Source organism: Mustela erminea, chromosome 1 (assembly GCF_009829155.1).
Source record: "Mustela erminea isolate mMusErm1 chromosome 1, mMusErm1.Pri, whole genome shotgun sequence".
Lineage (NCBI taxonomy): Eukaryota > Metazoa > Chordata > Mammalia > Carnivora > Mustelidae > Mustela > Mustela erminea.
The window spans coordinates 157,069,282-157,141,370 of NC_045614.1; positions in this window are offsets into that span (position 1 = coordinate 157,069,282).

Below are 72,089 nucleotides of genomic sequence, written 5' to 3' on the forward strand. Positions count from 1 at the left end.
TCAGCCTGTACCCTGCAATATAGAAATATTCATTCAGGAAGGATCATAGACCTAAGTGTAAAAGCCAAAATCATAAAGCTTCTCAGAAGAAAACACAGGAGAATATAGTCAGATCTGGGGGTATGCAAATATTTCTTACTTGGGACAGAAAAAGCACGAACCATAAAGAAAATTAATATTTGGGTTTCATCACAATTTAAAACTTTTCTCATCAAATGGCATCATTAAGAAAATGAATAGACAAGTCACAGACTGAGGGGAAAAATGTATGCATATAAAATATAAAAATATATAAAATAAAAATATGATCCATATTATAGCATATTATGTATATAGTATACTACACACACACACACACACACACACACACACACACACACACACAGGGCTAGTATCCAGAATATTTAAAGAACTCCAGCAATTAAATTCTATAGACATAAATAACCAAACAAAACTAATGAGTGAAAGTCTTGAACAGCACTTCACAAAGAAAGGTATGGATATAATATGTTCAAAGAAAGCAGTTGCCATCAGTCATCAGGAAAATTTAAACTAAGTTCATGAGATACCATTTCCCACCTAATAGAATGGGGAAAAACAAAACCATTAAAGATGAAAAATGTGGAGCAACTAGAATCCCACTGTTGCTGGTGGGAGTCTGTAAAATGGCATTAGCATTTAAGAACACATTTTGGGGGGCGCCTGGGTGGCTCAGTGGGTTAAAGCCTCTGTCTTCAGCTCAGGTCATGATCCCAGGATCTTGGGATCGAGCCCCACATTGTCTCTCTGCTTGGCAGGGAGCCTGCTTCCCCGTCTCTCTCTGCCTGCCTCTCTGCCTACTTGTAATCTCTCTCTCTCTGTGTCAAATAAATAAATAAAATCTCTAAAAAAAAAAAAAAAAAAGAACACCTTTTGGCAGTCCCTTATAAGATTAAACATTTACATACATACTCAATGAACCCTTTCTAAAGAAATGAAAATACATCAAAATATGTTAATTGTAATAACATATTAACTCTGATCATGAATGTTCACAGCATCTTTAATCATAATTGCCCCAAACTGGAAAAGGCCAAAGGTCCATCAAGAAGAGGAGTAAATAAATTCCGATATATTCCTCCAGTGGAAAACTATTCAGCATAAGAAAGAACAAAGTACAACAGTACAGGAAAATTCAGAAACATTTAAACAGAAGAAGCCAGACACCAAAGGGTATGTACTATTGGAGTCTGTATATATGAGGTCTTGAAATAAGGAAACCACCCATCAGTGATAGAAAAACAGAGCAATGGTTATCTCTAGTTTGAAGAGAGATTGGCAGGGAATAAGCACAAGGAAACATTTTCGGTAATAGAAACGTTCTACATCACAACAAAGGTGGTTTAAACAAGTGTCTGCCTGTATATCACTCATCAAATGTCCATTTAAATCTATATACTGTATATAAGACAACACCCCCAGTGAAAAAATAATAAACGCAAATAAGTATAGCAAATGCATCTTTACTCAAAATGACTTGAAGGTCATTTTCTCTCCTGACAGGGTTCTGATCTTTATCTCTAGATGCTCACCTTAAGTTCCATTAGACCAGTTGACTAATAAAGTTTTCTCACCTTCCATCATATTGGCAAACTATCTGAAAGATCTAGCTTTGAGCCCTAAACAAATTCCAACCCCAAGAACTTCTGGCAGACTGTGATTTTTGCTTTGGGAAACTTTTTCTTTTATATCCTAAGAACTCCCAACACAAAATCACTTTGGCCACAATCAACCTGGAGAGCCAAGTGGATGCTGCAGTTCTAGCCCAGAAACGTCAAAATGTTCACATGTAAGTAACAGGCAGATTTTTGAAAGTTCAAGACTAACGTGGTTCTGTGTGGCCCTTAGTTCTGAGTTTCTAGTTTATTTCTGCTTACCAGGTGCAGAATTCCTTCTAGGCTAATCTTTAGGCCAGGCTTGATCCTGCCTTGAATTCAGAGGTCCCTCCTTGATGGCTCAGAAGAAAACTTAAAATAAATCTTCATAAATAAATTCATTATTATTCAATAAGTATTTGACTTTCAGGCCTATAAAAGAGACTGTACTAAGCCCTATAAAGATGCTCCGTCTTCTCCTACCATGGTATTTTCTATCCACCTTGACCTTTTGTATAAGTACCAAGGCTGTGACATAGAAGTCTTAGGAAGAGATAAAGGAATCCTTTGACTATTTGAGGTATTTTAATTGCTATTGAAAATATAACTCAGCACTCTTTTCTGTGTGAATCCAGGTTTTATTAAACTGACTTAATCAATAGTATTCTATGTTCAGAGGGGCTCTAATATGGTCCTGGGGGAGGGGAACAATAAGTTCCACTGTATCCTTCACAGTGATTTCTGAGGACTGAGTGATCAGAGCTCTCTAGCTGTGGTCATCATAACAAATTTACCAAGAGATCTTGCAGCATTGGTTATGAATGCACAGAGCGACTTACTCATTAGGGTCAGGGAAACCCTAAATGACTTGGCTTCTTCTCACAGAATTTGACATTTACTTCCTACTATGAATCCTGAAAAACAGAAATAATTCTTACGACCTTACTCCCGTAATGTGGGTTCATTTTATTTTGTTATTTTTTTATATTTTAAAGATTTTATTTATTTATTTGAGAGATAGACAGTGAGAGAGAGCACGAGAGAGGAGATCAGAGGGAGAAGCAGACTCCCCGTGGAGATGGGAGCCCAATGCGGGCCTTGATCCCAGACTCTGGGATCATGACCTGAGCCAAAGGCAGTTGCTTAACCAACTGAGCCACCCAGGCACCCGTGGGTTCATTTTAAAAGGTGGTGATGTCACAGTTTAGTTATCTTTCACTAACCAAATCTATGTAGTTCTTCACTATGAATAACAAGAATTTCAATAGCATATTCACGTAGCAAGGGATTCAATTGCATCTGCATCTATTGAGTTTGTTTTTGTGTGTTATGTAGGAAGCTCAGAGAGCAAGGGATATTTTATAAATATATCAAACTCTTCTCTATCCTGATTTTGGATAGCAAGAGTTTGGATAAGTAGTGGGGAAAGGGTTTGTGGCTTTATGCTATACCTTCAGTTTTACTTTAAGGCATTTCAGAATACAAACCAGCCCCAATTTCTCACCAGGTGTATAGCTATAAGGGCCTGAGTATTTATGATAGAGTCTAAAATTGCAATCATCTCTTTAGCTCATAGTTTAATTGCACTGGAAAATTCACTGCCTTAATAGAGTTATAAGCAGTGCACATGGATTATGAATTTATGTATATGGATTATGGTTTTATGCATTTGAGGAAGAAAAAAGCACAGATGGTTGGGCTCCATAAAATACTTCATTGGTGAATCAAATAAGCACAGGTACAATTCAGGCAGGTGGGAGTGAAAGAAAAGAAAGGGAGAAGAAAAAATGTGCAGATAAATTCATTGGATCCTGACATTGCAGTAGGAAATTAGTTTTTGAACGTTTTTTCCCCCTTGTTATGCTGTAGGAATAAAAGCGTATCTTTCCTTGTTCCAGTTCTTTCCCAGATGATATACAGTCAAGCCAGGGTCAGTCCCCAGTGAAAGTATTTGTAAGCACACATTGAGAACACAGATCTTCTTGAAGTTCACTGCAAATGTGTACTATTTCAAGTGCATGAGGCACTCGTATTGTACTAAAAATTTTCTCTTGGCTTAAATGTGAATGATATTGACCTTGTGAACTAGGGTAAAAGCCACCTATTAGGAAGAGAGAAAGAAATTTCTACTTTCATAGCCAGGAAGATTGGGGCAAAAGAAGCCCAGAATGGGGTAAAGGACAAACTCACAAATGGTAGAGTCGAACTGTGAATGAAATTTAACGTACTCTTGGCTGAGGAGAACTCTAAGGACTGAGTTAATCCAGTTTCTGCAAGTTGCCTGGGGTTACTCTTCAGTTATAGGAAGAGCCTGGTCAGAGAAGTAGAGATTCCTACTCTTAAAATATCACTCAAAATAAAACGTTCATTAATACTGAATTACTAAGAAAGGTAGTCTCTTTGTTGCTTGGTTTCCCCTGTGGCAATCTGCATGTTTTGTAATTTGGGAATTAAAAGATTGTGTGGTTTTAGGTACAGGGAACTATCAGAGAAACAGCAGCAGAGTGTTAAGCCTAGGCTGACTTCCAAAACTCACAGGTCAAACTGAAGCCAAAAATCTCACCCGGGTGCTGGGCTGCTGTAATGGGGGTATTAGTATCTCTTGAATTGAAGTCTTTCTTTTTTTTTTTTTTTTTTAAGATTTTATTTATTTATTTGACAGACAGAGATCACAAGTAGGCAGAGAGGCAGGCAGAGAGATAGAGGAGAAAACAGGCTCCCTGCTGAGCAGAGAGCCTGATGTGAGGCTTGATCCCAGGACCCTGGGATCATGACCTGAGCCGAAGGCAGAGGCTTTAACCCACTGAGCTACCCAGGCACCCCTTGAATTGAAGTCTTAAAACTAGATCAGAGAAGGTTCACAGAGAAAGCCCATTTTCAAAGCACCTGGTTCCTACCTTCACAAGCACATACATGTCAGTTTTATGTGAAAATATATAGCAGAGTCTGGCATTCATTAATGTCATCTACACATGTGCTAGGACCTATAGGTTGTGCTATAGGTCCCAGAGATATAACAGCAAAAGATGGCCCTTGGGGAACTTACATCATAGCTGGGGAAACAGAAAATTAATAAGCAAAATGATATAGGAATAAAATTTTAAGTAGTAATGAGTGCTAGAAACAAAAATGAATCAGGCAAAAGTCTTGTCAGGGAAGGTCTTTTAATGCGTTGACACAGGCGGAGGCAAGTAAGGGAATGGACCATCTAAAAGTCTGGGAGAAGAACATTCTAGCAACATGTGCAAGCACCTTAAGATGGCAATAAGCCTGGCATATCTGAGGACAGTAGCAGGCCATTTTTGTAGATATAGATGAGTGAGAGGTACATTTGCAGCAAATTTGTTTGGAGAAGTAAGTAGAAGATAGACCACAAGGGTCTTGCTCATGGTATAGATTCCAATTATTTTTTTGAATGGGAAAGAATACCATTAATTGGATGACCAAGAGAGTAACAACAAGTGACTTCTGAGATCCCTTGAGTATGGTCTTTGTGTGGGCAAAAACAGAAAAAAACAAGATGAGTTAGTGGGTTCCTAAGTAGTTTGAGTAAAAGGCTACCTAGCTGCTTTGATAAGAGCAAGAGCTGTGAAGATGGTGAGATATAATAAAAATACCATGTCGTTTGAAAGGTAAACCAACAATGCTTATTGCCAGATAGGCTGTAGCTTGTGAGAGAATAAAGACGAATCTGTAATGGTTTGTAAATTTGGTACCTGTGTTAATGCAGTATAGTCATGCCATTGTTAAGATTGAGGACTCAAGGGAGGAATATGTTTAACAGCAAGGGATATCAAGGGTTCTCTTTTGGACATGTTAATTGTTATGATTCTTGGAAGTCTAAGTGGAAATATTGAATAACAAATTGATTATATGTATCTATAACTTGAAAGTATTGAAACTAGAGGAGGAAATTCAAGATGATTTAAAAATATTTTTTTATGGAAAATCCAAAAATATGTGATACAGAAGAGTATAATGAATCCAGATTTCCCATTACTTAGCTTTAGTAATTCTCAACTCATGGCCAATATTGTTTTATCCATACCCCACCACTTTTGTCTCTTTTAAATTATTTTTGAGTGAACTACAGAGAGTGTATAATTTTTTTTAAAGATTTTTATTTATTTGACACAAAGAGAGATTACTAGTAAGCAGAGAGGCAGGCAGAGAGAGAGGGGAAAGCAGGCTCCCCTCTGAGCAGAGAGCCCAATGTGGGGCTCGATCCCAGGACCATGAGATCATGACCTGAGCCGAAGGCAGAGGCTTTAACCCACTTAGCCACCCAGGTCCCCCCATAGAGTGTATAATTTTATCAGTAAATACATACGTATTTCTGTATGTATACAATTGGTATTTAAAACCATGAGTCTGGACAAGATTATCTCAGGGGAGTAAAGAGAAATGAGAAGAATCATTAAGTTCTGGTCTCTCAGTGAGTTTGATGATTATAATACTTCTAATTTGATGATGATATAATATTATGTTGCCTATATTCACTGTACTATGCACCATTCACTGCTACTCATTGCAGGTTTCTCCCTTATTAAAACATCTGTTCTATTCCCCAACCCCATTTCCTGGTGACCATTTTACTTTCCATTTTTACAAGTTTGTATTTTTTAGATTCCACATATAAGTGATATCATACCGTATTTGTCTTTCACTATCTGACTTATCTTGTTTAACATAATATGCTAAAAAATTTAATGACAGCAACACTAAAAATATCATTATGTAATATGATATAGGTGCTAATCTTCTCTACAGTGACAGTCATATACTATACAAGCATATCAAATTAATATATTGTACACATTAAATTTGCAAAATACTGTATGTCAAATATATTTTAATCAATCAATTAATACTAGAGGAAAAACAGAAATGAGAAGGTGGATGAGGTTTGAGTCTTACAATACTCTAAACCTTAGAGGTCAGGGAAAGAATCCAACAAAGAAGACCAAGAAGGAGATGCCAATGAATTAGGAAGGAAACTTGGAAACACGAGAGCCAAGTAAAAATTGTATTTTAGCTGTATCAAATGCTGCCAAATGGTAGAATAAGATAGGCACAAATAATTGACTATTGGATTTAGCAAAGTGGAAATCATTGTTAATTTGAGAAAACTGGTTTCTCTGAAATGTTCAGGACCAAGTCTTGATTGGAATAGGTTGAGGAGAGAATGGAAGAGGAAGTTTAGACAGCAAATAATACATAACTCTTTTAAGGTGATTTGTTGAGAGGAGGAACAGAGAAAAGGGGCAGAAGCCAGAAGGGATAGGTCAAAGGGGTATTTTATTTTTATATCATGGAAGATATTACTACATGTTAATATGCTGATAGAAATGATCTTCTATGGAGGAGAAAGTTGATGATGTAGGAGAGAGCGAGGACAAGTGCAAAGTAAAATCCATTAGTAGGTGAAAGGAAACGGCCTCCAGAGCACAAGTGCAGGGGTTGGCCTCAGATAGAGTGGCGACAGTTCATCAATTTTAACAGGAGGAAAGGCAGAGTATATTGATCCAAATGCAAGCAGGTTGGTAGATTTGATGGAAGACAAGTAAGGATTATTTTATTCAGAATGCTTCTATTTTCTCAAATAAATACTGAGATCATTGGTTGATAATGAAGTAGGGTTAGGCCTTACTAGATATTTCAGGAGAGAGGAAAAGGTGTGAAATATTCCTCCTAAAAAATGAAATTGTAAACTGACGTTAGAGAAAGTGTAGACTTGGCAGTGCTGAAGTCCCATTTTAAATATATGGTCAAAAGTTAGGGGAGGTCTGGCCATCAGAACTTGGTTTTCTTCTTACCTGTTTACACTGTTCATGTACAGTAATGGAAGAAGACAAAACACAGATTTTACCAACTAGGGTTTTGATGGGAAGGAAAATCAGGTTTGAGTTGATGGTGTTTTCAAGGGATTATTATAGTGATGAATCATTCCATGTAAGCTTCCTAGAAAAGTAAATAAAAACAGAATGAAGAGGTAGAGAAAAACTGAAGACATGGTGATTAATGAATCAGCAATTTCACTAGAGCCAAAGAATTAGAGCACCTGGGTGTCTAGAAGAGTGGCTTTCAAGAAAAGAAAGTGGGGACAGAGTCCAGGTGGTTTAAAAAGAAGATTTTAGAGTTAGTGATAACAATTTTTTAGTGAACCCGCACCAGAGTGTTTAGTTGAGTTTGGGAAAAATATCACTGGAAGTGAAAAAAAGAAATGGATAGCTGAAGCTATTGGATTATCTACCTAATTGGTAAACAAAGCAATAATTCAAGTCTATTCAAAGGCAGTAAGCAGGCTCTAAATATTTTTAATGGAAGAAGGGAGAGCCAGTGGGTCAGTAGATGATTCAAATGAGAAACAATAGTGGATGTTGTGCAATGGCTTCAACGTTGTTTGAGTTGTTGAGAGAGGAAGAAGGAAAAATGGTCTGGTGTGGCAAAGAAGATCATGAGGGAAGCTGACCCCACCTCCAGGACATGTTTTCAGGATTTAGGGAGGGCCCTCCACTGAGAGAACTGTAAGAGCATCTGTAATCTCCAGGAATATTGATATTATAGTCAAGACAAGTACAAGAAGAACATGTTGAGGGCAAAGGAGATTTTGCTGATGAGAGACTGACTACTTTAGAAGGCAATTGAAAGGTTTGGGGAGAGAGCTAAAAGGAGCAGAAGCTTGGGTCAGATTGTGGGTAGCACAGAGCTCCATGAGACCGAGTCCATGCCTGGTAGAAGACTGGGAGGCTTATACTGCCAGTGGTGACTACTGCAAGCAGGGATGAGGGCATGATGGGTTCATTCCTACTGAATGTCTAGTTTTGACTTACTTTTATGGGTCATTAGCTGATCACTGCCTCTTTTCTTCCCAGGATCAGACTCTTAAGGAGTTTGTAGGGGTAAAATATTGGTTGGTAGAATAGCTAGGGCAGTGTGGCTTTACCATAATCACAAAGGGTTCACTCAATTTCAAGAGCAGACAAAGACCTATAGAACTATTTTATAGACTACACAAGACACTGTCCTGTCAGGGAGAGAGAAAACTTTAGCATAAGTAGGTGGTCAATATGGGCACCTGGGTGGCTCAGTGGGTTAAGCCGCTGCCTTTGGCTCAGGTCATGGTCTCAGGGTCCTGGGATCGAGTCCCACATCGGGCTCTCTGCTCAGTAGGGAGTCTGCTTCCTCTATCTCTCTCTTTCTCTCTGCCTGCCTCTCCGTCTAGTTGTGATCTCTCTCTGTCAAATAAATAAATAAAATCTTTAAATAAATAAATAAATGGTCCTTCCTTCCCCTTCCCTTTTTCTTTCTTTCTTTTCTTCTCAAAATATCACTCAAAACAAAAGGTTCATTAATACTGAATTACTAAGAGAATCACAAACAGAAGCGATTCCCCATCACAAATAGAAGTCAAAGTAGGATATAAAACTGAGGAAATGGAAATATGGTATATAGTTCACAGAGTCCAGGAATTAACTAAATTTTGTTAAAGCAGCACAATTTAAGGCAGCTTTTCTCAAATTTAGCACTGCAAAAGAATCATCTTGGGAAATGTACAGAAATGCAAATTTCTGAGACTCAATCCCCCAAATGCTGCAGATCTGGGATGTGTAAGGGCACCCTGTGTTCTGTGTTGCCCAGGGCAGTACAGTTTATGCTTGTTAGCCTGGTATGATTATTTATAGTCATCCCTTTCCAGGGATTACTCTCAAAAATGTCCAGGTTTGAACAATAAAGTCCAAGTTTGAACAATCAAGTTATAGTCGCCTTAGGAATAGGCTCTTGGAATCTTCATTTTAAACACATATTTCAGGTCATTCTGATGCAAATGGCCTAAATTCCATGCTCTGAGAAACACCACTTTAAGGAACGGTACTATCTATTTTGTCAGTTCTGGGCATCATATCTTTTCTGAATTAGGTATGATTGCCCCTGCCCCAGCCTTGGCCCCCATTTAGAGTTATCCATAAGAGCCATGGACTTTATGAGAAAGGCAAACTATTTATTCAGAAGTGGCTGGTCCCTACTGTGAAGTGGCAGCTCTCAGTATGCATTATATCATTTGAGCAAGCACACAGACAGGCTGACACTGTCCAGTTGGTGTTTGCCATGTCTCAAGCACTCATCGGAGCATTTTGCATATATTAATGCAGGTGACCTGAAAAACCATACCTTGAATTTCCATTTCTATTATTTCCGTTTTGAAGTAAAACAAATTATTTGCGATAACACAGATGATAAGTGGTACCAACTTGTACTCAAAAGCAGGCCTTCAGGCTCCCTAATCTATGCTCCTAACTGTTATACACTATTGTCTCACAAACTCCTGAGAAACACCAATCTCTGTTTCCTCCTGCCAAAGATCCTGGTAATCTTCTTTAACAGATTACCCACTTGTCATCACTTTGTACTGTCTTACTTCTACCCTTCTTTCTATGTGTCCCATTGAGTTCTAACTCATGTTTTATTATGAGTGACATTCAGGATCTTTATTATTTGTGGATGGCCCTTGTCTTTTCATTCATCAAAATCTACCAAAAATATAGGTTTTTGTCACTCCCAAATGTGACCAGAGCAGGGGAAAGGGATTTCATATACACTGAGCATTTACTCTCAGCTACCTTGATGTGTTTTACATAATTTTCTTATTCCATCTTCATAATTCTGAGAATTTTTTTGAAATAAAGGAAAAAGGAGTTTAAAGGAATAAGTAGGGAAATAGTAAAACGAAGATTTGAACTCTGGGCTGTACCCTGCAGAGTGAGACTGTACACTGTGCTTTATGTTAACACCAGGAACAAGTTTGTTTTTCTGTTTGGTCCTGCTGCTCCTTCCAAAAGCAAAAGGAACGATCTTATTCTAATCTCTTTGGTGAAGAGAGCTACTGTTTGATGGCATCTAAGATGAAAGTAACAACATTTAAGATACCATTTTCAGCAGTCTGGGTGGTGTTGCTATTTAACCGTTTCAAAGAAAATGTTGTAATAAATTGTGGGTCCGCCTCTTCAATCAAAAAATTACCTCTTTTCTGACATCTACCCATCTATATATGGGTCTAGCCACTAGAAAAGGGAAATTATGACAATAGCCAGATGGCTGAGAATTAAATGAAAAAAAAAAAAAAAGAAAGAAAAAGAAAAAAAAAAGGAAACCTCCTCCACTCCTTGGCGGGTATGTGTTCGGTGGGGGAATGACCATACTAAAAGCCATTCTCTGCATAGAATTCTTGCTTATCTACCTGGTCATAAAATAATTAGTCAAGTGAGGATACGTTAACTAGCATATTCAAAAAACCTTCAATACTGAGTTATAATAAGAAATATTGTCACAATCAAGACATATACTGTACTAAGAAAAAAAAAAGATGAAAGAAAAAAGCTGAACCAAAATGATTATAGCAGCCAAGGACACAATACAAGTCCCCTGACAGTGATTGACCCTGACACAGCCTGAGTCTCTATAAGATTTTTAGGAAGGCTGAGTAACTGGGTATAACTCCTCAAAGCAATGTGACAACCTATACCACTTGTGTCTATAAAATACCTATCTTTTCATTCCCTACCTCCATGTAGAGCCATATTTTCCTCATTGGGGAAGCCCGGCTTCAAGACAGCAGTGGTTTTTATTCTCAAAAGGAACAGAAAGATTGAGTAGACAGAATATTCTTGTTGTTTGCCAAAAAATGGGACAGTCATTGAGTTTTACTGTTGGGCAAGACCCCAAAGTCCCTATAGATAGTGAGCAGTTTGTCAGCATTTCCTCAGACATCTCGCCTAACAGAGCCGATGCTGCCCTAGTCTGAGGTGAAGGCCTCACAATGCAGCGTAGCCATGTCTGTTTCCTGGGAGTACCCATCACAGCCCTGGGCACACAGAACATACTCATTCATGGTTTTGATTAATTCTGGTCTGACAGATATGTGACTCACATGTTGGAAGTCCAAAGTCTAAATGATGTTTCCATAATTATAAAACATGAAGGACTTGTGTCAGTCTCTTTAGTTTATAGTGCCCATTTACAGTGGGAAATCCACTTGTAGAGGGATGGAGAGAGAGACAGACATACCTAAGTGTGTATGTGTGTATGCTTTAAAGTATACAATTACAAAAACTTTAGTACGTAGCGAATTGAGGAAGGCCCTAATAAATAACATTTGTTTAAAATTGGAACTCTGTGTGTGTGTAATAACTAGAGCTTATATGACCCAATGCAGAAATTCCAACTTTTTGGAAAACCTGGGATTAATTTCCTCAGGTTTAACCATGAAAAAAAAAATCTGTTTGCTGATCCTGAATAATTTTCTTATCCAACATCCAGTCATTTTTTGGATCTTAAAAATAGATGGATGTGGATATATATGAATTCTAAAATATATGTACACACATATAAATTCTGACACATGTGCCTATATTTAAATTCTGATACATATATGTGGGTATGCATGTTTATAACTCTCAGTTTTAGTTTAGGCAAATTAAAATCCTTTCCTCCCTATTTTTATTTCATGAACCCAAACTACATGCATTGTTCCCTCTACATGCTACCAGGATTTTAAGATAAGCTGACTAGAGTTCTCCATTCAGCATTCAGTCCACACTTGATGTCTCAGTAAAGTTTTGTTGATTGAAGCAAGAGCAGGGGTTAATGGAGTTTTAGTACCATTATATTATATATCCAATGATGATTTCAAAACCCTACAGAGATTTTTCTCAGGTTTCAATGGCAGTTCCCACTTATTTATATTTGGCACAAGGGAGAAAATAATCATTTCATGACAATTCATGTCACAGTTCTATTTTAAGCACCAGGATGCAATCTAAAGTGATCGTCCTTTTATTGTTGTTTTCAGAATGAGACCGAGGCTGCTTCCTGTTAATCTGTCTATAAAATTTGCAACGATAAGTATGCTCTGAGTTAGATTCCCAGCTTTGCCATTTACTGGTGGCGTGACCTTGGACATGTTCTGTAACCGTTATACACCTCAGATTTCCTATGTAAAAGAGGTCAGGGCAGGGGGGATAATACACAATTTGTAGGGACGATACAGAGATTAAGAGACATGAAGCCTGTGAAATACTTTCATGCAATCTGTGTCCCCCCCCATGCCACTGTTTCACACACTTCCCACGGCAGATGGACAAGAGGATTTTTAAGGCTTAGAAGTCTCGGGAATCCATTTAGCCCACTCACTCAGCTCACAGACAAGAAGTGAAGGCCCTGGGGGCTGGAGTGGCTCACCCAGCTGGCCAGTATGGGGCCATGACAGATAGGCTGCATGGGGGCTCCCAATTCCCTAATCCCAGAGATTCCCAAGCACCACTTTATCCACAAGATCAAAGGGGTAACCTCAAATTTATTGTTGTTCTTTCTGAACTCCTGAGTTTCTGAAAGTGGTGAACCAGGTGTGCCTTGGCAGCAATGTTGTTTAAGGGAACAAAAATGGGTTCTGAGCTTGTTCCTCGGTAGTTCTGCAACTGTCATTTTGCATGGGCACAACAGCTGGTTCCATTCTTAGCCTGTGGCATAGATCCCTGCCCATTACTGCTTCCCTCCTTTCAGACCTCCAGGTAGCCTCAAACAGGTTTTGAACACCTTCCATATGCCAGATACAAGACCAGGTTGAGCCTGCCATGGGTCTCTGAAAAAAACAGTTTGTTGTTTTTTTTTTTAACCCACCTCTTGGTTTCCAGATGCATCTTCTTAGCCCCACAGGTCTCAGCAAACCAACATACTGTTCTCTCAGACTCTTGCAAGATAAAGTATTTAAAACCTTTCTTCACTGGTCTTGGAAACAGAGCATCCTTCTTGAAACTGTGAGTGGTAACATATCTTGGAGAAAAACTAGTTTTCAATGATCTTATCCTATAAAAAGTCTAAACAGGCTCTTGGCAGGTGGAGAGATAGGATAAAATGGGATAAAGAGAAAAATACTACTAAATAATAATTCCGTACTTCGCTCCAGTTTGCATAAGAGCCTGCCTGTTTTCTCTCCTTCTTCCCAGAAATCACTGAAGTAGAGCATCTAGGGATTGTACTGCTGACTACTTGGAATAAGGCTGACCCAGGGACCTAGTTGATGTCACTTTTAGTCAGAGGACAGGAAAAATACATCCCAGAGACATGCTGTTATGTGCTGCTGAGATGAAGGAAAACTCAGATTCTAAAATTTCGGGATGAAAGATTATATTTAATGAGGGTTTTTTTGTTTATTTTCATTAGTGATTGCTTAGTGACCCAGTTAATGAGAAGCTGGAACTTCAGTTGCCCAGGAAAATGTAAAAGTAAAGCATAACATTATAGAATGTTATCTAAAATCACCTGAGGGGAAAATATTTCTTAATCATGCAATCAAAATTGTATTTATTATGTCTATTTTTATTTTTTTTAAGATTTTATTTATTTATTTGACAGACAGAGATCACAAGTAGGCAGAGAGGTGTGGCTGGGGGGGTGGGAAGCAGGCTCCCTGCTGAGCAGAGAGCCTGACATGGGGCTTGATCCTAGGACCCTGAGATCATGACCTGAGCCAAAGGCAGAGGTTTTAACCCACTGAGCCACCCAGGCACCCCTATAGTGTCTATTTTTTAGTTAAAATCAAACATTTGATCATGTCTTATAACTTGTGCCCATATGGCTACCTGTATACTCGTGCCTGTTTTAGTCAGTTTCTTATTATTGGCACACAGAGGAAGAAAGAATGGTGTGGGAAGCAGGAATCATGGTACCACTGTCTCTGCTCTTCCACTGTCCACCTCTGGGAACCTCCACAGCACCTTACTCGTACTCCACATCTCTCAATTAAACTCATCGTCCTGGAAACCCACTGGTGTTCAACTCCACATGAGTATCAATGTGCTTCTATTTCAACAGATGCCTTTTTTCTTTGGTCAGACTTCTGCTTGCCCAAGTGTAGCTGGAAATTGAAGGATATAAATGTATTTTGTTGGGTTCCCAATGTTGGGTCCCCCAATAATGGGTCCACGATTAAAGGAGCGAGACTGATACAAAGCAAAGGTCAGGCAAAGCTTTATCTCGCGCCAAGCAACAAGAATCAAACCAAAGGTTGGGGCCGCGCCTCTTACAGAGACCCCTCCCTACCTCACAGACTAACTTTTATAGAGCAAAGGCTATGTGGTTGAGCCTGGCCACACACCACAGGTGGCCCATGAGATTGCAATACACAGAGAAAGCTGCACAGTCATGCTAGGTCCCACACAGGTGGCCAATTGTACTACAATTCACCCCTATAGTAGTATTTGAATTAGCCTATCACCTTAGTCAGAATGGGTGCCCAAAAGGCACCCCAAAGGCGGGGCCCATAATCCTTGGTAACTAGGGAGACAGTATGCATGCTCTACTGATTGGATGTCTCCACCTGACCAGACTCATCCCTGCATTCGGGCTGTTATCTCCACCTGACCTGACCCACCCTTGTATTTGGGCTTTGTTACCTGGGACTGGTTTCCCCAACTTGCTTATAAGTAAGTTCCTCTGGAGGGACAGGGTCAGTTTAAGTTTAACTGCATAAACAACAAAATGGCTGTTCAGCCGAGGTGGGGCCGCGCTGGCTACATAGGCCCTTACAATTTAGAGTCTCTTCTCTTCTCCCCTCCAGACTACTTTCTAAAACAGAAAGAAAGAAACTTTTTTTTTTTTTTTACAAGATTTTGTGTATTTATTTGACAGAGTGAGAGAGAGAGAGCACAAGCAAGGGGAGCAGCAGCGAGAGGGAGAAGCAGACTCCCTGCTGAGCAGGGAGCCTGACAGAGGGCTGGATCCCAGGACCCCGGGATCATGACCTGAGCTGAAGGCAGATGCTTAACTGACTCAGCCATCCAGGTACCCCAGAAAGAAACTTTGTTGCTGGGGAAACAACCTACAAGTGTCAGAAGTTTGTGGTGCTGTGCTTTTCTTTTCTTTTCTTTTTTCTTTTTGATGATGTCTGGGGAATGGGTTTAGCATCAGCATTAAAAAAGAGCTAGAAAAGGATAGATGGGTATGCAAGTGAGAGCTTGTAGAGCTCTGGAAGAGGAACTAGAGCATTAGGATGAGCAGGGATAGAGCAGTAAAACTGATCAGCAAGAACTGGAGGTTGGGGTGTGGAGGAAGAGACCAGGGCATGTCTGCTAGTGGATTATTTTGAGAGACTTCTTGGGAGACTTTGGGAAATTAGATGGGACTTCTTACCTGGGGAAGGATTTTGTGGCGATCTTTTGGATTTTCGCTTGTTAACACTTGAAATATTTTAATGATAACTGAAATGCCTTTTTAATATTTCTTAGATACTATTTGACTCTAGCTTCCTGTTGAAAGGGACATGAGGCAGCACAGGTTATTAGGGTGTGTAAAGATACGATGCGTAATGATTAAGTTCTTATTCCCATATAAATCCTATTTAGTTCCCTAATGGCCGGCCACCCTGGCACCAGAAAACGTGTAACAGGACTTCATCCTCCCTTTAATGGCATCACACCACACTCCCAGGAACAAATCTGCCCGTTAGGCTGTCCTACTTCTCATGTCGGTTTCTTCCATGTCTTTACTGTGGGGGACACTGTGTGGATCTCAGCCGTGCACTGAAGCTGGAAGACAGCTCCGGGATGGAGAATACCACAAGTTGAATGCATTTTGCTTCACAACAGAGTCTACTAATTCTGCTGAGGAAGCTATGCAGGTATCTTGCAGCAGTAGCTGCAATCATCTTTTGCAGGCATTCCTGTGTTCCTGGTGTAGGTTTTGTTCTATTCAGCCTTTCTTTAAATAAAAGAATCTCACATGTCACCATGGAGAAGGTGACTTGTACAGAGATAGAATGGGGTCAGCTATCCGATAGACTAGGTGCTCTATGCGTCTGTTTCTATAGCATTTTACACTTTCCAATACTCTCATATATTGTTGTATTTGATCCTCTTTGCAACCCTGTGAAGCAGACAAGGCCAGAGTGATGGCCCCAGATGAAGAGTCAGCTTAGGAAGGTTAAGTTAGTTGTGAAAGCCAAATAACCTCTGTGAAAGAGTCCATCGTAGGACTCTGGACTTTGGATTTGAGTCCATTTCTCTATCAACTGCAAGAGGTTCTCTCTGGGTAAGCCCGGCAGAGGTCAGAACCACCACTTTGTGTTTTACGGGGCTTTGTAGTCAATGGTCACATAGGGTCATCTGATCTCTTTGCGGGGTTTGGTTGTTTTCAAGTTCATAGCCCTTTTATCAAGAGCCGATTCTAGAAAACTCAGAGAAAAGGAAAAGCCAAAAGCTTCTTTAAGGATTTCCTTACCTGAGAGTGCCTGGGTGGCTCAGTGGGTTAAGCCTCTGCCTTCAGCTGGGGTCATGATCTCAGAGTCCTGGGGTCAAGCCCCGCATCCATTTTCTGCTCAGCAGGGAGCCCGCTTTCCCTCCCCCTCTGCCAGCCTCTCTGCCTACTTGTGGTCTCCCTCACTTTGTCAAATAAATAAATAAAATCTTTAAAAAAAAAATAATAATTTCCTTACCTGAAATAGATACCACTTAATTGCAACATATTAGAGGATTTTGTTTCTATGGGTTGTTACTCATTAATGAATAAGAATAATGAGGCCTAGATTGCCCTTGGTTGCAAAGGGGAAAGCAAGGCATAGAATATTGCCTGATCTTCCACTAGGCATTTCTTCCTTTCCTATTCTGATCACCTCCATCACATTCTTGTTATGTGACTTTTTTGGGAGACAGAATGCATTGATTCAATGGAAAATACAGTGCAGCCATTTAAGGCTGTGACGATTAATTGTCAAAATGTAGGTCTTGGACCTAAGGTTTGGTTATAAAATTTGAACATGTATTAATTTCTTATTTTGAAAAGGCACTAAATAAGCTGTTACTTCAGTGCCTTCTTAAAAATCATTTATTTGGGAGTAAAACCTCAGTTTGGGAAAACTCTGTTTTCAAATTTTCTTGTGTCTTGATTGAACTTTTTAAAAACTATGAAGTAGAAAATTCAATATATGTTTTGTTGAGGGTAATTCTTCTGTAAGTTTGTTAAAATGTTCCTTACCCAGCTATGGCTGATTATGTATACTTTTTCCGGACTCTTTATCTCTACTTATTTTTGATCCGTTAGAAAATCTATGCTTGCTGAGGTCCATGTTACTCTCCACCCAGAACCTGGGGAGATAGAACACTCAGGGTGTAGAATAGCGTGCCATAGGTTAAGAAACAAGAGAACTGACGTGTCTGTCTTTGAATCCTGGGCAACCACTAGGTTGTTAAGGGTTCTCTAGGCACTAATTTGACAATACCTCATTTTCCTCTTCATGAAATAAGAAGAGATTCTTCTTGAAGAGGAGTCATAAAGATAAACAGTTCATCCCACTTTAGGACTGTAAGTTCATGGCAAGGAAGTGATTGAAAAAGACATCAGTTTCACAAATTTTACACAGATAAATACTATAAAAATTCCTGTTTAAAGAATAAACTTCTCAAGACGGAATAGATGTTCTTTATTTTTTTTTTCCTCCTTTCTTAGAATATGATGTGCATGATCTCACTGGGAGTAATTCCAGGAAAACTTTTCCCCAAGCATCCCTCTTGAGTGTTTGAATCGTTAAATATTACAGGGATGTTCCGTCTCTCCCACCATATTATTCACGAATGGTAGTTCTTGTTCTCTTCTGAGAGGCCCAGGAACATTGTCCCCTATGAAATGCTGCTGCATCCAGAGAAAACCACCTCATGGTAAATGTGTGACTTTGGTGGTAGTAAACAGCTGGGAGGCAAAGTAGACAGCAGTGTAGAATCAGAATACTAATTTAAAATTTTAGCTTTATTCCTTAATTTTGTCACTTTGGTCAAATCGTGTAACCCTCTGAACTCAATTCCTTCACCTGTAATATGAGATAATGAGGTCTATCTCCTTATTCTGTTGTGACAGTTGAGCAAGGTTATGTTTGAAAGAAATTTTCACATGGGAGGTACTTAGTAAGGATGTATGGAATTCACTGAAATAGTAGTTGCTGTGACAAGTTCTGTCTAAAGGCTATCAGGGAATTTTCAAAATCATAAAGGTGAATTTGCCAAACTCTATCATGTGGAATGTGACTATGCCTTTAGTTGTTAATAGGCTTTACATAAAAATAAAGAGTTTCATAGTCAAACAAGCTTGATGGGATCCTATGGTAGAGTCACAAAAAGCATGCTCACTCATTAAAAGTCCTATGGTTTTTTAAAAAATAAAATCCTTCTTTATCCCAGTTTTTAACAAATTTCTTTTTTGATAAACATGTTCTCACAGAACAGTTACTTCCAGAACATATTTTGGATGATGTTATCATAGTCTTAGAACTTTAAGAGGTGATAGAAATTACCTAGTTGAAACACGGCTCCATTTTCTTTTATGGATGAGGATGTTGGACTTCCAACATCCAAGGTTGGTTCATCCAAGTTTCCAACATCCAACATTCCAAGGTTGAGGAAGTTATCTAAGATCTTACCACTAATTAATGGCAAGCTCAAGATCATAATAGATCAATGCTTTTGTCACTACACTACCTGCTGTGGATCTAGATTATCTTTCCCTTGGCTTACCATAAACCACTCATCAGGGGTCTTTGGAACAAGGATCTATATCCTTCCCCCTACACATAAATCATCTACCCTTCCTTAATGAGATCCTCAACATTTGAGCCCAATGACCCCCCCCACCTTTTTCATTTGCATATGTAGAGTCAATGGCTTGCCTATGCTGAGTGGGGAATTGGCTAATTTAAACACCAGTTCATTCAACTAGATTCATTTTATCTCAACTCCTCTGGGTAAATGTTTATCGAGTCCCTATTAATATAATAGTGCTACAAGAGATCCAAAACTGGAAAAGATCTAGTCCTCAAGAGATCCTAGCCAAAAAACAGTGTTCAAAGGCTTGAGGCAGTTTTAAGGGCTCCTTAGTGATCTGTAGTGAAACTGTTAGGCTTAGAAATGAGTATTTCTTGTATATATGCAGATGGAGATTGATATCTATAAGTAATGCAAGAAAATATGCTCTGTAGCAAAATACAAAAAACAACAATTTTTAGACTAAATATCTCTGCTTACAGTAATTATCACATTCTGCTTCCTTGCTTTGATTTTTTGTGCTTTATCTTCTCAAATAGAATTTAGAAACTTCTTGAGATTAAGGGCTTTGTCTAAAAACACCTTCACATAAAGAGGCTTAAGATATATTTGCCTTTTATATTATATAGAGTCCAAGTGCATTGGGTAGAAGAGAAAGGGAAGGCTTCAAGCTGAAAACTGGTGCCATTCATGAGAAAAATGGATTAATTAAACCCAGTCTAGGTGTCTCCTCTTGAAAACACACTTCATGATCTGAGCACATTCGTCATTTGGGTTAACTATATAAACCTTAAATCTGCATAAAACCTTGCTGTTATCCAAATGACTTTTTTTTTTACTATTTTATTCTATTTTTATACAAAAATAATTTCTGAAGTAGCATGCTTTTCTGAAACAGAAGTGAAAGCTGCTGTATTGCATATGACAAATGCATTTACCTTTGCTAAGAAGTTGAGTTCCCTCACTTATGAGCACAGATAACTGTCTTAAAGTTACTTTTCAACTCCAAATAGCCGCATGCTGGAACAATGATTTGTTATTTACTGAAAGGGAGTTTTCTAGCACTGAGGTCAAGAAACAAGCATGGAAAAATATATCTAGAGCAGGGTATGCAATCAACCATTCTGCTAAACATATAAGCAAACAATTTCATGGGTCATAATCTCATCATTGCCTATTGCAGAAGACTATAATGACTCTCAGTACTCATCCATCCAATCCTTAAGTCCAATCTCCTTAGCGTGTCCATTGATGCCCCCAAAAAACATGTATTTAAAAATAGTCTTTGGGAAGTACTTTGAAAAAAATATATATGTATTATTTTTAACTTAAAACTGATGTGATACACACCAAAGGTTAGATATATATTTTGTATTTCACTAATTATCGGGACCATCAAAAATGTCTGGTTAATGGGTCATACTGAGGTAATCACCCAGATAAGAAGTAGGGAAGGTAATTAAAAACAGTGGAAGAAGTCAATTTACAAAAGGAAGGGAACAAAGAGACATCTGCTCCAGAAAACATTAGAATTAAGAAAAGGTTGCTCTGAAAGATAGGAAAGAATCCTACCAGTGAATATGAAAAAGGTTGGTAAGACATTATGCCTCTTAGGAGCTAGAGCTTTTGTAAGTATTCAAACTCTCTGTCTGTCGGTGCCTCTTCTATGTCTTGAATTTTTGCTCTAAACTCATCTTTTCTGACTTCAAAGATCATAGCTAAGTTAGTTGACGTAAGTATGTGTTTCTTTTTTTTTTTTTTTTTTTTTTTTTAAAGATTTTATTTATTTATTTGTCAGAGAGAGAGCGAGCGAGAGCGAGCACAGGCAGACAGAGTGGCAGGCAGAGTCAGAGGGAGAAGCGGGCTCCCTGCCGAGCAAGGAGCCCGATGTGGGACTCGATCCCAGGACGCTGGGATCATGACCTGAGCCGAAGGCAGCTGCTTAACCAACTGAGCCACCCAGGCGTCCCAAGTATGTGTTTCTTAAAAACATTTTTCTCATTCTACGATACACCCTTTAAAATCAAACAGAAGCTTCATTCTCTTTTGTAGTTAAGGCAATATTCAGTCTATTACCAGTATCCAGCAGATCCTTAACAAGTTTTTGTCTTATTCTTCATCTCCACTATTGAAATAAAACTAAATAAACATTTGACTTAATTTTCTATGGAGTGAATCATTATATACCCCCTACCCCACATTCATGTCTCAAAGTCCTAATCCCCAGAGTGGTATTTGGAGGTGAGACCTATGGGAGGTAATGGGTTTAGGTGAGGTCATGAGACTGGAGTCCCATTTAGGGGATTGATGCGCTTATAGAAAGAGGAAGTGATGCTAGATTTCCTCCTCTCTGTCATGTAAGGATACACCTAGAAGGAAGCCATGTACAAATCGGGAAGCATTTCTCACCATACTGAATCTGCCAGCACCTCAATCTTATCCATAGCCTTTATATTGGAGGAGAAGTATGCATTTATTGTATAATCTAACCAGTCTATGGTATTGTAACCAGAACTAACTGATGCAGTAATATCGTTCTTAAGTCTTGGATTTCCTATATTAAAGAGCTAAACATTCTAGCAGCTGGGCTCACTGAAACAGCCTTCATTCCTTTCTTAGTTACACTGTTCCTAAAAATCATCATTTTGTGTTTTCCACTCTGTTCTATAGAATTCTGGAATTCCTTAGATAGTGTGGCTTGTGCCATTAAGTCATATCTATGTAAAATAGTAAAAAAAAAAAACCTTCATTACAGCCTCAAAATATTATACCCAACATACCGAGGGTGATTATGAATTGCCAAGCTTATGAGTTTTCAAGAGGTGCCCTTATGAGATAAGTTTAATTAAGCAAGGCATTCTATTAATCATTTCTAATTACTCATGCAAATCACAGATGCTGTGGCCCGTGGTTTAATAGCCTGATTTGATCCTGAACACAACCGATGTCTGTGGCCCAATGGGTATTTCAATGAACGTGTCTTCACTGATCTTGTTACTCTATCTAGATATGATAATTGTCAGAAAACTACAACTTGATTTGTTAGGTATTGCAAGTGTTTTAATTGGTGAATTAAAGCGACAAAGGTAAAAGAAAGGAAGAAAAAGTTGTCTTGTTCCCTGCAGCAGTAGAGTTCAACAAAACACACTCCTGTCCATCTAGTGTGCGTATGCACTGCCCAGGGTACTGATCCAGAGACCCGATGTAATCTCTTATCTGTTCACTCCAAATATGATACTGATGAAAAGATGTTATCCTGAGTTAAGTATCATCATTTACTAAAAGAGTAAGTAAGACACGTGGAAGAATACCAAGCTTGTTTAATATGATTCCAGATTTCTTCTTTATACCAGTGGTTCATAATTCAAACATGATGTTAAAAGATGCAGCCTCTTCACCCATCCCCACTCCAGATTGCTGGAGAAAATCCATAATGGCAAAAATAAACAAACAAACGAACAAACAAAAAACTGTGAATTTATTTCCAAATAAATTTATAATTTATAATCTATACATTTTGAGAACTAGGGAGAGGGACTTATTATTCTCTCACTTTAAAGATGATGCTTGGGGTGTGCCTGGGTGGCTCAGTTGTTTGAATGTCTGGGTCTTGGTTTGGGGTCAGGTCATGATCCTGTGGTCTGGAGATCAAGCCCTGCTTGGCAGGAAGTCTGCTTCTCCCTCAGTGCAAATATCCACTTCCCCAACCCCATCCCAATCTCTTTCTCAAATGCGTGTGTGTGTGTGTGTGTGTGTGTGTGTGTGTATTTTAAGGTGATACTTGGTGAATATATAGATTCAAGGTTTGCTTTGTAATGACTCCACAACCTCCTAGAGTGTTTATCTTGTAGGTTGAAATCTTTGTACCTTCTCTGATCTACGGTGAATTTAAGTCCTTTTTTTTTTTTTTTAACATTCTTACTCATGTAGAAATACTGAAACCTACAGTACACCAAAGAAAAATGAAGTGTCTCCATCCCTCCTCCTCCCACACAACATGAAACTTCCCCCAAGTATATGTAGCCAGTCCAGACAAGTCTGAGATGCCAGGCACAGCCTCAATCTCCCTTCCCCTCCCTTCTCTCTTCTGAATGCTTCTACTTTATAATCTCCATCTCTGGCTCCCTGTCTCCTCTGGACACCCTCACCATCAAAATCTGCTGTCACAAAGAGTCTTGCTAAATCAATTTGTACTAAAGTATAAAGGACAGAGAAGGTTATATTTGCATTTGAATAGAGATCATTGTGTTTCACTAAAGGGATTAAGCTCTGACCTGAAATTTTAGGCATCAGCAAATATATGGTAAGAGTGCCCATTCAAGGAAATTGAGCCTTCCTAGTCCCCATGAAATCACACTAACCATGCAATCACTTACCCATCAGAGAACAGTGTGACCTAATGGTTAAGGGCCTAGGTTCTACGGCCAGACAGCTTGAGTTTAAATTAGGTCTCAGGCACATTCTTCCGTGTGTGACTTTTAGCATATTACTCCATCTGTGAAAAGGGGATGGAGATAATAGAATCTACTTTGTACAGTTGTAGGTTGTAAAAATCCATTTGCATGGGGAGTGCTTAGAAAATGCCGCATATGTTGTTAGTGCTTTGTATGTATTTGACTAAAAAAAAAAATTGGTAGTTAGGTTGGCCTTGAATATTTGTGGTGTTCCTATCAGCAGCAAAGTGTAACTCCCTGAGGATGTATTAGTTATTGCTGGGGACAAGGTTTTGCAGTAGTATAAGTGATTAGGGTAGATTAGGCAAACAAATTAGAATGATATTCTTTAAAGTATGCCCCAGTTGGAAGGTCATCCAAAAAGGAAGGGCAAATGTCAATGTAAGGGGATGGAGTTTTCCTGAAACATGACTTAAAACATTATCTTAAACCATAGTTCTTTCTGATTGTGAATAAATACTGCAGAACAGTTCAATGGACTATTAATATTAATATTATATTAATATTAATTAAAATTGTGCTCCCTAAACTCACTGTTTCTGCCTTCTTGTCTTTTTCTTTTCCCATTCCCCTCTTTTATTTCCCTCTTACACTTATTCCGCAAATATTATTTGGACAAGAGTAGGAACGAGTTGGATGGGGATGGCTGGTGGATAAAGAGCTCTGTTTTACACACTTGGGTTTGAGCAGCCAGTTGAACAGCAACTTGAGTATGTCCAGCCAGGGAGGAATTCAGGGATCTAAACCCAAGAGCAGATATACGCTCAAGACAGAAAAAATATTCATCAATGTGTAAATGGGAATTAGAAATAGGGTAATGTTTACAACATTAGTAAACATATAGATTAAAGGAAAGATCAAGGAACAATCATAGAAAAATGCTAGGGAAGGTAGTGGAGGAAACAATGAAGAAAAGTAGATAAGATTCTTTCTTTCTTTCTTTTTTTTTTTTTTTAAATTAGGCTAGGACAGGGACCCAACATGTCTTTTTCATGGAAAGAAAAGAACTATATTTCTGAAGGAAATTTAAAGGTTGAAGCTTTTTCTGGTAAGACAAGGATTAAACTGTCCGTGGGATTGTCAATTGAGTTGTCTTGACTTTTGCCAAAATGGTTCCAAGAGGTGGTGGAAATGAAAGCCAGTTTTTAGTGAGCTAAGGAATGGATCACAGGTTAGGAAGTAGAGGGGGCTGGCTGTACTGAGAAAGACAGAGAAAGGCAGCTAGTTTGAAAGCCTTAATAATGTTGGTGACTATGGCATTTGATATGGCATTATTGTCTCAAAGGTCTGCTTCTTCTTTTTTTTTTTTTTTTTTTTTAAGATTTTATTTATTTATTTGAAAGAGAGAGAATGAGCAAAGAGAGCAGTGGAGGGAGAGGGAGAAGCAGGCTGTACCCTGAGCAGGGAACCCTACGCAGGGCTTGATCCCAGAGCCCAGGGATCATGACCTGAGCCTGAGGCAGAAGCTTAACCAACTGAGCTACCCAAGGGCCCCTGCTTTTTCTCTTTTCTAAGGCTAAAATTTCAGCAGTCTGACTCCACCCTCCCAAATCCTAGTTCCACAAATGTCTTCCCCCAGGAGAGACTTAAAGAGAGATAAGTAGTAGTAAACAATTGCCTGCGATGTAGAGGCCAAATTTACCTGTGAATAAGGTCATCCAGACAAAGACAGCCAGCAAGGTCAAGTCTCAGGCTTAGGAGCAGGATCATGAAAAGACATAAGTAGATAGAGTCATCAAAAGAGAATAAATAATTGAAGTGGAAAGAGGAAACAGATAGCTTAGAGAGAACACAGAAGAGGAAACACATACAGACCTTGGTAGAAGGCTTCACATTTGGTGGAGATTAAGAGGAGAGAGCCAGCCAGGTACTGAGACATGGTGGGAACAATCTGAGAGACAGGAGGACTAGAATAAGAGCACAGGAGAAGCCTGCAGAGGAGGGGGACTCAAACACACAAAGGATGAGGAACTCACAGAATACAGCAGCCAGCTCGAGGACAGATGCATGAGAAAATCCATTTGTTTTCATGTTTTGTTTTGTTTTTAATCTCTTTCATCTCCACTTTATGTGTGTGTGTGTGTGTGTGTATGTGTGTATTTATATATGTAGGTATATATGTGTATGTATGTATGCTTATATTTATTAATATATGTGTTTGTGTATATATATGTGTATATATATATATATATATATATATATGTATCAGCTTTGTTGAGATATAAATCAATAGCATAGATCATAAAATTTACCCATTAACCACCATGATTCAGTGGCTTTTGAGTATATTCAGAGTGTTGTGCAACCACCACCAGTCTGTATGTGAGATAGTTGCTCCTGACCTTGGGGAGAGCGGTTTTAGGCGACTAAATAGGGGTGATGCAGTTATCAAAGAATGAGCAAATAAAAAAAAAAATCCGCAAAAGACATATTTAATTAAGGGCTGTCATCCAAAGTAAGCAGAGAACTCTTAGAACTCAACAATGAGAAAACAAACAACCTAAGTAAAAAAAACAAAAGGGCAAAATATCTGAACAGATGAACAGACACTTCACAAAAGAAGATATACAGATGACAAACAGCAAAATGATTTGAAAAGATGCTCAGTATGATATGTCATTAGGGAATTGAAGATTAAAGCAACTATGAGATAACACTACATACCTCTCAGAATGGCACAAATCTAAAACACTGACAACACAAAATACTGGTGAGATTGTAGAGCGACAGGAGCTCTGAGTCATTGCTGGTGGGAATACAAAATGGTAGCCACTTTGGAAGACTGGTAATTTTTTATAAAACTCTTATGGTAAACATACTCTTACCATACAACCCAACAACTATGTCTCTTGGTATTTATTCAGTTGAGTTGAACACTTCTTTCCACACAAAGACCTGCACATGGATGTTTATAGCAGCTTTATTCATAGTTGCCAAAACTTTGGAAGCAATCAAGATGCCCTTCAGTGTGTGATGGATAAATAAACTTGCTACATCCAGATGATGGGATATTATTTAACGTTAAAAAGAAATGAGCTGTCAAGCCATAGAAAGACATGCAGATGCCTATGAATAAGTAAAAGAAGCTACTCTGAAAAAGGCTACATCCTGCGTTTCCAGTTATATCACATTCTAGAAAAGGAAAAGTTATGGGGACATTAAAGAGATTCAGTGGTTTCCAGGGGCTACAAGAGGTGAGAGGGATGAATAGGTAGATCCTGGAGGGTTTTAAGGGCAGTGGAACTATGCTGTGTCGTTCTATCATGGTGGTTACATGTCATTATACATTGGCCAAACTCAGTGTGACACATCAGGAGGGTTCCCTGATTTAAACTGTAGACTTTATGTCATAATGACATGTCATTGAAGGTTCATCAGTTGTAACAAATGTACCACTTTGGTGTGACATGTTGACGGTAGCTGTGCATTTGAGAGGCAGGGAGTTTACAGGAAATCTCTGTACATACGTTCTTCCATTTAATTCTTCTGTGAATCTAAAACAGCTTTGGGATTGTCTGAGCTCCTGCTTGTTTAAAAAAGGGAGACCAAAGAAGTCAGGTGTACTTCACATTGTAGAAGGTGAATCTGAAGTTGTACAAGACAGTGTTTTATGGAATGAGGCAAGGAGAAAAGCAGGCAGAAGGGGAGTGAAGGAAAACACTTTTCTTCAAGACAGAAGTGAGGAAGGAGAATTGGTAAAAACAACAAACAAACAAACAAAACCCAAACACTTGGTGACTGAGAAGTTATGAGGAAGATATGGCCGTGGAGACATTTGAGGAAAAGAGAAAGAAAGTAAGAAAGTTCATACTTTGTGACTGATTTCTCAGTAACACCAAGCCACAAAATGCCCCAGGCTAGAGTAAATATTTGATGAAGGAGAGGTTTTTTAAAGTTCAGAGAGTTTGCTCCTCTGGTTAGCTTACTTGGGGGAAAAATAAGTGTAGTGTCCGTAGTGGTTTCTTTTATTATTGCTCTCCTTAAATTCTACATTTCCACTGACACACGTGGCTACAGAACTCTTGAAATGGGGCTAGTCCCAACTAAGATGTTCTGTAAATGCTTGGAAATCTAGTATGGGCTATTGATGGGCCACCTTGGTATTTGCAAACTAAATTCTTTATGTTCTAACCAAGAAAAGGTATTCATAGCAGCGCTTTCATAGTTCTCGTGGGACATTGTCAAGGTGACTTCTGAGTGGTGAGAAGAGACAGTCAAGCCTGGAGCAAAGTGTGTGATAAAGGTGACAGCAACTCTTCAGTGAGAACCTACACTAGGCTAGGATTATGCTGTTCTACACACATTTAAAAATATACACCATGAGTGATTTTCTAAGATGGAGCCCTTAAACATCTCTGAAAGCCAGTGTTTAATCTGTAAGGTGAAGCCTGAATTATCACTAACCAAATATCTATTAATCTAAAAGACATAATCCAAAAGACATAAATCCTATTAGATATTGCTACCTATGCTAGCTCATGTAGCTTAAGGCTCAAAACTTCCTAGTTTACCTTTGAAGTGACTTGTCTGAGATTAATTGCCGAAGTCATATAATTTAAAAGTCCTCAGTGTGACTCAGTGTCCATCTTCTTTCCACAAGGTCACCCCGTGAAGGTCAATGATCCCTCTTCTACATCATTGTCTTGAGGACTAAATGAGCTTCAGGGATATAGCATCTAGAATTGTACCTTATTTTCTCCTTGCTCATTTCCCATCTTTGGAGCATGAACAGGCCTCTTCTGTTCTCTCTTCCTCTCTTTGTGTTTTTTTTTAATGTATGGTCTTCCTTTTCTCCCTCAACTCCCTGGCTGTTCACTTTCCCTCTCATTCAAGTTCCTCTTTTATGCCTCTCTGCTTTTGCTCTCTCCCCTGTGTACTTCCAATCTGCTCTAATATGACCTTGTGTCCTGGCCCAGTTCTTTCCAGCTGTCCTTAAATTTTACTTAGTAGTAGGTCTGAGAGGGGCCTACAGTATTTCTTATAAACATTTTTGAGCAAAACCAAATGCCAGTTGGAAACAGGAGGGAAACTAGAATTAAACAAAAGATTTGGCAAACATTTTTTTCAGAGTTAATTTAAATTATTTAGAATGTCTTCCAGGGAAAGTGGCATTTTGTCAACATGTTTAAAAATACATATTCGAGGATGTTCTTGTGTATTGGGACTAATATATTCTCTGTATCATGCATTTTTATAGCATTTATTTGAACTTTTCCATAAATAATGTTTCTATCTCTTCTCTCTTTCACTTAAAAAATTGGGAAAATATTATTTTAGAAATAGTCACTGTTAGATTTAATCATACTCCAGATACATCTTGGTGTGTTGATGGGATTGTGACATTGTATATCACAAAACCAATCACTTTGTAAATTATCTTCTTTTATATTTTATAGTTCTATGAACTAGATTATTAGTGTAAAGAGTTTATTACTTTAAAAGCAAAAGTTTTCTGGGTTTACAGTCAAACAAAGAAGTGAGATTTTTGCAAATACCTTTTTTTAAAGAAAAGTATTTTACAGTTTCTGAGCTGTGAAATATGGGGCTCTCATTAGCTGCACAGAGAGTGCCTTGTTACCACTCCAGCTGTTGACTATTTACTACGGAAGCTGCTGCTGGTGGTAGGCAGAGAAAAATGCTCATTTAGTTGGAGCTTTCCAGGTGAAGATTTCTTTGAGGTTGATTTGAACATTTGCCTATTATGAGAAAAAGCTATGCATTATTCAGATCATAAAAAAAAAAAAAACCTACAAGAATTCCCCCAAATTGTTCACTGTTTTCTCAAATAAATTGAGTGCTAGTATTTAGAGGAAAATTTCATTACACTAATTAACTTTTAAACATTCATTAGCTAACACATTTTTTCCCTTTAAATGATAGATGCTAGGAAATCCCAAACCTAATAGTTTACAGATACATTTTAGTCTATTAATTTGTGAATATTTCACTTATGACCAAAGGAAGTTGCTGCTTCCAGTTGTAGTTGTTACATAATCTAATTTTTTAAATCTCCAGATCTCAAATTACCATAAAAACAGTTGTCTGTATTCCAGTGCCCTCTGGGGGCATATTTTTTTTGAATGATAATATTTTCATAATGAGAGGTAGTATGCTGGCCTGGTGAAAGCCCCAGCTGTCAGCTTTAAATAAAACAAACCTAGATTCAAATCCTCACTTGAGCACTTAAGAGCTAAGCAACCTTAGCAAGTGGTCCAGTCTTTTTTTTTTTTCTTCTTCTTCTTTTTTTTTTAATATTTTATTTATTTTACAAGTAGGCAGAGAGGCAGGCAGAGAGAGGAGGAAGCAGGCTCCCTGCTGAGCAGAGAGCCCGATGCGGGGCTCGATCCCAGGACCCTGAGATCATGACCTAAGCCGAAGGCAGAAGCTTGAACCCACTGAGCCATCCAGGAGCCCCTGGTCCAGTCTTTCTTAGTCTGATTTTTTTCTCCTGTTAGCCAAGTACAAAGATCCCAGTAGATGGGTTGATTGAGTACTGCTAAGCACCTGGGTCATTAAATAATAACTTTATTCAGAAGTGGCACAACCAAGTAAACTATGTGGGTTTTTTTTTCTTTTTATTTGCATTTGTTATTATTATTGTTGTTTTTACTTTGGGGATGATATTGCTTCCTTAATCAATAGAAATAAAGATTATGCAATACACTGACAAAGAGGCAACAGACACTAAGGGATTCTTTCCACGAGATAAAAGAGCTAAAGGGTATCAAGGGAAAGAATTATCTAGTCTGTGCCTGTTCACCGCCATCCTCGCCTTCCAGACTGAAGCCTCTGGAAACAAATTCTGCTCTCCTCTGGCAAACTCCTGGGTTTTCCACTTGCATAGCCAAGAAGTGCAAGAGCCATGTTGTGAGATTTTCAATTTGATCGTCTCACACGAGGGTACCAGTGTTTTCAGACTGGAAACAGCATGTTACTACACTTTGGCAATAATGCATTAAATACAGATGGGTTTGTTTTTAGCCAAATATGTATCATACAGCCAACAGCTGTTTAGCTATTGCCAACGGTCTGTTTAGTACACAGAGAATCTGCGAGTTTCTTTTATGCTTAAGAAAGTCTGGTAGATCGATGCAAAAGCCCCACAAAGGTGTCCAGCCTGCCACAAAACAAGAGACAGAAATTGCCAGTACACTGACAAAGGCCTGAAGTATTTTTTTTCTCCCAAATTATAATACCTAATTTATTATAATGAGTAAGATTAGCATGATTTTTAATATATACATGTTTTAATATAATTCTAGATCTTTCAATGGATGAGGAATATATTATAATCTCAGCAATAATGGAATCAATAAGTATATGGTATTTTATGGGATGCCTGGGTGGCATAATCAGTTGAGCATCGGACTCTTAGTTTTGGCTCAGGTCATGACCTCGTTGTTGTAAGATCAAGCCCCACAGCAGGTTTCATGCTCAGCATGGAGTCTGCTGGAGATTCTCTTTCCCTTTGCCCTACTCCCCACCCCACTTGTGTTCTCTCTCTCTCTCTCAAATTAAGAGAAAAAAAAAAGTGGTATTTTTCACATTTTTTTAAAAAGATTTTATTTATTTGACACAGAGAGAGAGAGAGAGATCACAAGTAGGCAGAGAAGCAGGCAGGGAGAGGGGGAAGCAGGCACCCTGCTGAGCAGAGAGCCCGATGCGGGGCTCGATCCCAGGACCCTGAGATCATGACCTGGATAGAAGGCAGAGACTCAACCCAATGAGTCACCCAGGTACCCCTCACATTTTCTTTAAAAGCAATGAAGTCCTGGAGCACCTGGGTCATGATCTCAGAGTCATGAGATGGAACCCCACAACAGGAGAGGAGGTCTATGCTCAGTAGGGAGTCTGTTTGAGTCTCTCTCTCTGCCCCTCCCCTCCCAGGCATGTGAACATGCTCTCTCTCTCTCTCCCAAATACATAAATAAATCTTTAAAAAAATAAAAATAAAAGCATGAAGCACTGAAGAGTGTGCACAGCCTAAGGAACAGATTTTCCCTGCCCCCTCCCTTAGGTTATAGAGAATTCATGCGCATCAACTATACTATTTCTTACTACCTAGAACTTATCTTAATCTCTGTTAAAGACATCCAGATAAATGCCTTTAATAAAAAGGCTAGATCTATTACCTGAAGAACAATACTAAACAATAGGATTGGGACGCCTGGGTGGCTCAGTGAGTTAAAGCCTCTGCTTTCGGCTCAGGTCATGATCCCAGGGTCCTGGGATCGGGTCCCGCATCGGGCTCTCTGCTTCGGCGGGAAGCCTGCTTCCTCCTCTCTCTCTATGCCTGCATCTCTCTTACTTGTGATCTCTGTCTGTCAAATAAATAAATTAATTTAAAAAAATACTTTAAACAATAGGATTCTAATCTATCAAATTCATGATTGTTATAGTAGAGGACGGTCACAATATAATCAAGTAAAACATGCTTTATTGTTAATTATACATATAATCTATGTATGTGTACATGTATATGTATATGTGTGTGTATATATGTATGTATGTATGCATGCATATGTGTGTGTGTATATATATATGTATGTATTTTATTAAATATCCCTCCCATTTGTAAGCATTGCTTTGACAACCAAAGCAAATAAAACTATTTACATTTTATATTTTAGGGATACTGCCACCAGGTGGTCGTAAGGAAAGATCACATTCTAAGCTTGAACCTTTTTTTAAACTCATGTTACCATGTATTTCTACACCTTCACACATACAGTTCTTTTACATAAAGGGATAAACCTATAATATTTTAAGCAATCGTCAAAAGTGAATCGTCTTAGATGAGTTTAAACTCATAAGGGAGAATTAACTTTTATAATACATGAAGGAGTGATCCAGATTCTGTGGGTCCTGTACTTTATAACTGGGAGAAGTTCTTAAGAATACAATATTTCACATATAAATTATTTATGAAATGGAATATTTATCTAAAATTAGAAATCAAATAACCATAGTTTGCTTAAGGCTTACAGATCCAGGGGCGCCTGGGTGGCTCTGTGAGTTAAGCCTCTGCCTTTGGCTTAGGTCATGATCTCAGGGTCCTGGGATCAAGCCCCACATCAGGCTCTCTGCTCAGCAGGGAGCCTGCTTCCCCCTTTCTCTCTCTGCCTGCCTCTGCTTCCTTGTGATCTCTCTCTGTGACAAATAAATAAATAAAATCTTAAAAAAAAAAAAGGCTTAGAGTTCCATGTATCTTATTTCTGAAATCTCTATAAGTATTTTCCCCAAAAATCTCCTTGAGAAGTAACCTCCTGTTTACAATTTTGCCTCTCTACTCCTCTCCACTCATTTAAAAGCACTCTGCAACTTTCAGAACTCATTGGGGTCTTGCAAGGGAGGAATTAGAGGGTGATGTTTTATTAGCTTTATGATACATCCATCAAAAGATGAGATTTGGGTATTTCTCAGCACCTGTTGGCAGCTGTGAGGCTATTGTATAAAATGCAAAAAGTCAACTCCACAGCTCCTCTCAATTCCAAAATACTATTGCTACTTTCTAGCTAACCCTTAAGTGTTGTTGTAATTATGTATAGTCATCCCCTATTATCATAGTGTCAAAGGTCCTCTGGTAATCATTCCTTTGTTCCTGAGCTCTGGACATTTCAGTACCTCTTACTGGATAGTGTCCTTACAGACTCCTTCCTTTTGCTTTCTGACCAGAAAGGATGCCTTCTTTTTTCTAAACAATGGGGTTATCATCTAAATTGCCTGGTTCTTGCCTAAGTACTAAGAAAAGCTTCTGAAAGAACATGGAGTGGGATAAGGATTTTGAAGAAGGAGCAAGGGTGAAAAACCACAACCCAGAATTTTCTGGAAAATGTATATCTACACTTGTTTTGATTAATGGTGTTTTCTCCTCCTGCTGAAAATCTTAAATGAATGCTATATTTTGTTGGTTAGGCAACTTACATGATCTTGGCGTTCTCAACTCTGGTCTAGGCTATGGTACTCCTTATATAAGCACAGACACTTAAAAAATGCCCCAGTAGAAGAAAAGCTGGAAAGAAACTACTTACTAAAACATGGGGTTTTAAAATCATTGATTTTGTTATTAGACACTTTCTCCCTCCTTCTTTGTCTTCTTCCTGTCCCAGTCTACCCCTTGGATAGGTGCTCTCTTGGGATTATTTAGTGGGACCCCTCCTAAGAGATGTGTACTACTAACACATGAATTTGGACTAGATGCTTGTCTTTTTAGGACTCCATTGTAAACAGGTAGTAGTAGATGGTGAAAACCCATCTTATTGACATCAGTCAGAACAGATTTCTGGAAGGCACAGAGAAGGCCAAAAGTGCCAAGCAAAAGCCCAACATATTCTTTTCTATTTACAATTGATGATATTGAATATTTTATTTTTTTGAAATAAGAATTAATAAGGAAAACAATAAATTTCCAAATTTTTTTTCTTTCTTTTTTTTTTTTTTTTTTACTTAAAGGCAAGGTTAGCAAATACAATTTGCATGTAAATCAACATTTACCTGGCACATGCACTTCTCATGGCTTGCATAAACTGTGACATGAAAAAGATGAAAGACACAGAATGCATATAAAAATCTTTAAAAGGTGATTGGCAACACTTGCAATAAATATTTATTAAGCAAAGAAATGTCCCTTTCTAGTTTTGTGCCACTGTGATTCCTGTTTCATCTCCCTCCTCCTCCTGCTTTCTCATTAAATATGGCTGCTCCTTTAGGATGGTATTCAGAGCATATTCTGATGGCAGAGGAGAGAGGCAGAAGGAGCCTTAGGAAAGAGGGTGGGTTTTTGTTGTTTTTGTATGTATGTATGTATCTATGTATGTATTCGTTTTGGTAAGCTGCTTTCTGAAGCTGTAGAAAAAGTCTGGGACAAAGCTGAATACCTAAAAAATTGAAAAGGGAAGAACACGAATTAGGAGATAAGCTAACATCTTGGCTTTGCTGCTGCTCACCTCCTACCACCTATTAAATCATCCCCATGTTGTTTGTTTTGATACCATTCCTTAGATTCTAACAGCCCTTCTCTTCAAATGTTGTGCAAAGACCATTACATCAAGAGGGAAATTAGGCCTTAAGGTTCACTGGCTTCTTCCACATGTTTGAGGTGAATGAGAAAACCAAGTTTAAGGGTACCTTTTCGTTCCATGGCTTTTTGTGACTGGCTGATATCTGGTTGGCCTAGTGGATATTGTCCAACCGTAACACTTACAATGACTCACTGAATTCCAAGTTTCACCAAAATCCTACAAGCCCTTTGCAAAGTTGCCTTGAAAAAAAAAAAAAAAAAACTGGTTTTTTTTTTTTTTTTTTTGGTTCTCTAACTCATTACCTTTATACATTCTTTTTCCCCCCTCTCCTGCTCCATTAGCTGTCTTTTATCTTGACACTCCTTGTCATGACTAACCCATTCCATAGATTAAAAAGTGCTCTTATTTTTAATAATGACTTTTGATAGATTCTTTTTTTTTTTTTGATAGATTCTTTCAAAGAGTTATTCTCAAATTAAAATCTCTTCTCACCTCATTCATGGAGTCTCTTTCAACTATTAAATTGGGAAAGTAGCTCCTATCAACCAAAATTTCATCTTGCCAAGTACAGATATTATGTCTCTCTTTCTCTTCTCAAACCACATAAAATGCAGTGTAAATGAAATATAATTTCTATGTATAATTAATAACCCACTGTCAATACAGACAGCACTGCTGCCTACCAACTTAAGTTTATGTCCTCTTCTAAATCATTTGTTGTCATTTCAACTATCATCATAGCATCCACACCTGTGGTAGATCCCATCTCAAGAAACTACTTTTTGCTCAACTCAGTAAACAACTCCTCAACCATCAAAGTTTTATCATGAAATAGCAGCAATTGAGTCCAATTTTCAGACTCCGCTTATGCTTCTAGTTCTTTTTCTTTGTCCACAACTTCTATAGTTATTTCCTCCACTCAAGGCTTGAACCCTCAAACTCACCCATGAGGGTTGGAATCAACTTCTTCCAAATTTCTGTTAATATTGATATTTTGACTTCTTTCTGCAAATCATTAATGTTTTAATGGCATCTAGAATAATGAATCCTCTCCAGAAAGTTTATAATTGATTCTGACCAGATCATCAGAGGAATCACTGGCTATGGCACTTACAGACTTGGGAAATACATTTCTTAAATAATAAGACTTGAAAATTGAAACTACTCCCATCCTTGGGCTGCAGAATGGGTGTCACATTGGCAGATGTGAAAATGTTGATCTCATTTTACATCTCCATCAGAGTTCTTGGATGATCAGGTTCATTGTCAATGAGTGTTAATATTTTGAAAGTAATCTTGTTTTCTGAGCAGTAGGTGTCAACAGTAGGCTTAAAATATTCAGTAAACCATACTGTAAACAGATGGGCTGTCCTTTGGATTTTGTTTTTCCATTTATAGAGAACATGCAGAATAGATTGAGCATAATTCTTAAGGGCTGTCGGATTGTCAGAATGGTCAAGGAGCACTAGCTTCAACTTCAAGTGATCAGCTGCCTTAGCCCCTAACAAGAAAGTCAGCCTGTTCCTTGAAGTTTTGAAGCCAGGCATTGACTTCTTTAGCTGTGATGCCATTTTCTTCCAATAGAAGGCTCCCTTGTCTATATTGAATATCTGTTGTTTTGTGTAGCCACCTTCATGAATTCTCCAGGCCAGGTCTTCTTGATAACTTGTTTCAGCTTCTACATCAGTACCTGCTGCTTCACCTTATACTTTCAGGTTAAGGAGACAGAGTCTTCCCTTAAACCGCACGAACCCACCTCTGCTGGCTTCCAGCTGTTCTACAGCTTCCTTGGTTCCCTCAGCCTTCATAGAATTCAAAAGAGTTAGGGCCCTGTTGTAGTTGGTTTGATCTGTCCAGACCACTGAAACTTTCTCCATATCAGCAATAAGGCTGTTTCACTTTCTTATCGTTTGTGTGTTCACTGGAGTAGCACTTTTAATTTCCTTCAGGATCTTTTCCTTTGCATTTGCAACTGGGCTGTTGGGCTCGAGGCCTACCTTTCAACCTATCATCAACTTTCGACATGCCTTTTTCACAAAACTTGATCATTTCTAGCTTTTTATCAACAGTGAGAAACATGCAACTCTTTCTTTCCCTTGAACACTTAGAGGCTAATGGGGTTATTAAGTGACCTAATTTCAGTGTTGTTGCATCTTAGGGAACAGGGTGGCCTGAGGAGAGAGAGAGAGAGTTATGCCAGTCAGTGGAACAGTCATAACACACAGGACACCTGTTGACTAACTTCACTATCTTTTTTTTTTTTTTTTTAAGATTTTATTTATTCATCTGACAGACAGAGACCACAAGCAAACAGAGAGGCAGAGAGAGAGAGGGAAAAGCAGGTTCCCTGCTGAGCAGAAAGCCTGATATGGGGCTTGATCCCAGGACCCTGAGATCATGACCTGAGCCAAAGGCAGAGGCTTAACCCACTGAGTCACCCAGCCACCCCTAAGTTCACTATCTTATAATGATTTGATTCCTCGTACCGTAAAACAATTAAAATTGTAACATCAAAGATCACAGGTCATCGGTCACCTTAACAAATGTAATAATAATGACAAATTTTGACATATAGTGAGAATTACTAAAGTGTGACACAGAGAAATGAAGTGAGTAAATACTTTTGGAAAAGTAGTCCAATAGACTTGCTCGATACAGGATTACCACAAACCTTCATTTTTAAAAGATATAATATCTGCAAAGTGCAAGAAAATGAGGTATGCCTATATCCGAGAAGGCATCTATGCAATGAAGAGCGAAGTTTTAAAAGATGTACTACTTTATTATTTCATATTCTGTATCAATTTTTAAAAAGGCATATGGTACATTTTAAATGAATCAAAATATATTATGAATTGAAACCATTCAGGCTTCTCTGGAGATCCAGGAAAATGCACTTAAATATCATAGAAATAAGGCTGTAAATCCTTGGTCTACATGCATAGAAGAAGACTGTAATAAATGGATCAGGGTACACTGTCCACTTAGCACCTGGTATTTTGAAGTGCCAGTTATGTAAAGAATCGTAACTGTGCTAATTTGATCCAACACAATGGCTTCAATACTTGAAAACAATGACTTCAGTGCTTCTTGGAAGGGTTCAGCTGCCCTGTAAGTAATTAAATTCCACTCTTTGTGTCGAACTGGCCTGTTTCAGACCTGTACAAATCCCAAAAGGTCTGTGTTGATCTCGTTTGGAAGTACCACCTAGTGAGTCTCAGTATGCTTTAATGAGGTATTTATAGGGGACCCCTACCCCTTCTCAGTCTTAAAGTACACACTTCTTACAAATAGAGTCCATTTCAATTGCCATTGGAATGTTTACCTTTAATATCTCTATAAGGATTAAAACAAACATTCCTGATTAATGTTAACTTACTTTAGGCATTTACTGCAGGCATATCAGACATCCCCATTATGGTTTGTATGTGAACAGTACTTAATGTGGAAATTACTTTTTAAAAAATTGACAAGGAGATGGAATAACTCATTTCAACATTTCCACAGGTCTCACCTTTTGGAAAGCTTATTACTGAATCAGGGAATGTGAAATTATATGTTCAAAACTCTAAGCTGCCAAAAATACAGTGTTGCACTTTAGAATACTAAAAGATTTCACTCACTTTATAAAATATTGCATAATTTATAAAATGTAAATTAAAGTCCTATTGAAAATGGCATTGTAAAAGGATGCTATCAAGTAATTCTTAATAGATTTCCCACCATTCCACAGTATCACTGGACACTTAAACAATAATAAGTGTCACCAGCATCTGAATCTTCACATTTCCAGCAAACTTTAATTTGTTTCTTTTGTATTTCTTTTAAACCCATGGCTTGTGGTACATTGGCTTTATTTAGTTTGGGTGTAGATTCATTAACTCAGCTGATGTGAAAAAAGGCAAGTTAACAAGCCTTGTTCTTCCAAAAGCCAGTTTTATGTGCCAGGTGTTTTGCTTCTGTATCTCATAAGAGCTTCTCCGTGTGTCCACTCTATCTGTCCCACCACCACTGCTGACTATCGGCCTCCTTCCTCTCTGAAATGGGCTGCTGTCACTGAAACCCAGTTGGATTCTCTGTACTTAGTCTTTTCTCTCTCCAACTATTTTCCACACGTTAGAGTGATCATTGAAAAGCAAATATGATCTTGTTATTCCCCTCTTAAAGCCCTTCAGAGGTAGCTCTTTACTATGAGATCCCACCTCCCTAATACCAGTGGAGAATGTTACTGTTTTTAAAGCTCATTCCTTTCATTGTATATGCATGTTTAGTCATGTGACTGTTACTCTTTTCTCATCAGTAAGTGGGGTCTATTTCTGTGTCCCTTGAATATGAGCAGAACATGGGAGATCCTTTGAGCAAAAGAATGTGGTAGGATGGTGTTGTGGGCCAGCTGAGTCTAGGTCTCAAGAGGACTTGAAGCTTTTGTTTTTACCCTCAGAATCTTGGGATTCTGCCCAGAAACCATGATATGAAGAAACCTAGTCTGGCCTGTTGAAGGAGGGGAGGCCGTAGAAGCAGAGACAAGTCTTCCCAGCTGAAACTCCCTAAACCAACCAGCCAATGACCAACATTGACTATTTTGCTAAGAATAGTGTACATAGTATACATTTTGCCATAACTTTTAAGGGTGAAGAAACCAAGAACGTTACAAGCAACCAGCCCAAGATCAGACATCAAGTGTTAGAGCCAAGATTTTAAATCCAGACACCCTTACCCACATCACCAATTCTTACCCACTATGCTACAAATTTATTTTAAATCTCTGCATACCACATTGCAGACTGTTCTTTGTATTGACTTTTGTATTGATATTTAACCCAACTATAGCAAAGTGATCTCATAGCCCAAGACACATAACAGGTCAGGCACCACTTACTACTACAGTTCCTAGACATTTAGGTGCTGATAATGATATCTATTATTCCTGGGTAAAGAGTGAATCTGCATACTTTGAGAATGAATTTTCTTTTTCCAAATAGTCAAAAGTCATTTCAGAACTATGAAGAGTGACCTTTAATTCCATTTGACCTCAGTAACAAAATATATAGGTAAAATAAGAAAATGGCCTTTCTCATGTGGCTCAAGGCCTGGGATTGAAAGTCATTCCTTGCAGGTTTTTTTATCACCAATAAAACACATGACTACCCACAAAGTGTAGCATTCACATGGAAGCATAGCTTCTGGCACGGCTGTGAAAATATCAGCCTTTTTCTTATAGTCAAACCTCATATACATAAAGTCATATGAACTTTGTAAAGTAAACTAAAAAATATGGATGGTAGCTTTTGTTTTTGATGTTCTGTATATTGGTAAGGGCATAAGGTGTGCTTTTGGGTTGGCTGAGTTGGAATATAATACTGCCCAAGAATGATTCAAAGGTGATGCAGGTTGAGGGTCAAAAGACGTTTACATCTTCAGACTCTAGCATTTCCTTTTGAACTTTTGCCAGGCCCAGACTCCTCCAGGAAGGGGTGCATGTAATTTGCTCTCTGTGACGTAGTGATCAGTAAAGAGAATTTTTTGTTTGTTTGCTTGCTTTGTTTATTTTACATATGAGGGGAGAAATCTATTTCTGAAATGATCTGTGTCTTTGCATAACAAAGCTCAAAGTCCTTGATATGGCATTCAAAGCCTTTGTGATTGGTTTCCAGAAGAGTGTCTGGATATCTTGCTAACACACTCCGCATTTTCTTACTTTGATGCTTTCTTTGTACCTGAAATGTGCATTTCACATTCCCATTCTTCTTACCTTGTTTATTCTCTTCTTCTTCTTCTTCTTTTTTTTTTTTAGATTTATTTATGTATTAGAGAAAGAACATGAGAATGTGAGTGGGGGGAGGGGCAAAAGGAAAGGGAGAGAGAGAATCTCAAGCAGATTTCCCTGCTGAATACAGAGCCGTCCTGGGGCTCAGTCTCAGGACACTTAAGATTATGGCGTGAGCTGAAACCAAGAGTCAGAACTTCCACCAAGTGAGCTAGGTGCCCCTGTTCTCTTCTTTTGAAAATTGTTGATATCCATCTTATCATATAATATCTTCCCCAGGAAGCCTGTACAACATCCTAGTAAAACACCTCTTAGGTTTTCTTAAAAAACTGCTATGGGGTGCCTGGGTGGCTCAGTGACGTAAAGCCTCTCTGCCTTTGGCTCAGCTTATGATCCCAGGGTCCTGGGATCGAGCCCTGCATCAGGCTCTCTGTTCAGTGGGGAGCCTACTTCCTCCTCTCTCTCTCTCTGCCTGCCTCTCTGCCTACTTATGATCTGTCAAATAAATAAAATCTTAAAAAAACAAAAAACAAAAACAAAACTGTGCTATGTGAGGATCTATATGCTATATAACACAGTCTGTCTTAAAAACATTTGGAGAAAATAGCAGGGACTACATCATAGGTTTGTTTGAGGGATTAAGTGCGTTATTCTACATAAAGCACTTTGAAGACTTGCAGCAATATAATAAACATAACCACTATATAAATGTTGGCCATTATATTTACAATTGCTAAAAAAATAATATATAAGTAGTTGTAGGGATGGTTGCACAATTTTACAAGTAGAGTATGACAATGACATTGAGCTATCAGTAAGTTTATATAGATACAAAGTAAAAAGAGAGAATGGTATAGAGTGATTGCACACTGGATCTGCATGTGTATTCAGTTGCCTAAAAGCAAAATCTAAGACAACCAGATCAATGAAGTATATCTAATAAAGAATAAAATGGTTCCACCAAAACTCAGCTGACCTCTTAGTGTTGTCACTTCAGGTTAAAAAAAAAAAAAAAATTACACCGAGGTGGGGGAAATTATCTTACTTCTCAGGCGTTTGCCTTATCAGCTAATCAGTTCAACTATCAGATTATCTGATTAAAACCTCTTTTCTCCAAGTCAATCCTGAAATCAACTTTGTTTTAAGAACTGATGATTAAAAAGATAGAAAGAAAGAAAAAAGAGTCCACCCACCTACACCCAGCTCCCACGTGCTACAGCTGTTGCTCAGAGTCGCTCTGAGGGTGATGACGGATGGGCTCCGTGCAGCAGTAGGTCCTCACCTCCTTCCTCTGGCCCCTCAGCGCCAGGATGCGCAGTGGCACCGTGCGGTCCTGACAGGGCAGAGGACATGCTTACTCCATCAGGCCACACAGCCTCTACAGGACAGCGAGGAAGGGAATTAAATATGCAGAGTTGACACTTTCAAAGAAGGCAGAGCTTGGAAGAATCTGACCGGGCTAAGCAGCCTTTCATTATCAGCTCCCAACAGGCTCCTACGCCTTGAACTTCCGAAGAGAGAAGAAGCCTGGGGCCAAGAGCCCAGACCAGGCTTGGTGAACAGAAAGGCATCCTCCTATCACGGGACAATACACTGGGAATCTGCCTGGGTGTCATCTGAGGCAAAGGGGTTTAAAAACTCGGAGTTGATGGGTTATCTCCAGTGCTGCTGCAGGACCACAGGTCCTCCCTGTCTCGCTGCTCTGCGTAGGCGGCCTCCGCCTCCACTGTTGGTTGACTTGGGCTCCTGAAGACCACGATAATGGAATGACATCCAAGTCACCACCGTGGGCAGCTACGAAGAGTGCAGTGGCTCCATCCCAAGAGATGTAAAATTCAACGTGTTAAAATAGTCTTTTTATGCTTATTTTTGGAAGAAATTAGATTAAAAATACAGACATTTAATGCAATTTTCCATTTTTATCCCCGCTTTGTTTCTATATTCGTGGTTAGTGTTTTATTCTTTGCAGGATAGTTCTAAAATATCATAGTAAGTCAGGTTGAAAGGTACAGCTTCAAATAGTCTTATAAGGATAAGTTATAACAAATGTAATGACTGTTCACTCTATAAAATCTTCACCATAGAGCTTATGATCTGCCCCCTTGGCAGCACCCAGGCTGTCCAAACAGCCAGTCATCATTTTTCTCTTGTCTGTACAGACTTCTCATTAGCTGCCTTCTGCTTTTGTTGTGTGAGCTCAGGATTTATCCCCTTTTTAATTAGTTTAAAAAACACATCCATTTAATACAATTTTCCACTTCGATTTTTTCTCAAGTAAGAGCTAAATGTTAGTTTAAAAATAAACAAAAAATAAAGTCTATTAAAAAAAAAAAAAAGAAAGAACAAAGATCTGAGGCAGTCACAGAGGCTGAAATTGCTAATACTCTGAGACTTGTTAAGAAGAATTTCTTTGGGATTTTTATCTATACTGTTACCAAGGTGAAAGTGCCACCGTGTTCACTTTGCAGAGGTAAAGCCTCTAAATATTTAACTATGAATTCTCTGTATAGGAATGTATGTGTGTATGAGCATATGATTAATTTATCCTCCGAATATTATATTTCTCTGAACAGTTGTACTTTGTAATAAGCCTAAAACCTCAAAATTTAAGAAAAAAATCTCTGCATCCTATGACCTGTAATAAATTACAGATTCTAAGCAGTGGCTGTGTTTTATTTATTACCACCCCATAACCATTACCATGCTTATCCATAATAGGGCCTTGATAATTATATGAAGGGTACAGTAGGACCATTCTGTCTCTTGATCATGCAGACCTTAAGCCCTTCTACACAGAGTTTCAGTTTTTCACAGAGATTGTCAGAGTGCTATGTACATAATATGCAGTACCTTTTGGGGATTTAGGGAATTATTATATCAATGTGTTTCAATAGAACAGTTTTATTTTTTCTTGCAGTACTGAAATACAGTATATAGTACAATCGAGAATTATTAGTTGCTTTTTGTTATATAGTCCAAAAAATCAGTTTTTCCCCCTGAGGAAAAAAAACACATATTTTATGTTTTAATTTTAATCCCAGTATAGTTAACATACAGTGTTATATTAGTTTCAGGTGTACGATACAGTGACTCAGCAATTCCACACAAACCCAGTGCTCATCACAAGTGTATACCTTAATCCCCATCACCTATTTCCCCCAACCCTCCACCCCCTCCCCTCTGGTAACCATGAGTTATTCTCTGTAGTCAAGAGTCTGTTTCTTGGTTTGTCTCTCTCTCTCTTTTTTTCCTTTGCTCCTTCGTTTTGTTTCTTAAATTCCATATATGAGTGAAATCATATGGTATTTGTCTTTCTCTGACTAATTGCACTCAGCAGTACATTCTGTACCTCCATATACGTTGTTACAAATGGTAAGATTTCATTCATTTTTCTGGTTGAATAATAGTCTACTGTGTATATATACCACATCTTCTTTAACTATTCATCTAACAATTAATACTTGGGCTGCTTCCATAACTTAGATATTATTTATAATGTTGCTACAGGGGTGCATATATCCCTTTGAATTAGCATTTTTGTATTCTTTGGATAATTATCCAGTAGTGAGATTACTGGATAATATGGTAGATCTAGTGTTAATTTTTTGAGGACCCTCCATACTGTCTTCCACATTGACTGCAGGAATTGGCATTCCCACTAATAGTGCACAAGAGTTCCTTTTTCTGTACATCCTTACCAACATTTGTTGCTTGTGTTGTTGATTTTAACCATTCTGACAGGTGTGAGGTCAACTATCTCATTGTAATTTTGATTTGTATTTCCCTGATGATGAGTGATGTTGAGCATCTATCTATTCATGTGTCTGTTGGCCATCTGTATGTCTTCTTTGGAGATGTGTCTGTTCATGTTTTCTGCCTGCTTTTAATTAGATTATTTATTTTGGGGTGATGAGTTACGTCAGTTCTTTAAATATTTTGGATACTAACCCTTTATTGAATATGTCATTTGCAAATATCTTCTCCCATTCAGTAGTTTGCTTTCAGTTTTGTTGATTATTTCCTTCACTGTGCAGAAGATTTTTATTTTTATGTACTCCCAATAGTTCATTTTTCTTTTATATTCCTTGTCTCAGGAAACATATCTAGAAAAATGTTGCTGTGGCTAACAGCAGGTAGCTGTTCACTTTCCCAACACCATTTGTTGAAGAGACTTTTTCTCATTGTATATCCTGTTTTGTTAAAGATGAATAAACCATATAATTGTAGGTTTTCTATTCTGTTTTGTTGATCTGTGTGTCTGTTTTTGTCCCAAACCATACTGTTTTGAATACTCCAACTTCGTAGTGTAACCTAAAGTCTGAAATTGTGATAGGTTCCGTTTTATTTTTCTTCTTCCAGATGCCTTTGGTTATTTGGGATCTTCTGTAGATATATAAAAAAATTAGGATTGTTTGTTCTGGTTCTGTGAAATATGCTGCTGGTATTTTGAAAATGATAGCATTAAATCTACAGATGCTTTGGGTAGTATAGACATTTTACCAGTATGTGTTTTTCCAATCTATAAGTATGAAATATCTTCCCATTTCTTTGCGTCATCCTCAATTTCTTTCATCAGTGTTTTATAGTTCTTTCACCTCTTTGGCTAAGTTTCTCCTAGGCATTTTATTATTTTGGATGCAATTGTAAATGGAATTTTCTTCTTAATTTCTCTCCCCATTCCTTCATTATTAGTATATAGAAATGTAATAGATTTCTATATGTTAATTTTCTATCCTGTGACTTTACTGATTCATTTATCTGTTCTAGTAGCTTTTAGATGGAGTCTTTCGAGATACACACACGCACACACACACAGACACACGCACACAGACAGATTGTATATATGTTACTCAAATATGGTGACATGGCATCTAGAAAAATATATTAAATCAAGTTTGCCAACTCCATAAGTCTTAAACTTTAAGGCATGATTGTACATTAATCTGTAAGTTGCATCTCATTTTCTCCAGTTTTTCAGCCTGTCAAAACCTTTTTTCATCCTCTATGAAGGTTTTTCTCTCCTATTTTATGTCGTCTGTAAATGTGATTAGCCCTTTTTCTGTACTTTGGCCTAAAATATTAATTAAATGTAAAATGTGTGGGCAATATATGAACTCAGGATGCACATTCCTGAGCTCTTACTCTATGCTGACATAAGGAAGGCAATAAAAAGAATGCATGGCTTATTATTTTTGGAAAACTGGCAAAGCATGCACCACAAATTATATCAGGGACCTATTCTTCCCATTTGAAGCCCTGTATATCACTTTCCTATCTTATCAATTTCATACACAGCCTGAAGTTTGCAAATAAATAGCTTTACTTTAAACTTAAATTGTCTTTAGTAAACAAGTTTTCTAGAATACACATTTGTCATGAAAATAAACAAAAAGGTCTGGTGTGGAAATAAAAAGATAATTGGATTTAATTGGACATAATTGAATGATATTAGTATATTATACTTGTATGGCACTTGTAAACACAAATCACTTCTTAGAATGTATCTGGAAGGTTCATGAGTACTTTGTTCAGATTTATGAATTTTAGAGTCATCTTTTCTTATAAATAATGGTGTATTTGTGTATTCATTACTAGTCTTACATCTTTCTTTTTCTTTTTTTTAATGCTATGCTTTTAAATGTTGATAAACCTTTTCCTCTTACAGAGACAAGTTGTTTGCCTTTTTAAAAGTTTATTTTTATCTGTCCTGGATGACACAAGTAATGAGAGCAACTTTCCTTTGTTTAGGATTTATTACATATCAAGCACTTTAAATTACTTTTTCTCAGTTAATCTGCCAACAAACTAAACCTCTGAAGTAGGTACTGAGAATAAGAGAAGTTAATAAGTTTTCCCAGAACCAGAACCATGCAAATAATAAAGCTGATTTTCAGTTCAGGCTCAGCTCGGCCCATATTGCAGGCTCTTATTATAAATTTCCCATATCCATGGATATATTTATCTTCACATACAATTTTTTCCAGAATTTTGGAAAAATTACATTGAATAAACAAATGTCATCCTGTTTAACACTTGATCCAGTAACCTACCAAACGAAGTTTTCTTTTTCAAGTACTATGCTCTGTGCTCATCCATCTAACCCCTGTATTTCTCTTCTGGTAAATCTTAACCCATAATGTCTGCAGCAGCCAGCTACTCTGTAAAATCAGCACAAGGCCCAAGTACATCTACTAATTTCCATTCTCAGTGCCAAAATTCAATTCCAAGTTATTCTACCTCTTGCCTATTCCACCCACCTCAAACCCTGGATCACTGAAATCTGTAGTAGGCTAAGTGATTATCAAAACTGAAAACCTGGGGGCACCTGGGTGGCTCAGTGGGTTTGGCCACTGCCGTGTGGCTCCGGTCGTGATTCCGGGGTCCTGGGATCGAGTCCCGCATCCGGCTCTCTGCTTCAGCGGGGAGCCTGCTTTCCCCTTCTCTCTCTGCCTGCCTCTCTGCCTACTGTGATTTCTGTCTGTCAAATAAATAAATAGAATCTTAAAACAAACAAACAAACAAACAAACAAAAAAAAACCTCCAAAACCTGAAAACCTGATCTGACTCTCCTTTTTAAAATTCTTCCATTGCTTCCACTGACCATAAAAATTTAGGATATGGTATTAACCACTTAACAAGTAATATAGGGAGATCCCTTTGGGATTTGAGCCATGTGTGTCTTTGACTCTCCTATCTGACCGCACCTATTCTGCCAAGCACGTGCCAGGCACAGTCAGTCTGCCACCTACCACCTTAAAGCACCCTCAAACCACTCATACCTTTCCCCACCTCCTTTGCCTTGTCAACATCAGAAATAGGGGTCCCGGATTTGTGTAGAGGCTCAACAGTTACATCAAGAACTCAAGTTCTATGGTAAGTAAGGTGAAAGATCTCCCTAGGGCACCCATTCTGCAAACAGCTTCTGGCTATCTGCTTCTTCAGGGCTGATTTAAGCTGCAGGGAGCCACCTCATCCTGGCAGGTTCTTCCCCAGAAACCTTGCCTCTAGAGACTGAGCAAGGCTGAGGCTGGAAGTTCAGTTATGGCACCTAGGCCCTCATATAGGACCATTCTGATTAGAAATTCTTTCTTTACAGCTCACTGCATTTTTAACTGAGACTTTGTGGGGCCTGCATTTGAGTTTGGCTCCTTCCTCTTTCCAATTTGGCTTCTTCCAACTTCCTTTGACAAATGTTGATCCCTACACAGTCTTAGTTCTGCTTCTGCAGAGCACACTTCCACCTTTTTCTGTCATCCTTAGGGTGGTGTCTCTCCCTTTTTCACAGGATGGCTGCAGCAGATTCCGGAATCATGTTCTTGTAAGACACTATACAAAACTTGTGTGGGCAGGGTTGTAGTAATCAGGGCATTGAGGAACCATTTTATCTCATTTTATAATGAATATACATTTCCCATAATTCCACAGCAAAGTTAGCTCTTCATCTTAAAAGTCAATATTGGGTCATGTGACTAACCGCAACTGTAAGAGAGGCTAAGAGAGTGAATGGATTTGTTCTCAAATATCTTGACTGTGTAGGGAAGAAAAGCCATGTGTCTGGAAAAGAATTTCTCTTTGGCAAGTTTCCAAACTTTTGCACTCATGTACCCCCTAAAGGGAATTTGAAAAATGGCCCATTTTTTTGCACATTATTAATTTTGCATCAGAACCTCTTTGGTTGTAAATTTAAATGATTTGTGAAGTATGTGGTACCTAATATTTGTAAATTTTTAAATTAATGATGTACTACTCTTTAAATGTCTCCAGTGGAATCTGCAACAGGTTACTTTTTTAATGGGAATTTTCAAACATGTACAAAATCAGAATGGTGTAATGATGTACCTCATGTACCTATCTTCTAACTTAAAATCAACATTTTGCCATTCTTGCTGCTTATATGCCCTCCTGGTGGATGTTTTTTCTACTTACTGGAGTATTTCAAAGCAAAGCACAGACATCATATCATTTCATTCACAAGTAGTTAAAAATTATATCTACACAAAATCCAAAATACCATTATGTCACGACCAACACATTTTACAGTGTCTAACACTCAGTATGTACATAATTTACCCTGCTAGTTTAAAAAGTATTAGTTTTCTCTTTGCTTGAATCAGTTCACACATTGCCTTTGGTTGATTGCTTTTGCATCTCTTTCAAAACACATAACATTTTCCTCTTAAAATTTTAAAAATTTATTTCATATTTATTAATTTTATTTTTAAATATTCTGTGCCATTTATTTTTTGAGGGAGAAGTATCTTTGTCTAATAAAAGTTTCCATATTCTGAGTACGATCAATGTGCTTTCACAATAGCGTCTTCATGGTATTGTTTAACATGTTCTTTTCTCCCACATTTCTGAAAAACTGAAAGTTGGATCTAGTGGGTTGATGAGATTAATAATTATTAATTTCATGAAGATCATCAGAGCAGGTTGTAGTATTAAGATTTATCAGTGGGGGGCGCCTGGGTGGCTCAGTGGATTAAGCCGCTGCCTTCGGCTCAGGTCATGATCTCAGTGTCCTGGGATCGAGCCCCGCATCGGGCTCTTTGCTCAGCGGGAGCCTGCTTCTCTCTCTCTCTCTCTCTCTGCCTGACTCTCCGCCTACTTGTGATCTCTCTCTCTGTCAAATAAATAAATAAAATCTTTAAAAAAAAAAAAAAAAGATTTATCAGTGGGTTCTGGTAGTGTCAGCCTGATCCAACTATTTAAAACTCACTAAAATTCAGCAAAATAGTGTTTAGCAGCTATGCTCATGGTGTCCAGATTTCATTAAGGTTATGAAATCACAGTTGTCTAGTCTAACGTTCTTCTTATGTTTATCATTTGTGGTTTCCTATAAAGAAGACTTTTTTACTATCAACATCTGGTTAGTCTGAAAAATAGCAAGTCTTGATCTTTTCCCTTAATCAGTTTTCAAAATAATGAGACACTGCCCTAGCAACCTTCAAGAACTAGGAATGAGGATTTTTTTTTAAAAAATAATTGTGAACTTGTGGACTTCTTTATGTGTTTAAATCTCTTGCAGTCATTACTATTGTTACTACTCCTAATAATATTGCTCAGTTCTTATTTTTTTCATCATGGAACCCTCTATAAGCTTGCTTTTATGTCATTTTACAATGACCCCAGTAGTCTTTGACATTGTCTTTCTGTTTGTCATGGCAAGGTTCACATTATAAATGTCCTGCTCCAGATATGGAATCAGCCATTGTTCTGAAAGACCAGTTTTTTGGTTGTCATTATTTTGTTTTGTTTTTAGTCAAAACACAAATGATAATTTAGAAATGACAATCTGGACATACGCTAGAGCTTTGATAATCACCGTTACTCTAAAAAGGGTAAAAACACCTAAACAAACTTTTAACAGTCAGCCATTTGACATTATTCTTTTTTCTCCTTGAAATTTAATTCTCTTTCCACATCTCCTGCACAGTTTTGTTTAAAAAAAGTAGGTTTTTACTTTTGAAAGTATGCAACTGATCATCCTATCATAACTCTCTGCATCAAAAATTATGCATAAGTTAAAATGTGAATTTTTTCTTTAGTCTATGCAATCATATGTCTCTAAATCTTAAATGCTTTAGTATACTACATAAACTTTTCCTAAAAGTTTGTAAAAATGTTTCTTATAAAGATCTACATAAATGTTTAATACATATAAAACACCTCTCATGGAAGTTGTTATTTTTTCTCTTAACTTAAAGATGTATGGTTAACCTGTGAGAAGTAAAGATGGAAGTTTTTTTCCTTCCTTTAATTGAAATCATGCAAAATATGAAGCTGAAGCAGGTAACTACACAGAGTAAATGAAAGCATTTCCCTAGGCCTTTCCCATAACAGAATAATAAAATGGCATAGGGGGAACCTTTCATAACATTAACATTGTACAGCATGCTTCTTACATATTTTGACTATTACAATTCTCAAACAAGTAGGTAAGGCACGGAGTCTTTCTTTTAGTATGATATGTACCTGGATGAAATAATGAACCATCACCTTTCTTAGCAGGCTTCCCTTGCTTCCTTTAACCTTAGGACTCTTCCTCAGGCCCCAAGCTTTCTTTGACAATAGTCAAGGATGGTAAATATGAGGTCCTAAGAAGAACTGTGTCTTCATTCCTCTGCTACTTCCTTTGATATATTTGAATTCAGAAAATCCCAGCAATGACCAAAATACCCTGCTTCTAATATAATACAACATTCTGCAGATTTCATGTTCTCCCTTTGTTTGAATCAGGATTCAGGTTTTTGAATCCTTGGGGAAATGTCATGTAACTTCACCAAAATAAAAAAAAAAAAGAAAAAGAAAAAAGAAAAAAAGACTCTGGATGAGTAGGAAGTAGGCCTTTTTTCTTAAAGTGGGGAAAAAGCAATAATTAAAGAAGTAGTGAGAAAGAAGAATACCAGCAGATTAATTAAATAATAGAAGAAATCTGAGGATCAGAAAAATGAATTATTTAGAATCATTCGTGCTTGCATGCCTCTGTGTGTAGTTTTTGTATACCCCTGGAGGTCCCCCCCTTGGAAGACTGCTATGCTAAAATTTATACCCAATAGTGGAACTGAAGTTTTCCTTGGTTCAAAAAGCATAATCATACTAAAGCCTGCCAGACTGCTCTTTAGTTTGGCTTAAGTATTTTACACATTCCCACCAGTAAAATCCTACTTCCTTTTAATCTTGGCAACACTTGTGATTATCCAACTTTTATTTTTTTGCCAATCAGGGAGGTGTAAATTGGTATCTCGAGGCAGTTTTAATTTGTATTTTTCTAATTATTTGTATTCATGATATGCGTATGGCTCTTTCCTTCTGGAAATTTTATTTTTTTAATCTCCTGCTTTTTTCTATTGAGTTCTTTGCCTTGGTCTTGTTGATTTAGAATTTCTTGCAAACACTTGATATTAATCTGTTCAGGATTTAAAATATGCTCGCAAATATCATCTGAAAGCACATCACCTTTCAGTTTTTATCGATAGTTACCCACAATGGACATAAATACTTCATTTCCAGTATACTTAAAACCAATGATTATTTTATTTGTCTTATAGTTCATGCTTCCTGGGTATTGTTTAAAACTTGTGTTCCCATCCCTGAGGTAACACACATACTCCCTTAATTTCTTGTATTAGTATTGTTGTTTAACTTTTCACATTTGTAAATCTGTTTGGATTTCATCTTTGTGTGTAAGTGTAAGGTAGACATTCAGCTTTATCATGCTCCATTTAATGAACCTATTTTTCCCCAATATCTTTTACACAATTACTCCTTTATAGATTTGTATTACTATTTTATCATGTATATGGTTCCCGTATATGCATAGATCTGTTTAGAAGCTCTTTATTCTGTCTCATTTGGCTTATTTGTTTATTTCTGTGGCAATTTTACGATGTTTTTATTACTATGGTTTTATAATGTGTCTTAATGCTTCTCAGATTTTCTGTGATCTACTGTTTGTAGGTAGATTTAGAGATCTGTAATTTTTAGAATACATTTTTTAACTTTTATTTATTTATTTTTCAAAAGATTGTTTATTTATTTATTCGACAGAGGTCACATATGGGCAGAGAGGCAGGCAGAGAGAGAGGGGGGAGCAGGTTTCCTGCAGAGCAGAGAGCCCAATGTGGGGCTTGATCCCAGGACCCTGGGACCATGACCTGAGCCGAAGGCAGAGGCTTCAACCCACTGAGCCAACCAGGTGCCCTGAGATCTGTAATTTTTATTTGTTCGTATATATTTTAGAATAAATTTGTCAAATTTCTTTAAAATACTTCTGCCAACACACTGATATTTTTATTGGGAATTATATTTAATTTCTAGATTAACCAATGGATAATACATCTTTACAAAGTTACCTCATCCATGAATGAGGTGTCAATCATTATTTATTTGAATCTATTCTTATAATTTTAAGTTTAATTTTTTTCTCTGTAAAGATTTTGTATACTTTTGAACAAGATAATTTCTAGATACTTTCTATCTTTTGTGATTTTTATGAATGGCACTTAATTTCCATTATATCTTCAGTTGGCTATTTCTGGTGCTAGATGAATATATTGGTCTGTGCAAAACAGATGATGGCTTTTGGTTTGTGCAACTTGGTCTTTTAAGTATGTCAGAAGTTTATTTTGAGTTCTAATGGTTTATATGAAAAGCCTGTTGATTTTTTTAATGTAAATGATCATACCATCTGCACATACAATTTTGTCATAGTTGTTTTCATTCTTATAGCTCTTTCTTCTTTTTCATGTTCTTTCTTATCAGGCAGAACCTCTAGTACTACATTGAACAGCAAAAGTAATAATGCACTTTTTTGTCCTTTTTACAGATTTGTAAGGGGTGCCTTTTTGTAGAACGCTTACAGTAGATTTGGTATAAAATCTTGATATAAAGTTCCAGAAGTGCCATACTGTTCCAAGTATTCTGAGAGATTTTTTTTTTTGTTTACCTCTTTCTTGGTTTTGTGAATACTCGTAAATATACACTGAACTTCATCAAAAGTTTTTTTTTCTGCATTTAGAAAAATAGATGACTCCTTTTCCTCTTTAGGTCACTGATGGATTGTGTTATGTTGATAGATTTTTCAGATGTTAAATAATCCTTTGGCTTGGTAAATTTACATTTTTTTTAGTAGTTTCTTGGATTTGGTTAGATGATTTTTGTTAGGATTGACTTATGTATATTCATAAATGAAATTGTTAATATTTTTGTACTTTCCTTATCTTGTTATCTTTGGAATGGCAGGGTTTGTTTTCATTTTTTTTCTATTAAACAATTTGTGTAAGATACAAATTATCTTTCTTTAAAATTTTGATTTTCCTGTAAAAGTATCTGGCCCAGGGACTTGTAGCAAAATGCCTTAAATTGCCATTTTAAGTTTTTGAGTGGTTATTGATCAGTTTTCTAATTTTTCTGCCATGTTTGGCAGTTGTTTCAACTACTTTGGTTGTATAACAGATTATCTCAAGACTTAGCGGTAAAAACAAAGATGTTTTATCCTCACAGATTCTTAGGGTCAGGAATTCAGACAGAACTATAGTGGGATGGCATGTTGCTCAGTGGTGATGTCCCTCCACTGGAAGAATTGTAGATTAAGGGCAGAAATCACTTGAAGGCTCATTTATCCGTATATCTGACTGTCGATGCCAACTTTCAGCTAAGACCTCCGTTTCTTCCCCTGTGGGCCTCTCAGTCTGGTCTCACTATGGCTGGTGTCTTCCCATGTCAGCTAATTTGGACTTTGAGCTTGGTGGCTGGCTTTCCCAGAGCAAGAGAAACATATAGCATGGAGACTCATGTTGCTATTCAGACAGCCACACAGTACTGATCAGAGCAGCCTCACACCTGCCCAGATTCAAAGGAAAGTGAAATGGTTTTCATCTCTGTTGAAGAACTGGGAAGATTCTAGAAGCACTTGTAGACATTTATGAAAACTAAAATCTCTCACAGTCATTTGTATGTTTTTTTCAGATGGATTTCTCATATATATGTATGAATAGTTGGTTGTGATAATCTTTTTGTGAGTTGCTGCTTTGTCTTTGGATATGCCCAGCTTTGTATTCTGTATTTTATTTGATTGAAAATATTTCCTTTTCCTTTAATAAATCTTACCAGCGGGGTATCTGGTCTTAACAGAACTGGCTTTATTTTTTAATTTCATTTATTTATTTTTTTAAACCTGGTTTTAGAGTTGAACAGCATTTATTATGGTATTTTGTTCTGTATTTCTTGATGTTTGCCTTTTCTTCAATAATTATCTCCTTATTTCAATATGGTCTTTTCCTCTTTTCCACTGAATTCAGAAGAAACATGGTTCATTTTATTTCAATCTTTATTTTTCTTCCTTTCTGTTGTTTTTAAAGTGGATTTTTAAAAACGATTTTATTTATTTATCAGAGAGAGAGCGCACAAGCAGAGGGGAGCTGCAGGCAGAGGGAGAAGCAGGCTCCCTGCTGAGCAGGAAGCCCAAGGCAGGCTTCAATCCCAGGACCCTGGGTTCAGAACCTGAGTCTAAGACAGATGCTTAAATGACTGAGCCAAAACCCTTCTCTAATGTTTTTAAAACTATACATGTTCCTCAGGTTCGGGGTTAGCTGTGTCCTGCCAGCTCTCATATGCAAATATATCACTGTAGTTCAATTCTAAGTATTTCATACTGATAATTTCCGTGTTAGCCTGAGGCTGATTTAAGAGCAAGCATTTTAGTCCCAAGACATAGGGGGTATCTTTGGCTTGTTTTTACTATAAGTTTTCTAATTTTAGTTGCAATATGGTTAGAGAACATAGGCAGATGTTGATCTTGTGAAATTGATTAAGCCTTGATTTCTGGCCTGGTGCAAATTTACCTTTTGTGAGTATTCCAAGTAAGTTGAATCTGCTTTTGTTATGGGTTTTTACCCAAATGAGGCTTTAACAGCTGCCAGCTCTGACCAGTGATCCTGGGCCAAGAACAGTGGGCCAGTAAGGATCTGCCCTGCACAGGGGAAGAGGAGTCACAGCAGAGGAGGCGCTCTCAGTGTCCCAACACATCCGCAGTCTTGGGTACTCTTTCACCAACAAGTGAGAAAATCTGCTCCCGCCACCCCGCCCCGAGACTTCTTGCATCCATAAGCCTTTCTCATTCCCAGGGCATCTTCACGGTTGGCTTTTGGAAAGGAGTCTCTAGTATCTTCTCTAATTCTCCAGCTTGTCAGTGTCCATGCCTGTGTAAATTAAACTGAGTGGTTTTTCTTAGAGTGAAGAACCTTAAGCTATAAAATACATACACATGAATAGTGCCAAATGCTTCTCCCAAAAAGGAAGAAAGGGTGATATGTGTGTTCCCAAATAAGAAGGGAAGGAAAGGGTGGGGTTAGTGATTTGAGAAGGGCCTGGAAGGAGCAATGAGGCAGGTCTAATGGTTCACGTGTAACATAGTCTGGGAGCTGGGTTGGTAACTGCTAACTGCCTTCAATTTGAACTGAGGAATACAGCCTTCATTTCATAAAAATAAAGAAAGTATTGGACTTTTAATTTCACAAAACAAACTGAGGGTTGCTGGGGGAGGGGGTTTGGGAGAAGGGGGTGGGATTATGGACATTGGGGAGGGTATGTGCTTTGGTGAGTGCTGTGAAGTGTGTAAACCTGGTGATTCACAGACCTGTACCCCTGGGGATAGAGTATTATGCCTCCATCAGAAAGGATGAATACCCAACTTTTGTAGCAACATGGACGGGACTGGAAGAGATTATGCTGAGTGAAATAAGTCAAGCAGAGAGAGTCAATTATCATATGGTTTCACTTATTTGTGGAGCATAACAAATAGCATGGAGGACATGGGGACTTAGAGTGGAGAAGGGAGTTGGGGGAAATTGGAAGCGGAGGTGAACCATGAGAGACTATGGACTCTGAAAAACAATCTGAGGGTTTTGAAGGGACGGGGGGTGGGTGGTTGGGGTACCAGGTGGTGGGTATTATAGAGGGCACGGATTGCATGGAGCACGGGGTGTGGTGCAAAAATAATGAATACTGTTATGCTGGAAATAAAAAAAAAATAAATTAATTAATTAAACAAAATAAAAAAAAAAAAAGAAAGTAAAAGGTTTCCGATCAGCAATTAAACACCAAAGCAGTGATATAAGAAAATCAGGCTGAACTTTAGGGTAGAGAGAGCTGAGGAGACCATTTAGGGGTGCTCTCAGAATTTAGCTAGATGTTAATAGGGACTTGAAGGGGCAGCCAAAGAAGAAGGTAAAGACTATGATGCAATTTCTCACAGAACATGCCTTGGAGACTGACTAGGCAGAGGGACAGGAGAGTGAAGTTGTAGGAGTCAAACAATGATGATTAAAATTGAATCAGTGTATAAGGCAATTCAGAAATGGGTTTGAGTTGTGATCCCAAAACCACGGGCACATGTTCAGAAGGAGCCGGGAGAAGCAGAGTGTGGGACCATACTGACAGCTCTTACTATCCTTCTGCTGCCTTATTCTGCTAGAGCAAAACCAATTTCCCTGGGGGGGTCCTTGTCCTCTAACCTGTATTTCCAAATCTAATGGTCTTTCAGATATGCATTTTCCTGTAAATAAAGCCCCATAATACTGAGCTGACTTTGTCATTCTGGTTTTCCATTCTACACTGGATTTCTGGGCAGAAGATTGCCCACTTCATGTTTCAAGGACTACTGCAATCTTGTTTTCTCTGCAGTCCCACTACCATACGCTGCCAAGTTACAATTCAGTCAGTTGGAAATAGTAGCTAATTAATTCTCTGTAGACTGAAATTTAATTCTTTCACCCTGAGTGAGAGTGGATGGCTAAATCAAGGGTCTAGACCAGATTTGTCCCCACAGTGTATATCCTTCTTCCTGTGTGTCTCCTAAATGCTGAATCTAATCTCCCTTCTCTCACCTGAATTTCCAAAAATTGTTTTGAGTTCTTGCAAAGCAGAAGGTATATGAAATGGCTGTGCTGTGTACCCCTGAACCCCTGCTTGGTGTGTAGGAGCCTAACCTATTTCAGATTCAGGATCTCTGTGCATTTATACCCCACGGAGAGGAGGGCAGAGTCTCTCTCCCTCTGCCTCTCCCCTGGGCTGTTTCTCAGCTTTCCCCAGAAGAACCTGTCTCCAGCAGCCCATTTCCTCTGTGACAGCTTTCAGGCCTTCCAGCTGTGTCTGTCCTTGGCTGTCTTCCTCTGCCTGGCAGCCAGCAGGATGCTTCAGCAACTCCAGCCCAAGGGCTTACATTTCTGCTCAGACCGTGGGTTAAGAAGGGTTTGGGTTTTTTCCTCTCCTTTCTTACTTTGTTTGTGTTTTTGTTGTTGTTATTCAATTTACACATTCTAGAACTGTCATGCTGGACCACCCCTCCCCCCAACTGCTGTCAGACACCCCCCCCCCCATGAAGACAGTCAGAGCAAACAAGAAACAAACAATGTACGAAGACAAATTTCAAAGTGTATTCAGAGAAACGTGTTACTTCAAAGGCAGTAGCCAAGGTCCCCCTGGAGCTCATTACTGTAGTTGGTGAGATACGGCAGGGAGGGAGCTGCTCCGTTGGTTCCCAGGGGACCGAGAAAACGGAAAAGGAAAAAAATAAAATAAAATAAAAGCCCACAAGAAGTGCAGTTTAGCTGTTTTTTAAACTATCGACTCTATATATCCGTCAGAAATGATGAAATAAACTTTGCCCCCTTTGGGGTCCCCAGAAGCTGTTCATTCACCTGATAGCCCACCGACATCTTAAAAATCATGAGCTCTTTGACAGAGGATGTCTTTACCACTATGGAATCTGTACAGCTGCGGAAGAAGGGGCAGAATGGCAGGCAAGAGTCCCAGTAAAGGCGGTTGAGGCGCTGGGTTCGAAGAGCGGGGAGGGGCCTTCATGCCCAGAAAGCCACTGCGGGAAACCATGGGAAAACCCAGGGGGAGCCTCTCCCACTTTGGGGGAGCTGGATTTGTTTTTAGTCACAGAAGTTACAGGTGGGAGGATACATTTCCAGCAAAAGTAACGCAGAAGGGAAATTCTGTTCCAGTTGTAGTAGATTTGTTTTTTCTCATAGTGTAGACTGTGCATACCTCTCCTACAAGCTAGGGAGCTTTTTCTGTTTGTCCCAACAAGCTTGCTTTGCTTGTTAGATCATGACACTGAATAAAGGTCAAGGAGAAGGGTTTTTATAACTCGGTTATGTTTTGTCTGCTTTTCCATCGAGGAGTCCAAAATATAAAAGATATCAAATAAAATTGCTTTTGAACTTGGACTAGCTTATGACCGTCTTTTTTCTCAGGTTTCTTTTTCAGTGTATATATGCAATGAAATCCACTCCTTTTGGTGTGCAGTTCTACGTGTTTTGACAAATGCAGAGTTGTATAACATCACCACAAGCAGAATGGGGAATGGTCCCATTGCCTTCACCTCCCCCCTCCTCCCACGCAATACCAGCAGGTACTTGCACTCATCCTTTGTGGCTAAGTCTTCCCTACTCTTTACCCCTGGCAATGACTAATCTGTTCTCCGTCCATATAGCTTGCTCTGCCAGAATGTCACATACATGGAATCTTACAGTATGTGGCCTTTGAGTCTGGCTTCTTTAATTTTGTAGTAGCGCGTAGCAGGACTGTGTTAATTTTTATTACTGAGTAATATTCCATTATATGGACATGCTACAGTTTGTGTATGCATCCCCCAACAGTAGGACATTTGGGAATGTTTCCTGCTTAGGGGGGAGTTACAGATAAGGTGCTTTAAACATCAGAGTAAAGGTTTTTGTGTGCACCTAAGTTTTCCTTTTACTTGGATCTGTCTCTTGGAGAGGGCCACATACATTTTTGTTGAGTGAATGTCTGAATGCATTAGTCAATATGATTTTCCTTTCTATAAGCCCCTTGCAGTTTCTTACTTTCAGCATGCCATCAGTTTAGTGAAGCTGGTATTTCCAAGCGCTTTTTGTATATACATCCAGTTTCTAGGATCATTAGCATAGTATTTCTACCTGAAACCTCACTTCAAATGTGAGCATGACTTGATGAGGGGTTTAATTTTTATTTACAGAACTTCAAGGACATAGAATTCTTAATCCCCTTATTTGCTCATTTGGGCAGAGCAGGGTTGATCTCTTTGTGGTCAAAGGATGGGGAACTGGCAAGCTCACATGTGTTTCATCTCCAGTTTCTTTCTAGAGTGTGGCTAGGTAATGCTCTGAATTTATAAATCCTGGAGTCGTCTTCTACCCCACTGCATTCATTAACAAGGCAAGAATAGTCTCTAAGTCTCTTGCCCCTATGTATACAGAGAGAGTGAAGGATTATTTGGGTATATTATGTAAAAGGGTATCACTGAGCTATTACTATGTGTGCATCAACTCTAAATCAGATACCATTGTGAATGAGTCCAAGTTCCCAAAGCTGACTAAAAATAATCGCTAGTTTTTATTCTTTTGAAAGTTTTTTTTTTCACCAAGCAGTCCCATAAAGATGCATTTTATTGCTGTGTGAGTGCATCGAAACACTTTATATTGACAGTAATTTAGAATACATTACTTTGAAGTAGAACATACACTAGAAATTAAACTTTAAACTGGTCTCTTCTTCTGAGTAATCTCAATTCTTTTTATATCATGTTGAGACAAGCCAAACTTTAAAATGTACTGTCAAATCATCCTCAGTGATAATAGTCTTCATTTGTGTCCATCATGATTGTGATCATCGCAAAATCAAATGAGGTATGAGAAGCAGCAGCCTAATGTTAACACCCATACAAAGAACAAATTTTAGAAATTTTACCACCATTACCTTCAAATAGCTCGGTTGCTCTTACCTATTTTTAGGTTATAAAGCACTTTGAACATCTGAAGAAAATTATTTTCACAAAAAGACATTTACACATGTGCAAACAAAATTTTATTTGCAGTTTCAGGAAGCAACAAAGTAAATGAAATCCATCTATAAATTTCTTAATGATCCATGTTCAGGTTAAGAACTCAAAAAAAAAAAAAAAAAGCAACAATTTTCTTGCATACACACATACCTGATACCTGTTTGACTTATAGGAGAGCTTGTGTTTAAAAGTAGATGGATGGGCCTAGGAGAGAGAATCTGATTCTAGCATTTGACCCGAAGGATTTATTTTAAAATCATGTGTAAAAAATTATTATTATTATTTTAATATTTATTATTATTATTATTCAGGAGGATAATAGAAATGCAAGCCCCATGGGGACTATAGGTCTAGTAGAACATTTTTTTCCTGTGCCTACCACAGTGCCCATAGAAGAGACTCGATAAACATTTGAGAAAAGAAGAAGACAAAGAAGGAAGGAGGGAAGGAAGGGATGGGAGGGCAGGAGGGAAAGGGGAGGAAGAGAAAAAGGAAGCCAGACATCATGCAGTCAGGGCATGTATGGTAGAAGGGAAGGTGATGACTACAGTAGCATATTCCCCAAATGACCAGGGCATGGACTTTATTTCTTGATATAAATATAGAAAGAACATTCCAATGAATGCTAAAAAGATAAAAAGGTTTCCCGAACACAGCAAGCTGATGTTGAATACAAATCTAGCCTTGAGGTCCGTGTCACCATATGGGCAAATGACATGCTTACTGCTGCTGTCAATAGTGGTTTGGGAGGTAAAGGGCAGCTCATTTTTTTCCCCATCCCGCTTCTAGTTACAAATCAGGCTTGGTCTGGTCAGAAGCAGACTTTTGATCTGGGCTCCTTCTTCCACAGAACAGTTCTCATTGATTTCTCAACAGCATTGCCTGTTGGCTCAGTCAGTCAGTTTGCCAGGCGCCATTTTCCTTGCACTTAGCTGACTCACATCAGTTAACATGGAGGAAGATAATGTGGAGAACACTGTCTCGATTGTCCTCTTCATGTCTTCCTGCCTCCCATCAAACTCCACACGCCTAGAACTCTCGTTTTCAGCTCTTTGGGAAAGAGGAGATAGTCCTCACAGCCAACTGGTCTGAACAGCAGTCTTGGTTCTGTCACTAGATGGGCCACCTTAAGTAAAGCTCTTAACCTCTTTGAGACTTTCAGGATTTTTAAGATTGTGGAAGTGGCTGCACATGAGTCAAATGGTATATTAGTCCAGAAATTATAGGGTCTCTTCATGTGAGTAAACCGGTCATAAGCTTTTACCCTTTGCACAGGCAGCAGAAAGAACTAGAGCCAAAAGGAAGGGAGATGTAAAAGGGAAGGTGTGCAGAGGAGAAAGAGATGGTAGTGGGTCACAGGAAGGTGATGGGCACATGGCAGAGTTGGAGTCCAGGAGGTCTACTAGAAGAAGGAAATTCAGACTCAAATACCAGCGTCTCTAGTCCATATCAAACATCATCCACACTCCCCACTCCAGTTTTGTCTCTAGGAAATATATCAATATAAGTATATGGCTTCATAACCTGTATTATTGGTAACATTTTCTTTCCATTCTATTTTTTTAAATGATTCCCCTCTGATTTTAAATATCCTTAAGCCCCTGCTTATTCTTCAGGTGGGAGGAGGGACTACCTCATATTTTTCTAACATATATAATCCATGTTCTTACTTGCTCCATAAGGCTCTATTTATTTGGAATACTTTTATGTTATAATCTTTGGAATATAAATTTAGGCATTGGTATGCTACAAAGAAATCCCCCTTGTGGCTTAATGCCTTTAAACTGTATGTATTTACACTCCTGCATCCATTTACGTTCCAGCAAAACATACATTTATGAAGTGCTTTGCTGTTTATACAGTATATGAATTTTCACATCAGGGCATCCTAGAAACAGGTTCAGAAAGGGTTAGTGGCTTTACCAAGGTCACAGGCAAGGAGATGTCAAACTAAAATGTATGTTAGGTAGTTGCATTGCCATATACAAGCTATTTTTATACCCCTGATAAGTTAAACAATGTCACCTATATATGTGAAATGATTATACATGTGTGTATATATTATAATTATATCTATAATCATATGTATGTATCTATGTAAGCATTTTCCTATTGTCAGCATTTCATCAGTTCCTTCTTTATGAGTTTGAATAGCATTTTTAATTTTATAAAACAGAAAAACTTGGACATGGTGAAGTGTTCAGTGTAGTGAATATTTCTGTATCTTGGAAAAATCTTCAGAATGCTAAGGGCTACCCTACTAAAGTATGTAATTCTGGAGCTAATAATCTCCCTCAGAAAAATCTCAGATATCAGGTTTTTTTAAAATCATAAACAATAAAAGTGTTTATATAATTAATTTGCTGCTGTTTTCTTTTAAGATGGCAAATTTAGCTACACGTCACATAGAAAGCATGAGTACCCACCACCTCCTTTAAGCAGGTACTTTTCTAGGCACAGGTGCATACATGGTTTCAAAATGAAACAGCCTTTACTTAGTTATGAGTATATATGAACTAGATCCAGATATGTTTTCCTTTGTGTTTAGCAAAGAATGTCCAATCGTCTTCTGTAATGTTATGTACAGAAGTTCTAGTAAGCATGTTTCTATATTTTCTATTAAAGTATCAGACTGACAATTAAGATGCTCAAAGACACAAACTCTTACTAACTGAGAAATCTTCCCTGGTGAAATATCTCTATTGAGGGGAATACTTTGCCTCTGTAGTACATGGGTCCAGTGGCAGGGTCTTCCTGCCTTTGTCCCAGAAGCTGACACTGGGGACCACCAACGCTGGAATCTAGTCTCTAGGGGAATATGCATCTGAAAGAAGACAAAAAGGGGAAAAGGACTCTAGGGAAGACTAATAACAGGATTGAAGGAGATTATGATTGTCTGAAGGGAAAGTAAACCTTGTCCTTAGGCACTTTGCTAGGAACAGTCACTGGTGTGAAGGACGACTTCCATCCTCCAACAAGACCCTACTTGTGTTTGTTCTACAGATCGCCTGTGGTATATAGCCTGTCCCCAGCTTTGTCCCTGACCTGGTGTCTTTTTAACTTTCCCTGCCTGATTAGATGTCACGGAGACCCCTTAATCCCTGGGGGCTAAGACTTATTGGGAATTAGTAATGTAGTTTCCCACCTGAACCACATGTGCAAACATGGCCTGACTCTAGTTTCTGCCTTACCATTCACCCTGCTTGTGAAATTGAACAGTTCCTGGGCACCTCAGCGGGTTAAGCCTCTGCCTTTGGCTCAGGTCGTGATCCCAGGGTCTTGGAATGGAGGCCCACATCGGGCTCTCTGCTCAGCAGGGAGTCTGCTTCCTCCTCTCTGTCTGTCTGCTGCTCTGCCTACTTATGATCTCTCTCTCTGTCAAATAAACTAATAAAATCTTAAAAAAAAATTGAATAGTTCCTTGGCCTGACCACATAGAGATTTTCTTCTTCTGTCCCTTTTTCTTACTCTTTGTCTGTTACATTGACATATCCCATCCCCTTGCTGCCCCCGTCCCAACTCTGCAGACCCCATCTCAGTATATCCCTCCTTCATCACCCATATCAGTAATCCTTCTCCGTGTTGCCAGAACTCTCACCTTTTTCTTTATTACATATAGAATTCTCTCCCTCCTACCCTATTCCTTTCTTTCTTCTAAAGTCGTTCATGCTATTGTTTCTTCCCTTTTAAGATTCCTATCCCTAGATCCCTAATCTGAGCTGTTTTCTTTCCTCTATAATTTTGGGGATTCCAAACTAGGATTTATGTTTTTTTATTCTACCTTGAACCAGAACCACTGGTCCCCTTCCCCCCAAATGATACTCATCCTTCTCATTTCCACCCACACCACAGTCCTTGTCCTTGCTGGGTCTTGAAGTTGCCTAAATGAAGTAGAGTTGGAGATGTCCTCACTGCTCGTCAAGGAAGGGAAGGATATCTACCACCCACATCAGCGAAAGAACAGGGGAATGAGAAGACATAGTTAGGAAAATGTAGTACTGGGTCTTTTGCATGAAGGTATTATTAAAAGTGGAATTCACTCACTCATTCATTCATTCATTTCATTCAGCAAATGTCTTTTGAGTACATATTTTACAACAAGCTTTATTTCAGGTCCTAGATGCTAGAACTTGAGGCATTTATGTGTGCCAAGTAATGTGCTACTTAATAACCATGTTCTCCTTTAAGCTTCAAAATAATCCAAAGATGTAGGTATGATTGTTTTCCTCATTTTAAGGAGCTATGATCCCTGAAGTTAAATATCTTCCTGAAGTTTGCACAGTTAATGAAGTAATGCCACTATATTTTTCTTCTCAATTAAGGCTAAGTATATGGTGCATTAAGGACTGAGCATAGTGTACATTATGGCAATTATTGAGTGCCATAAGGAAATTTTTATTTCTAAGGGAAGGTGGGTGGACTTCCAGATGGCCAATGTGCAAACCACTTGTTGATAAATTAGAAATCCACTCTAGCCGACTTGTTTTAGGATTATTGTTATTAATTTACATGTTATAGACACGTTTTTATTTAAATATTGTATTTGAAATCCAAAAGTAGGTGTGTGTGTGTGTGTGTGGTATGTGTGTGTGTACACCACAAACTATTTTTTATGTAAGAGCAATTATAGTCCCAAATTGAAAAAGATTTCTAAAAGAGGCTATCATGGAAGGCACCAGATTAAAAATAGAACAAGTGAATTAGGTAGAGAAAACAAGTCAGTTGCAAAATATCTCCATCTTAAATTTTCAAATTTGTCTGGTTGTGGAGTGATCCTGTTAGAGCAATGTACAACTGTGACAAACAGTCGCATCCCACACAAAGGCAGAAGCAACATAAAAATCCCTTGAAACTCATCAGGGCAATTCTGCCATGTTTCTTTTTCCATCCTCCAGTCAGCAACACCTGGCTGCTTCTCTGGACAAATGAAAAGGGATACTTTCAAAGACACTCTCAAGCTGCAGGACAGAAAATTTAAATGAGTTCCGTTTACCAGAGATCATTCAACTGTATTCTGGCTCCCCCTAGCCGCACGGAAGCAACTTCTCATTGCCTAAACAGTTCCACCGTACACTTCACTCAGAACACTGGGGAAGAGCAAAGATTTCATCTCCTCTCAGTCTCTCTTGTTTACTCTTCTGAATCCACTCTTGTTATTGCATTCAGCTGCAGAGACAGGATGAAAATAAAGCAGCCATGGTCAGAAGAGGGTACTCAAGGTAGAGAATGAAAAGGCAAATGTTACTGTGGGGATTGTTTTTTGAGATGCTTTATGAATGTCTTACAAAGATAACATCAATTCCCCTTGTCAATATCTTTATTGGTTTTTACCCCAAAGGGACTGGGCTGAATGTGCTTACTTATTAAAGCACCAGGGTCTCACACCTAACCTCTGTTATTTTTACATGTAATGTCAATTCATCCTTATGTAACCCGGCAGGCGGAGGGGATGAGGGGAGTCTGGTGGGAGGCACATCAGATCCAGCAAAAGCAGCTACCTGGCAGCCGTGGAGAGAGATGTCCCAGAGGCTTTCCCATACATAGAGAACTTCTTCCAAGCAAGAGAAGCTTTAGGAATGGGAAAATTAGAGATACTTTTGCTTTCTTCCCTTTACCAAAGCCTACTGTTACTGTTTCTGTTGAAAGACAACAGAAGACATTCCCAAGCGGCTCCTAGTGCCGTCAGAGCTCTGCCTTTGGGGCACTGACATTTCAGTGTGTTTCTTTCTCTCTTATATTCTACCATGGCACGAGGGAATTATAAAGTGCCAAACAGATGTAGTATAATATATTAGTTAAAGTGATCCATACCCTGATCCGTGGTGCACTGCTGAACAGGTAGAGTGAAGTCACTGATTATTTCTTGCAATAGAATTCAGTGAAGTCTTTGCATCTACAGATACTAATTCAGCACCTGGTAAGTGCAGGACAGTATTCTGGGAATCTGAACATCCAAAGTCAGTGAGTTGTCATCTTTGCCCTTAAAGACCTCACTATCTATTGGAAGAAGATAGGCTCCTATGCACTAAGGGGATAGCAGGGTAGAATGGGACCTGGCAGGTAACGTAAACAAGGTGCTGTGGGAGTATTGGTTGAAAAGCAAACCTTTGCCTGGGATGGAGAGTGGGTCGGGAGAGAGGTACCAGGGACATCTTCATGGGCTGAAGAACATTTGAGCAGAAACTGGCAGAATGGACAAGGTTCTGACAGGCTCAAAAAAGTGGCCATAGAGCATGAGAAGAAAAAAAACTCTGTGGAAGAAAGTAAAGGTGAGAAAGTTTTATGGAGCCTTGAATGGTCTTGAGCGGCTCCAGTGACTGCTGCATGGATGGGGAGCTCCAGAAAGGCTGGTGGGAGGTAGGGCTGGAGGTGTGTGACCTAATTGTGAAAGGCCTGAATGCCACATGAAGGAGTTCCTATTTCCTGTGAAGTCACTGAATGCCACACAAGCATGTCTGACTGAAGAATGGGCATTACTAGACTTGATGTTATAGGGACAAGTACGAAGCCTTGGAGACTGGAGGAAGGGGGTAGACTGGATACAGCTCGGAGAGATGGGTCCTGCAGCAGTCCCTCCCTGAAGGAGAGGAAGAGGGTCTGAACTAAGGCGGTAGTGCTGGGACCCAGAAGGGAGCCACGGTGCTGTTCAGGCTGGGAGTGCTCCAACAGTCTGGATTAATCTTGGGCCACCCTGAGTTGGGTTTTACCCTTACTGTGCTTGCCTCGTTCTCTGGTTTTATACTAGCTTTCTTTTCAGCAAAGCTCCCCATAAATCCAGCTTTCTATTAGTTTCTACTCCTAGCACACTCGTCATCCTCTTTCCCACACTTAACGCGACTATTTTACGCTGAGTGATATAGTTACCTGCAGCAAACAGGCTAATTTCCTAGATTCAGAAATGTGAAATAGATGAACCCATAAAACAAGAAAAAGAAAGGAAAAAAAAAAGAATAAAGCTCCCCAAGTGACCGGTGTTACAACAAGAATGGACACAGGTGTTCTGAGACTCACACTTAACCCTCAGCTACTTTTGCCTCCCATGAGTCTCAACCTACTAAGGTCACACATGAGTTAACAATGTACAGAACCTCTCCGTCCTTCCGTTGTATAAAGTACTTTAGTGCTATAGTGCAAGCAACATTTAGATAATTAATGCGTGTCTGCTGTCATAATGCAGCGATTCTGCCAGAATATATGTGGGAGAACGTAGATGGATTAAACACATTTATATCTCCAGAAAAATTGAGAGGCCATGTCAAAATAAAACATCACTGTGAATAGTTTACCTTTTTATTTTTTCTCTAATTATTAGACACATTTCAAGCCAAGCTATATGTCTGAATTTGAGACAGATTAGGGTTATTTATTTTTACCTAATTCCAATTAGAATACACGAGATTGTCATTTCTAAAATAAATCTGATTCTGTACCAACATTATCATAGGTTCGAAATTATACAAAATACTTTCTTCTGGGGCCCATTTAAATAGTGCAGTAAGTGCAAACAAATTTAAGAGTCCAAATGCTATTTTTGGATGTCAGTGTTTGATTGCCGCCCTTCTCTCATAAACAGCAAGGTCGTTCCAACCCCCAGAGGGACTGGGAAGCTGCTTTCCATGGCCAGGGCTCCCTTCTCTCATTCTGGAACATGCAGAAAGTGAGAGTAGTTCTCATGGGAAAGACTTCAGGCTTTCTAAGGTCTGTTTCTGCTCTCTGATTCTTGGTAGCTCTTGAAATATTGCCATATTTCATATTGTTTTCACAGAAATTGACATAGTTTATGGATCTATGAGCAGTGATGCCACCTTTGGCAGTGAAATCTCTGACCCAACGGGTTAACAAAAGCACCCACAAGGAAGTTTAGTAGCAGGGCAGTAGGAGAGGTAAAATGGCGGCATCATGACTCTGCTTTTGTGCACATTGTTGTATGAAACTTCCACCACCCTAAAGATCGCTACTGTGGGTTAGAGAAATGTGGCCTCTTTCCCTGTTTTGCAAAGTGTGGTCACAGTAAACCGCTCTCAGATCATCTGATGAGCCCCTGTCCCAGAGAGGCGCCCAATCTCTTGCAAGAGTTCTCTTTCTTCTGTGTTCTGGGAAGAGCTCAGAAGCTCTAGTCCAGCCCCACCAATTACTTCCTAAGGTGAGAGAGGTGCAGGCCCCACATGGGTGTAAGGTCAAAGTCCCCAGTCAACAGAGAAAGCACAGCTGACATGGACAGGGGCAGGAGAGGAGGGAGGAAAAGGTTTGCCATGCTTTCTTCCCAAAGATTCCCCACTCCAATAGCTACTTTTTGATTTCTATAGATTAGCAGCAGCATATTAGCATAATGACAGTATCCCGACGCTTCTGCAGTTGTTTTATTTCAAAGGTTGTTGTGACTAAGGAATGTAGAGAAACTCTACGTTCTATAGAGAATGTAGTGGATTAAGAAAAAGAGAGGAAAAATTGCCATATTTCATATTGTTTTCACAGAAATTGACATAGTTCATGGATCAGAGGAATATAATGGAATTTACTCTTCCATTCCTGCTGAAAAGAATGGGGTGGTGGGACGGTAGAGGGAAACGGGATGTGGATGATGACTTCTGGTCGTTGTGGAGATGATGTAGCTGCTAACGGGGTGACTCCCAGAGCCCCTCCGGCTCTCGGGGTGGCGGTGAACCAAGCCAGGTTAGTTACCTATAAAATCTAGCTGTGATCAGAATACCATCTCAGCTAAATTAAACTTGGGACGGCTCCTAGATAACAGATACATGGATGTGTGAGAAAAGACCTTGATCACAGGGCCTGCTCGGTGGCACATGCAAAACCTGCACTGCTGGGAGAGAGCACCAGGGACAGCCCACGCATTGCCTTCGGTCTCTTACACACATACCAATTGCTAGAATATTGGAGAAAATATTCATAAATCCTGTTTCCTTTCAGTGCTTTATGCTTCATCGACTTTTCCCCATTTGTGGTTTATAGACGGAATGAAGAAAAAATGTAGAAGGCAAATGGCACGGAATGCGGATGTTTCCTAGAGGCAGAATGGCAGAGTGGTCGAGAGGCAGATCTCTCGTGTCAGGAAGCTGAGTTCATCCCTGGCTCAGACTTTTGCTAGCTGTGTGGCCTCAGTAACGTTTAATACCCTTTAGCTTTATCTATAGTAGTGTTTTAAATGATGATGGCAAAAGAATAGAAACAAATTCAGGGATGCCTTGGCTAAGTGTCTGCCCTTGGCTCAGGTCATGATCCCAGCCAGGGTCCTAGGATCGAGTTCAGCATTGGGCTCCCGGCTCTGTGGGGGAACCTGCTACTCCCTTTGTCTGCAGCTCCCCCTGCTGTGCGCGCTCTCTCTCTCTCTCTGATGTATAAATAAATAAAATCTTAAAAAAATAAACAAGTTCAATTGCCACCAAGGGGGTGGGAGTTTGGTGTGAGCTTGCTGAGGAGAGGATGATGAAATTTAGAATAATCAGAATTGCATAAATTGAATAAATCTTTACATAAATCATGTTAGTAGATATAATAAATAGGCAAAACACGGCAAAGGTTTGAAGAAGTTTCATCGTTGGTGTAATTTAAATCCTTGAGACTTTCGTGCTTATTTTTGGTTTGTCCCAGAATACTAAAGAACCAAAAATAGAAATATGTATAATGCAGCAAAAGATTAAAAGTTTGAGGGTGCTTGGGTGCTTCAGTTGGTTAAGCAACTGCCTTTGACTCAGGTCATGATTCTGGAGTCCCAGGATCGAATCTCATGTCGAGCTCCCTGCTCAGTGGGAGTCTGCTTCTCCGTCTGACCTTTCCCCTTCTCCTGCTTTCTCTCTCTCTCTCTCTCTCATTCTCTTTCTCTCAAATAAATAAATAAAATTTTTAGAAAAAGGATTAGAAGTTTGTCATCTGATCCTTTGTGGGACCTAATGAAAAAAAAATACACACATAAATAATATGAGGGAATTAGGACAAATGAATAATTCCATTAAATCAATTAGAGGAACTTAGGAAAGAAGAGGAATATGAAAACACAGCAGGTAGAATAAAGAGGCTGTGGGGGGCGGGGAGTTTCCTGAGGTTAGTTTGTTTTTATAATTGGTCAAATGAATGCTTTTTCCCTGTGGTCTCATCCTTTAATTTTTTGGAGAAAAAGCTATGAAGACGTTTCTAGGTGAAGACATGCAATGTAGCACATTCATGATGTTTACCTGTATGGGTAAATTTCATAGGTTGCCAGTTGAGAAAGTGAAGGTCAGTGACAAGAACAGGGGTCAAGTCTTAGCTTTGCCTAACGTCTTCTTCATCAGTGGAGGTGATTCTCCATTTGTAGTGTGAGACCAGAAAACTGTAAAAGACAGTTAAGTGATGAGAATGTTTCCTCGACACAGTATATTGCACATGGTTGACTTGTACATCAAATGAGATACGTTGTAAAAAATTTTTTTGTAACTTACAAAGTGTCATTTAACCATACGTCCATCCTTACTATATTTATAGTTTTTTATGGTATTTAAAGGATTAGCATTATTTATTTGTTCCCCTATTTTCATCTACACACATGCCCAATCTTCCAGTGTGGGTGCTGGCTGAGAGTAGAGTTACTGTTGTTGGATTGTCACTGGGGCTAACGATATTCATGTAGTCAAGAGAGTCCATTTATGTAGATAATATAGGCCAGACAAATTCTGCCTTTCCCAGCATTTCTGCAGACTTCCTTTGATAAAAATTCGTAATTATATCTCAGCAGCCTCAACAGATAAAAATCTTCATTGTTGGTTGTTTCTTTTTTTCTCCCAGGTCAAAGAATTACATCTACTTATAAGCAATGGACTTTTTGGATAAATAATTAATGGTTATTTAACAAGAGTTTAGAACTTTCCTGCCATTGTTTTGATTACATTAAGTTCACAAGGTGACTTTTTCAGGAAATCTGAATGGCATTTACCCGAGGTAGCAGTGATTGATTTTTGTCTGTTTTTAGAAAAGCTTTTGTTTCATTATCATGAAGTAAAAAATGGAGCCTGAAGAGAATCAAAACAAATCTAATTTCAGAATACCTGAAGCTTTGATTAAACTATCATAGGGATACTAGGTCCATTTAGTACTTACATAATATTATTTATTTATGATTTATGTGGAACTTCCAGTGGGAGCTCTCCTGTGAAAACCATCTTTATGGGGATGGTATTCATAAGCCAGCAATGAACTGCTTGCTTTTTACACAGGAGTTTGGGGTTCCTCTCTCTATATCCTTAGGTAGAAGAGAAGACTTAAAACCAAAGGCTTGATCACGGGCAGTGGCTGGGGATCCGGTGACACATCTGTGGCAAGTGTCAGGATTAGTTTCGGTGCCTGGTCAAATTCCAGTGCTTTCCTCTTCCTATTCCCAAGGTTCCTTGGAGAAGACTTTCTGAGTTAAATTGTATTCTTATTTAGCAGCAACTGTTAAGCAGCTGCCTCATCACGCTCTCCACGTGGTAAAAATTTCTGTTGAAAACAGAGAGAATTACAACGTCAGAAGGGGGCAAAGAACAAAACAATGACAACAATGAGGGAGGCAGTAGGGATGCAATTAGAATGTGTGGTATTGAGTCTTTAAAGTCTGATGTTCAATATACACTTGGAAGGCAATAATGATCCCAGTTATTCTTAGAAAATCTTATTTTCTTCTCCCTTGTGCATGTTACCCAGGACTACGTGGAACAGCGGGACTTTTAGCCCTGGGTAAGGATTCCTCCATGAGTCTCAAGTTTTAGAGCAGCCCTGTCCCCATGCCCCGGCAAACTACACCTCACCTCAAGGGGTGAGGATTCTTTGGGGTGCAAAGAAAAAAACCCGCTCAGGGACCGCACCACCCCTTTTAGTCTATGATAAAGATTCAGAAGACCCCAACATTCCCCGCCCAGGTAGCCCAGCGTCTGCTTTTAGGGTCTTTAAGGAACTCTTCCCTAGATCTCTTCTTGCAAGGGCACATTACTCTACTAGCATGCATATGTCTAGGATAGGAAGATGGCCCAGGGTGCTGCCTGTGCCTGGATGTATAGCATGGGGATGTCAACAAGGATGTGAATCTCCTTATGATGCTGACTGAGCCAGTGGTGGAAGGAAACGGGAAGAAGCTCATGGGTCCGGTGTCAAGGTTGGGGCCAAGACTCCTTGTGACACCATGATCTGGTGCAGCATTCCAAGCAGTCTCAAAATTTTAAATTTTAATCCGGCCTTATGAGTCATTATGAAAAGTTATTGTCAGGATGGGAGGATAAACTCTATTTTATTATCAGTTTGTTATCTGGAC